Raw genomic sequence first — 72,089 nt, 5'->3', positions numbered from 1 at the left:
GAAACCAACACTGTCAGCTTCTTGATCTTGGACTTCCAGGCTCCAGAAGTGTGAACAAATATTTTTCTGTTATTTAAGTCACCCAGCCTGTGGTATTCTGTTTTGGCAGTCCAAGCAGACTAATATACCAAGTAATATTGGTTCTTTGATTTGCACAATTTGACTCTTGAGATTGTTCACTTTCCTCTGACTTCATATCTAGGTTCCAATATATGCAGCTCTACATTAAAAATACCCACACTTTATCTGTACAAAATATGTTATAACTAAGTTTTATATTTATCAGTTAAAAGTCATCATTTTTGTCCTAGGTCTTGAAAACCATGACAGTTTTCTAAAAGTAATTGCTTGATCTTTAGCATCACTTTATTCAATAAATGTGTATAAACTCATACAGATCATATTTTTAAAAGAGCTGAAAGAATTTTAAAAGGCCACAGTGTATAATACTTTCATTATTAAAAATTAGTTATTATGTTTAAACTATCTGGGTAACAATGCTTGCCTTTATAAAATGAAGGAAATCAATCTGACTTCAATCTGACTTAAACGCAAATGTTGTCACTACAGTGGTTACAGGTATGATTTTGTTTTTGTCTTTTGCAGCAATTAAACTTTGCTTTTTACAGGGACAGAAAAGCAATTAATTAAGATTATTTTACCAGTAATTTTCCATATGCTTCTTACTTTCATTGACAATAACGAATTTAATAAGGTATATTTCAGTATTACATTGAGGTCTAGAGACATTGAATCCCAAGTCATATAACTGCTGGCAGGATTCCTTCTTAATATTACCTCCTCAACATAAGGTCATATAGTTGTATGACTTTTGTGTCCAGCTGTCTTATTCTCCAGAGCATTGTAATGAAAATGAGTCTTTCTCTTTTCAGTTCACTGGGTTCTAAATCAAAGTCACTGAATTAATCCTGCTGTTTCTGGAATTTATAGACAAGGAAGTTCCTAGAAAATATTTTCTGTTACTGAAGACATTCTGACAACTGTAATTTTTTTTCCAAAATACCCAATAAAAACCTCTCCCAAGAGTGTAATTTTCCTGTAGAGACCACATGTCAACTATATTTTCTTAAAAACTCAGCACATCATTCACTCTTCAGTGTACCTGGACATCTTATTAACACTGATCCTTTAAGAAAAGTAGTATAAGTAACCTGCACATTGAGTACAATATTCTTCTCAATTAAAGGATCTTAAAATGGTATCGACAAAATTAGTATGAGATTTTAATTCTGGTATTTGAAATGATTGCATATTTTAAATTTATATAGTTAGATTGCAAATTGAACTGGGCAGGCATAAACCAAACTATAACGTGAAAAATTCGGTATTTTGATTCAAACTTTAAAAAATTACATTTTTTAAATCACAAAAAAATTGAAGATCAAATGTAATTAAATATTTACAGCAAGGATACTTACTAAAAATTAATTTGCAAATTAACCTTATGGTCTAGTGTTCCTGCAGAGATTCAATCTTCTCTAATTCCCCATTATTATAAGGAGAATATATGAAGAAGAATGTGGATCTGAATTTATTGAATTTATGAATTTGGATACTGCTGTGAAGAAGTGGTAAGCTCTGAATTTCTACACCTTGATGGATGAGGGCTATGTAAAAACTCCCAGTGCAATAGGATCTCACCTTTTCATTCACTTTGTCCCATCGTTGTTCATCTGTCAAGAATGGCTGACTGGTTCCTATTTATTCCTCAGGACTTAACTAATTAAGTTCCTAAATAGTCTTCTCTGACTCTGCAACTTCCTCTCTGTGATTTTCATATCTCTGCTGCAATTGTACTCAAGTGTCCAGTATTTGCCTCTTCAAGGACAAATTTACAACAAACTTCAAACTATATATATATATATATATATATATATATATATATATATATATATAAAAATATATATATATATAATTTTTTTTTAATTCATACTGCAACTCATTATGTACTTCTTATCTGGTATCTCGACACCAAGTCAGTATGATATTTTTCTTCTAGTCTTGGCAATGACATACATTTTACAAATTTCAAATAATGCACTTTGGTAATAAACTTCCTAGAACTCTTGGGAGCATATGACATAGTTAATGATCCTCAAAACATCTTTAAACACTTGTATCTTGTAGTTTCTAGGACACTGAATATTCCAGACATTCCTTCTAACAGGCTGAGTGTTTCTTTGTTGAATCCACTCAGGGACAGTTTTTGCTTCTCTTCTTCCTCTATTCTTTCCCTTGGTAATCTAATATATTTCCTTTGCTTTAAATATAATTTAAATATTAACTCACAAATTTATATCTCATGTACGATTTGATTTCTCTGATAGTCTACAAACACATTGATTTAACGGCACTCTTCTCAATTCTACTCTTAATGCCTTACTCTCGTTTCTCAATAGAGTAATATCCTAATTGTTTATAAAGTATTCACCACATGTTATAATGCCAGTCCTTTAAAACCTTCAGTAACTTCTCACTACAACCCAAATAAAACCCAATTTTAGTGATGATTTTTCTGACGCTGCTCTTGCCCTTGCTTTCCTCTCTGAATTCATTCCATATCAGCCCCTCTCTCCCCTTCACCAGGTCCATCTATACCACTTTTATTTCAGTTCATTGAAGAAAATCAGTTCTTTCTCATGTCAGATTTTTCTTATATGCTGTCCCCTCTGCCTTGAATTTTCTTTCTCTTGCTCTTCTTATAGTATAAAAGCCAATTTTTAAGGTAAGTTGTTCCTCACCTCTCTAAAGCAGAGTTTCTTTTTTTTCTATTCACAAGCTGTTCACTACCTTTATATCATATATCACAACTTTTAATGTATAAATTCTATTTACTTGTCCAGGTGTTAATTCCTGGTTTCTCCATTAGGCTATAATGGAAGGTTTAATAAAGCAAGCACTATACCTACATCGTTGTTCCCAAACACTGTCTCAGTTCTTGATACATGGTGAGCACACAGTCAGTTAGTCCAATGAGTGAATGATATGAGGGAAATAATCAAAAAGAATTGAAATCAGAGCGTGTAAAACAAATTTTTTTTTTTTGCCTGGCAACAATATGAAACTATGCCACTTGATTCCTTTAACAAGAGTTCAACCAGTGTCACCATGATAAGAGACCTTCGAGAAGGATTAGATATTTAAGTGAAGGCTAAATACTTATAATAATTCAATTACTGACTTATTCTCAAATATTTATAGAGCATCTACTCTGATGTACTGGAGATATAATACAAATAGAACAAAGGTCCTGCCCTCAATTTAATATAAAATACACTAAAGTCAGCACTTATTTAAATAGTGCATTATAAAGCTGGTATTGAAAATGTTTTTATTAAACCCACTGAGAATCACATAAATTTGTCTGACTAATATAGATGAAAGGATCCCATGAAGGATATTGAAAAGAAATAGTAGGTGTATTTGATGATGAAATAGGGAAAGAGCTTTTCATAGAAAAAAATAGATATAGAAAGGCCAAGAAACATGAGACATCATGGACTTTGAGAACACTGATTAATTTTGTTTGATTTGGTAAATTATAGGCTTTGTGTGTATGTGTATGAGTGGGGTGTGTGTGTGTGTGTGTGTGTGTGTGTGTGTGTGTGTGTGTGTTGAAGTAGTGGTTGATGGTGACATGAAATGTGTCCTGGGGATCCTGAATGGTTTGTGAGCCATATTAAAGTCCTTGGATTTTGTTTCATAGACAACAGCAAGACATAATGTCATTTTAAATCTGCTCAACTTAATGTGGTTTAATCATTAAAAGCAAAGAAATAGACAAAAACTAATACTCTACATAGGCTTTCACATATAGAAGAACCTCCAGATAGCATGCTAGTTAAGAAAAAGTCATTACCTAGAAATAAATGCTCCCACTCACTCTAACAAGATGCATCTACTAAGTTACCTGAGGTTCTCCCCAAAGAGAGACTGAAAGCTTAGGAGACTAGTTTATTTGGAAAGCTATTTTCTGTAGTAAAAATGAGAGGCCAGATAAAAAAATAAATAAAATAAAAAGCTGAGAAGACTGAAAAAAATGAGAGACCAAAGAACCAAAACACAGTATGCAAGGAATTATTGAGTCGGCCACCTGTGGGGGCCCAGTGCTCAATCTCACAGAAAGGTCTGAGAAGCATTTTACACCCCACAAATGTTTATCCTGTATTCATTAAGAGGAAGCATTTATCCATTGGCTTCTTTCCCCTACTGGTCAAGGGTTAACACAGCTGCACTTGCAGGTTGCACGTTCTTGAACATGAAAGGGTTACTGCAGATGTTCCACAAGGCAACATCTGAGCAACTGCCCAGGACAGGAGGCCAGAGGGACTGGCTGCAGGCCTTAGCAGAGGCAGTTGAGTCTCAGCTACACACAACAACTCAAAGCTGTTAGAACTGGTTGCTAGAGTAGCGGTCAGTAAGTGGTCTCCTGTGCTCCCACATACTGAGAGTCACCTTAAAAGGTAATTTTGAAAGGTCTCTTTATTTCCATACTAGCTGGATGTCTGGTAGAAGTTATACAGATAAGACAGCTTCATGACTGAATGTTATACTTTTCCATCAATTGCTGATGCAGCTTCACAAACACACATATTCTCTCTTGTAAGCATACTCTGTCACAGCAATTTGGATACAGATTGCAACTTACTGGCGAGGTCTGTGAGATTCATGCTGTCTTTTCCCAGCTCAGGACTAATTTTGGCCTCACTGAAGGGTTTTGGCTGGAAAATACTTGTGTCCCTAAAGCGCGTTTCCAGCGATGACTTTACCTCAACAGAGGATGTTTCTGCCAGGACCTGAGCACTTCTGTTTCTCCCCTCTTTCCTCTAATGCATTTTCATTGTAATCTTTTTTGCAGGAATCATCAACATGTCTGCCAGTCAACGTTTAAGAAAATGTTTGTCAAAATCTCTAAAATCATTACAATTGTTTTCCTTTTCTTTTGGAAGAAAAAATGACAATTATTTTGAATATGAAAAAGACAGAGGATTCATGTGGAAGAGTAATTCCTGTAAGAGCTGATGAGACTAATCTTCCTTGAATGCTCATGACTCCTTATAACAAGGACTGAAACCGTTCTCTTTTAAAATGGATTTTTTTTTAAATTGAAATAACCTATTCAGTTGAATGGCAATTTAGATGCCTGTAAGTTTCTTGATTTTCAAGCTTATAGTGAACCCCACTTATTCTTTGAAATATTATTTCCTCATTGCATTTTAGAGAGAGAGAAAGAGGAACACTACAACACAGATTCAGTAAAAGTAAAGTAAATTTACCTCCATTGCTTACAGATTGAAAATAAAATTGAGCAGTAGGTGGTCTGATTATATATTTTTATTTTCAATATCAACAACAGACTATCTAGGTATGCAGTGTTGCTACAGCTACAGAAAATACAACAGCAGTAGTGAAAAAATAATTGTCATTTGCCTGCCATCTGGAAAGCAAATCAAATCAGAGGACAGCTGACGGAATTTATCTTACTTTAAGACTATTTTACTTGTTAAAGAAATTCATAAAATTGGTTACATCCAATGCACTGAATGCTGTACTCCTCATGTCATTTGAGAAAATGAGCAAAAAAATACCAGGTACATTTCACACTTGACTACCATTTAACTACTGCCAAACCATCAGTTGTGTGTTATTTATATCTTTTAATGCAATAGATTTAATTTAGTGCAATTCCAGTTATTTCTGGAGCTCATTTCATATCTGGTATAACACACTGTTTTTTTTTTTTCTCTCTCCCTTCTTCTATTCCTCAGAAAGGATCAAAAGCACAACAAGTGTATTCAAAGAAGAATTTTTTGAATGTCTCACCTTAAAACCTTGTTACTCCCACAGTGGATAACCTCCGATTTCACTTCACTGCCATAGTAGCAAAAATTGAGTCTTTTTACATTCTTCAAAGGAATTCTAACAGCCTCTTTTTAACTTTGATTCTTTGTATTCCTACTTGGTTTTAGAGTAAAGGAAGAACAGAAATGCTCTCATATTCTGCAGAAAGCATATACTAGAGATTATAAGAATATTTAGTAAGTTTAATACTGTATTTTGGTGAATAAAAGGGGTTACACTTTTTTCTAGTAGAAATAATCACTTTATACACAAATTTAATTTAAAAATCTTATATCTTCATGAGAATTCATCCCTAAAAAATTTAAAAATTGAATATTTAGTTTATTAAGTGCCAGAAAATCCCTCTAAATTGCAGGTCTATGCAACCATCACCGCAGCTCACACAAGTGAATGATACTCAAGCAAATGACTGACTTTGGCTGATCTATGCCATCAAGTCTATTCTTTGATGCTTCCATGCCCTTTCACCAGTCAGTTCTTAGAGCTAAATAGAGGTAACACTAACTTATATTAGTTCACTATTGCTGTAAAGAAATGAGCTTTGGATAAACATCTCTGAACATGGGAATTACATGGTCATTATATGCTTAATTTTGGTCATCAACCCAATGTAATTAAATCATTTAGGAACCAGAATAAATTTCTTTTAGGCATGAATTGTCCAACCTTTTACAAGTATATGGCCTGGTCAAACTTATCTGCTTCTCTTAATCTTGCAGTTTCAATGGTTCAGCATTATATTAATAATAAAAACTAAAATAATATGTTTGAATTTTTACTGTGTGCCTAGCACTGTTATAAATAGTTTAAATATACAATTAATTATAATTAAGTATACAACCTGCAGGTCTTTACCAATGTCTTAATACCCCAAATCCACTCATGAAAATGAATAATTCTGTGCATCTACCACTTAGGTTTATGGTGAAAGCTTTGAAATCAATAAATCTGAGTTAATATTTTGAACGTCCAGTTTGCTAGCCAAATTTGCTTGAGCATAATATTTAGACTCTCTGAGTCCGTTCCTTCATTTGCAAAATGTAGATGTGGGAGTTTGTGTCTGATACTATCTGCACAGTCTAGTTACATAAATAGATGAATGAAAGTATTTAATGTACATGGTATGTAGCTTTTTATTGAGTAAGCAGTTAATAATTGGACAGTACTACTAATACTTATTTCCACTCATTGTTTCACTTATTTATTATTTTAAGGTGCCGTAATTTTCAACTCAAAAGATGTTACCTTTCAGCCAATCTCATATTTTTGAAATATAGATATATAATTTTTTAAATACTTGCAATTCAAGAGGGAAAAATCATACACATTTTCACACTGGTTATTTGATGGCAGTGTTTAAAGAAGCTCTTTGTTGCCTGCTAGTGGGAATAATCTCTCCTGCTATTCTCTTCTCCTGCTTTCTAGCATGTCACTCCCTTTGTACAACTTATTCTTCAATGTCTTCTAGTGCTTTTTCTTCTCTGCTCACTGTTTGATTTTATCCCATTTAACCATACAGTCACTTGAACAAGTCACCTTATTTCTTCTGTTTATTTTTAACTGACAACCACTTTTTTTTTTTTTGTGGTACACGGGCCTCTCAGTGTTGTGGCCTCTCCCGTTGCAGAGCACAGGCTCCGGACGCGCAGGCTCAGCGGCCATGGCTCACGGGCCCAGCCGCTCTGCAGCATGTGGGATCTTCCCGGACCGGGGCATGAACCCGTGTCCCCTGCATCGGCAGGGGGACTCTCAACCACTGCGCCACCAGGGAAGCCCGACAACCACGTTTTTGAAGTAAATGTCATTTTTATGCCAGCAGAGACATATATTCTAGAATTCAAGTTTTCAATGTTCAAGCCTAAATTATAATATTAAGAATAGTTTTTAGGAACTTCCCTGGAGGTACAGTGGTTCAGACTTCGCCTTCCAGTGCAGGGGGTTCAGGTTCGATCCCTGGTCAGGGAGCTAAGATCCCACATGCCTTGTGACCAAAAAAACCAAAACATAAAACAGAAGCAATATTGTAACAAATTCAATAAAGACTTTAAAAGTGGTCCACATCAAAAAAAAAAAAAAGTCATATAATATAAAACATACTCTAAAAAAATTAAAAATACTTTTTATGTAACTGTTATAGGTGCTTCTGCAGGAAGTCACTCATGTTTGCAGGAATCACCTGCATCTTAACAAATTTCACAATATCTTAAAATAGTCAAACTATTTAAGTCTGCCACATATTTTATTTATTTAAAAAATTAAAAAGCTAGTACTTTTAATATAGCCCAAATGTTTTGGGTAGGATTGTTATTTCAATATATTTTGGGATTGGACATAAATTAATTGTTTTTTCACTAACAAAAGAGAGTTGGAGGCAGAATGAAAACACAGCTTTATAAAATTGCAGGGCTGCAAACTTCTGTTGGAGCTTATCAAAACTAGACTGGAGATTGGAGGCTAGATTTTATGCAGAGGAGCACAGGTGTGTAAGCCTGAGCATTTATATGGACTCCATCACTGATGCTGTTTCCACAACTTTAACATAGAAAAATATTGTCTATCTCTTTGTTTATTGTCAAAATTCATGAGATAGTATGTAGAAAACATGCATACAAGCAATAAGTAGAATAGGTTTTTGTTGTTCAATATTTGAAAAATTTCAGCTGCAAATTTATAGAGTGGCACAATGTTTTAGTGACTTCATTAATTCATTTTATGTGGTAAACTACTCGATTTTTCTTCCTTTTAACTGCATTGCTTTGCTTGCCAGGAAGTATGTTACTTACTTTTTATTACTTTACATTTCATAAATAGATATCTTTTCCATTATTTGGATGTTTTTATTTCTATGCTAAAAATCAAGCAAATATTTAATGGTTAAGCTAAAATTTATTCCCTTTATTGATGCATTTGACTGACTTTTAACCCTCAATCAATTTGAATGCTAACTGATGAATGTGGTTATAAAATCTTTAGAGAGATTCTTAAAATTATGAAATTCCATGTTTGAAACTCTAATGAGATATCCCACATAGAATAATTAAAACACACCAGCATTCTGCCTTATAATTTTAAGACTATAAGTTTGAACTAAACACTTTCCCTGCTAGAATAGTCATTTCTTGACTGCAGAGAAAGAGAGGTACTAAAATAAGCTCATAGTACAAAGAAGAATGAAATAAGATTTTGTTGATAATCTAACAAAAATACAATGAGAATCAAGAGAAAAAGGATGAGTTATTTTGGCCAAGAAAAATGGCACATGAGTTGGAAACAAAGATGGGAAACACTCAAAGGGTAACAACAACAAAACAATAAATAAAACTACCAGTGCAGAACGGGTAAAAATTATTGAGTTGTGTTAAGAGTTTGCTAAGTCATACAGCATAATAGACATTCTTACCTGTTGAAGCTGGATTGTAATAAAAGTTAAGATTTATCTTACAGGCTGTAGACTATACACACAAAAAAATCCAATGTTTGTGTAGAAAAATGATATTGTTGGTATTACGCTTTATAAGTTAGATGGAGCAAGAGTGAGTAAGAAATATAAGCATGAGGAAAAATGGAAAGAGAAAGGGAACAATGAAGGTGCTGTTTAATAAGCAATACTTAATTATTTTGCAAAACAATTAAAAATATGGAAGAAGATGGGATGCCATTAGTATTCTGAGAACTAGGGTAACTAGTAGCAATCAGATTGCATCATACAGAAAAGAGTTTTATAATTAACTTTTTTCCTTAGTTTTGGTTTCCTTTAAAGGTAACTTGCATTTGACAATGTGGAAGATGCTTAATCCATAACACACCAGTCACATCAGGGTGCCCACCTACGATGACAATCCTTAGAAACACATATTTCATCTTTAGGATTTATATTTTGGTGTCTTATATGTGTGCCCATCTGTTTTCATGGCATACTGCCTACTCAAGGATTGGTAGGACCTTTGGCAGCAGTGGCAACAGCCTGAGGTGCCAGGTAACACTAAATTTAAGAAAGACATCTTGCAGAATTTTCCTTATGACATCTGTGAAGTTGGAAGAGTGCAGGGAAGTCTCTTTTCTGACAAATGTGCACATTGGCTCTCCACGTCTCTGTACATTTTGTGGCACCTGTTCATGCTGGTGTGCCAAAAGATAAAAAATATATATATATATTGAAAAAAAAAGGTAATTCTTTTCAATTTATGGTCCTGTCCTCATATCCAGATATACTGACCAGTGCAATAGTCTCTTGGTGAACCAAAGAGTTCACATAGATTTCATACTTTCTGTATCTTATATCTTATATATCGTGTATGTGTGTGTGTGTGTGTGTGTGTGTGTGTGTGTGTGTGTGTGTGTGTCTGGATCTCAAAAACTTTCTCTTATTTAGCTTACATCTTATACATATTTTGTATATTAACTAACTCATGGGAAAAGACATAAGATGAAGGACAAAAAAGCTGAGATACAGATGTATTCTCAATTTCCAGAAGATACTCTTATGGTAAATTAATGAGAATGAATAAATAAGAATGAATTTCCCATGGGGGAATATTACAAATGGCAAGTAGATAATGGCATTACTCCTTTGTTGAGTCTATTAGATAACTTTTTTTCAATCTGAATATTTTTCTATCATCAGAAATTAAGACAGAGGCTAACACATAAAGATGTTTTAAAAAGTCTTTATTATTATTATATCTTATTTGGGGCAATTTGGTCATAGCACTCCCTTGGAAAATACATTCATTGTTAGCTTGCTCTTACTTTTGTCCATATGTTTACATTACTTTACTAAAACTGTTATTGTTGAAAGGCTCACTGAATATTTAAGAAAATAAACAAATGGGCAGATGCTAATTGTCATTTTTTTCTTTTTCCAATTAAATTGAATATTCTTAGAAATTTCTGTTTCATTTTCTCACTAAATTGTCTGTATTTTCTTCAAGTTTACCCTAAGTTATACCCAGTTATACCCTAAGCCATGTTCTTTAACAAATATTTTAACTGAAAATGATCCTCTCCTTTAATCCATAGGTGACAACCAGATGCAAAATGATGAATTTCATGAATTTTGAAAATCTTTCCTTTTTAAATAAAGTGATAGATGATAACCTCAATTTAGCATTTAACATTTATTTTTCTCCTTTATTTTAATGTACTTCTTTAAAGGCAGAAAGAAATTGGTTTCTTTACATATATGTATAGTAGGTACACACAGGCAATAATTGTTAAATAATTATTATATTACAAATCCCTTATCATCTTGTCACTCTTTAGCTGTTTAATTTAAATTATCTCTTATGTTCAAAATATATATTGAGTAATACTAAATACAAAATTTAACTTACAATCTATATTGAAATGCTTTCAAGTAATGTGTGAGAGCATTGTTTTAGCAGAGCTTATGTGTTGTACCAAATGTAAATTATCATGTAGATTATTCACCTCAAAAATTCTTTTGTCTTGCATTATATATTTAATTCCTAATCACTTTTGTCATTTTATCTAGTAAATCTCATTACTGGTCTCCTTCTCTTTGGTTACATGTCATAACCTTAGTTAGCAATCACACAAAATGGTTGAGATTAATGTACTTTTAGTAAAATTTTTTGACATAAATCAGTCTTGCTTCAAGAGAAACACAAATTTTCTCATGAAATATAAAAGATTTTGATTTATAACCAAATGTCTGCTCAATGATACCTTCAGTTAAACACTTTCTAAGTTTAATTTATTTTATCTGAACCATCTCCTCTCTGACAAGCCCAGAGATCAAAGAGTTTAAACCCCCTAACACCCTTGTCATAAGACATTTAAGGTACATTCCTCAACCTGCACTTCAAACTACTTTGCATATCTCTCTTCTTAAGAGAATGATAACCACAGTCTTGGCAGTAGCTTGACAAATAGTAACTCACATCACATTTGTGAATTATCTATCTTCACATATTAAAAACTTTTCAGTAAGGGATACACCAGTTTGAAGCATGTTTGCTCTCAACGTTGAAAACAAGGAGCTTGTTTTATCTTTGCTTGATGTCACACTCAAGATCCATCTCAGAGATTTTTGGGGTCCTAATGGGGACTTAAAATTTCACGTTCTACAATGTTGGTATGGGAGAGTAAGCATCTTGACTGCCTAATCAAAATCTACTTAGATTATACATAAACAAACCCTCAATTTCAGATGTTTGAGACTTGAGTTTCTAGCTGCCCATTTTGAAGTGGTTTGATCAGTAAGTCCCTTCAAGAACCACATCATTCTCAGAGGTGATAGTTAGCTTTATCATGTTAATACTTCTTTTAATGATGTTTTTATACTTACCATTTCCATGCAGTAATCAGTGAGCTTTCTAACATTTTCTTAAAAAGTAGCATTGTCTAACACCTTTATGGGTTCTTTCTATCATCCACACATCTAATCTTTCAAATAACATTCAGTATTTTTGTCCTAAGCAAATACTGGGAAGAAAGAGCAGTAGTAAGATATTAGTTGCTAAGGTATATCTTCTGTTTTAACCAAAGGAAATTAATGTATAAATCAGACAGACATTTTTATACAAACTTAGTACATGTTTTTCAGTCATCATACTTCAGAAATATAGAACAGAGGTAATTCTACACTTAGCTGTATTTTGGTCTAACAAAAATATATATTCTTTAGAAAAAACAATACATTCATTTTCTAGAGATTGTTAGGTAAAATAGAGAAAGGAAATTAAAAATGAATCATATTTAAGTATATGATATGAAAAGCTTGAGGAGTACCCTTTAGAAATGAAACACAATTAAATATAAAAGCATTTTGTATTTGTTGAAAGCATCCAAATGTTATCTGAGAGATTTTTAAGCTTCACAGAAAAAAAAAAAAACTATAAATCAAGAAACTTTCTAATCACTGTATCATTTGTATTAGTTTAAGCTGCTACATCTATGAGAATAATAAAGTACTTCACAAAGAAAAAAAAGTTTGGGGAGGACTAGGAAAGGCATTTTGCTCATTTCAAACCACTTTAAAAATATTTTAGTGATATTCATATAATTTAAATTCTAAACTGTTATTTGATACATATTACATAGCAAATTAAGTAAAATTAATAATGTATTTAAGCTATATAATCTATTGCTACATACTTTTGCACTGATTTGCATATATTCTATTAAGTGAGCTCCAACCCAAAGTATGAAATAGCCTTTAGATGTCACTTTTCATAGTAATAAGTATATGTACTTATACATAAGTATTTGAAAAGGTGTTCCTGAGAAACAGAGATCTAAGTAAACATTAGTAAAATAAACAGAATATACTAAACATTCTAAAAGTATTTTTCCAATCTCTATTTGTAAAAAAAAAATAGTATTCTTAAAATCTTAATAGTGTCAATTAAAAGAATAAACCTACACCACATTATATTTTCAAATGTAGTACAGAAATGCTAGATTAAGCCTTGGGGAACAAAATATTTTACAGGCATGAAAAATGTCTCATTTCTGATGCTGTTTTCAAATGACAGCATAATATGTTATGGATCATTTGATTTTTTTGTATGAAAATGCTATTCAGCACCCAAAAAGGCATATGCTGCTAAAGGCATGTGTTGCACTCCTTTTTATGACAGCTGGCAACAAGAAAATGCCAGTCAAAACACAAAATGTCAAGCAGAAATTTTCCCAATAATAGTAATAGTTTGTAAAAATCATTCCTAAGTAAGCTTCATTAAACGGCTTTCATTAATTCCAAACATCATTAATCAAAAGCAGTTTTAAAAATCTGAAAATTATAAACTAGAAGGGCAGGAGCTCAGAAAAAATCTAACAAGGATTTCTTGCTATTTCTTACAAGACTAGGTTTTCTCCTTCTCAACAACTCCCAGAAGTTGACATATAAAAGCTCTATTTTAAATATGGTAAATGGTGATTTTACAACCCTCTGAGAACTTTTCAGCAAACACAGAGTAACAATATTAACAGCTATACATCTTTAATTTTTTCTATGTTGTCAAAAGTGTGGCTTTAAGCTTACTTTTTCAGCCATGTAGATATTTTTAAAGTAAATATTTATTTACTTATTTATTTTTGCTGAATTGTTTGGCTTTATTAAGCCAAGTTTCTTTTTTACTTCACACACTGGTCCACTTTAACTTATGAAGATTCATGGCAGCTTTGGAGTTTTATAATTTATTAGACCCAAGGACACAGAGAATTCCACCTGGAAGGTGAGATTATTGCTACTTTTTACTTCTACCTCAGAACTTTTTTTTTTTTGTAATTCATTTAATTAAAACGAACAGGGGATTTGAAAAGGGAAACACTAAAATGAACAAAGAAACAATAATATAATATTAGCTAACCAAGAAAGCATATTTCCTATTCATTATTATCTTCTCCAGTGAGAGAAAAATGTTCCTTTACAGGTTTTGAGCTCTTTTTTGCAAATAGAGCTAAACAGAGCTTGTGGAATAAAGTGACCTCATCCTGGTGGCCCTGAACTTTTTACAGAGCTTATGTGCTTGAATTGGTTAAATATAGATTTATTCTCTCCATCTCTCTCTCTCTCTCTCTCTCTCTCTCTCTCTCTCTCTCTACTTATATATGTGTGTGTGCTTTTATTTATATATAGATAAATAATTTTACATATATAAATATGTAAATTTATATGTTGATTGTATATTTTATATAGTTATTTATATTATAAAGGTATATCATAATATATAATCATTATAACATATTTATATTGTAAATATAATTTATATACTATTTTATATATAAAGATATTTTATTTATATATATATAAATAATTTGGAGGAAACAGAGACAGTAAAGGTTAAGATAGGCAGCATCAACTAGGTTTTCTTAAAATGTACTTATGATTTAGTAGGCAGTATATAAAACAGAAATCATAATATTTAGACATAAAAAGACCCTTGTAAAAAATGAAAAAGCAACAAAAAAATGACATTGAATAAAAATGTGGTGACAGCTTTGAGTGTTAATATTTGACCATGCTGGTGTTACTTTGTTGAAACATGGCAGCTTTCACACCATTTCAGTTTTCTCTAGTGATAGTGGTTCTCAGTGAAGCCATGTGTCCTCTTGAGGCCTGGCTTATGAACTGGCATGCAATTTCTTCTGCCATATTTTATCAGCCAATGCAACTTACAAGGCCAGTCCAGATTCAAGAGATGGGGAAATAGACTTAGCCTTTTAAGTACGGTAAACATGCTGTCAGAATGCAAAGGATGACGATCCAGAGAGGAGTGAAGAACTGCAGGCATGTTTGCAATCTACCACAGAAGATTAATTCTGGTTATCGCATTTTACAAAATACTGTACGAATATTCTCCTAAGCCCAAACTGTGTGATAAATGTTCAGAGTGCTGTATGAAACATTTGTTTTTATAGAAAAAGAGACTTCTTAAATTAATCCTATCAATTTTTCAAACAGGAAAATTTTAAGCATGTGAAACATTTCTAAAATATAGGTTTTTTTCCCCCAGCTATATAGCAGTTGTGAATATTTCATAGATTAATTGAAGTGATTTTTCAGATTCTAAAAGTAAATGTCATGAAATATAGAAAAAATATATTATATTATGAATGTATGACAAAGATAATAAATAAATATGCACCAAATATGTGAAACATCAATTCTAAATGTTTATTTTATTTTAGTGGAGTGCAATAAAATGCATAACAACTTGAACATTATTTTATTTATCTAAATAGCATCATAAATGTAGATGACATCACAATGATCAGTGTTAGACAAATAGCAATTTCTGTTCACAGAAATTATAAGTATGTATAAATATCCCTGATGGAGAAGAAGAAAACATTTTAATAAAGGTGCATGAACCTGAATTTTTACAAGATTTCTAAAGTGGACAGTTAGAAATATTATGAATCACAATGAATATAGTGTGCATTGTTATAATTAGATGACTCACATGTAAACATTTTCCAATGTGTTATTATGAAAAATATTAATTCTGCAGAAAATGAGAGCATAGAGAGTAATTTCTGTGTATCATAATATTTACCTAAGACTCATTAATGGTTAACATGCCGCATTGCTTTATCTTGTCCATCATTCTTCTCTCTCTCCCCCATCTATCTCTCTCCTACTCCTCTCTTTCTCTCTCCTTCCCCTCTCCCTGAATTTTTTTTCTTAATCCAAACATTTGAAAAGCTTTAATACCTAACTCTTAAGAATAAGGACAATCTGTTACACGATTACAATAGCATTATATACATAAGGAAGTTAATAAATATTGGTATCACACTATTATCTAACTAAATAGTTCATTTTCCAAAATTTCCCAATTATCCCCAAAGTATCCCTTATCCATTTTCCCCCAACCCAGGATACTATTAAATGTCATACGTTGCATTTGATTTTCATTTATCTTCAGTCTTCTTAATCTAGAAGAGATCCCACATTTTTTTTTTAAATTTTACAATATTGATACTAAGAGTTGAGGCCAGTTGGCTTATGGAATTTCCAACAATTCAGCTGTGCTTCACTGTTGTGGCTGATTAGATTCGTTGTAAAATTTTCTGATGGAAAGATTACAAATGTGATCTTACATTTGATCTAGTATGCTCCTCATCATATAATAGCAAAATCATAGGAGGTTATTACTTTCCTATATTGATTGACATTAATTTACTTGCTCAAGGAGGTACTTTCTATGATCTCTCCTCTCTGAGAATCATTTATTTCCCTTTGTTAATAATAAGTAAACTATAAGGTGGTACTTCAAGGCAGTATATCGTTCTCCCAAACTTTTGCATATATTGATTTTATAATCAATTCTCAATATATGCCTGAATCTTTTAATACATTAAGGAATATAAAAGAATGATTTTTAAATCTAACTTTTTTTCTAAAATAAATAATTCTTCCTTCTTCCTAATTTTGTGATTTATTATAAACTTCTTGTTTTTTTTGTTTCAATATGAATATTGTCATCATTATTCCTTTGGATGCTCAAATTGTACAGAATTCAGCCATGGTGCCCTTTACACTTGGGCTATATCCTTCTGACATATCCTCAGTCATGTTGGAGCACTTCCTTGTTTATGGTTTAACAAAATGCTTATGGCCACATTTTTTACTATATTCCTGACATAGTCCATTTTATAGGGGACTAGGAATATTCAAGTACCACTAGTCCTCAGCTTTTCAAAGCTACATATGCATGTACACACACACACACACATACACACAAACAATTGCACCTATATTGATTTTCGAGGAGTGTCAAGTACCCGGTAGCCTGCATGAGAAATTCTTCCATTGTACATCTTTTTGATATGCTTTTTATATCCTTATTATCTTTGGAGGTGGCAAGAAAGAAGAGAGGTATTGTCACATCATAGATTGAATGTCATATTTGATTAGAAAATTTGACAATTATTTTTTTTACAAAATAATATTACATTAAGAGAAAATTCAGTTCACCCAAGGTAAGAGTATGCCTCTAACTTCCACAATCGATCTAATGCACGTTTCTAATAATGTCTCTTGAAGCATAGTTTTTTTTCATTTCTCTTCTATGGATGTGGTGTATAAATATTCAACAATTTTATACTACCTTTCCACTTTTTAAAATGGTTCCATTTGAAATAGTCTTACACTTTGAGAAAAGAAAAGTACAAAGGAGTTTTTCCATGAAATTTTTGAGAGTAAGTTGCTGATAATGTTGCAATATCTCAAATAATTAAGTGCATTTCCTACAAGAAAGGATATTATTTTACATAACTACAAAACACACATCATTATCAAGAGGTTAACACTGATACATTATTACCATTGAAATTTCAAGTTTAGTCAGTTATCCTAATAATGTCCTTTAAGGAAAAATACACTGTCCAAAATCTGTATTGCATTTAGTTGGAATCTTTATTTCTTTCAGTCAGGAACCGTTGTTCAGTCTCTCCTTGACTTTATGATGCTGACAATTTTGAATATCACAGGCCAATTATTTTGAAGAATGACACTCAACTTAGGTCTGTCCAGTGTCTCCTCATATTAGCAAAAAGTGTCAGAGAAAAGATGCTATTCTTTTCCTTGCATTTGAACAACTGGCTTACAATTTCATTTTATCCTAGCACTGATGCTTTTAACTTAGATCCTTTGATTTAGGTGGGGTCTTCCAGAAGCCTTATCTATTGCAGAGCTACTCTTTCATTTCTTTGCAATTAAAAAGTAATCTATATAAATGTGCTTTGAGACTCCATGTGTGAGCTCCACACCAGTACCCTCCACTGCATACAGATGCCCTTCACGCCCTTCTTGAGCTCTAGCATTGGCTAGCCCATACTCACCAACCTCCCATCACACACTTACCTGTCTGAGCCCTGCTTTTAGGTTTTTTGTTTGTTTGTTTGTTTAAGGCTACCTCCACATTAACACTTAGATGTTTCTCTCACTTTCATCTATTCTTCTAAGTTTATGTTTATATTTGTTTTGTAAGTGTTCAAGTTCCTTCTCTTTCTAGAGCACAACATATAAAAGAGCATAGTAATTTATAAGAATTTGACCAAAACTGAGTAAATAGGACAGAGGAATAAATAGTTCAATCATTATTTTTTGCATGTATTATTTCTGTCAGATCCTGGTTGAAGGTACCAAAAAATAAAAGACATGGATTTTCTCCATAAAGGTGTATAGAATCTAATGTAGGTGACATAGAAACTAGTAAAGTGAATTTAATATTGTAAGTGACAAAGTGCTGATACATAGATGATGTTATGAAAGATAGGAAAGAGAGAATTTAGCCCAAATCTGAGCCCAAAGTAGGCTTTTGGGTGAAATATCTGAGATTTATCTTGAATTTTTAATGTTTTAGAATCAATTTCTGGTATTTTGTATTCCATTTAGACTTAGTATCATCATCATTACTGACTTCCATGTAATACATATTATATCACTGAAGCTCAGTCCTTTTATCCCATCCTAAGATGTAATGCTTTCTTAGGTTAAGGGGGCTGAGATGTCAGCTGAAGGTATTTACTATGCATTTAAATGTATATTCAGCAATATAAAATCAGGGAACACATTTATTAAACAAAACAAAGTACTTTTTAATAATGATTGTGAATAACCTTTTATCACATAGTCCAAACTGGTTGTGGTAAAAATTCTTATATTTTGTGGGAAAGAATTCAAAATAGACTACATTTTGTCAGCTATCTCTGCTCATAGAGATGTAAACATGTCACAGAATATTGAATATTTTATTGGAGTAAGTTTTGAACTTGCTGAGCCAGAATTTGGGCACTATTAAAAACCTAAATGTTTGCCTACACAAAATATATTTTGTGATCTACCTTAGATTTTTGAGGCTGTATTGGGCTTCAGGTGACCAAAGATAATCTGTAACACTTCAATTCTCCATGTTCACAGCCTAGTTTTTCAGATAGCCATGAAAAATTTATAGCCCATGTCCAACTTCCACAAACCCATACCATCTTGTCTAAAGCAGTGTCAACTTATCACAGTTGAGACTCATAATGCTGTTCATTTATTGACCATCAACTTATATATTTGCTACTTGCCTTCTTTGTATTAAAATCTTTTTTTTCCAGAAGAAATCTGAAAAGATTAAAATTGTAATATTATCATCATAGACTGTGGATGCTGCAGGTACCGAAATATAATGAAAAATGCAGAGAGATGATATAGTCTTTGTTATTTTGAAAGAAGTTCCTTGAAAATATCAAATGTGTTTACCTACACTTCAACTTCTATAGTGTTGTCATAGTATAAGGTAAACTATACATTTATAGAAACACTTTAGGAAATTGGGATCAGACAATTAGCAATCCTCTTGAGATGAAGAAAAGGAAAACACAACCACCAATTTTCCAGATGCATCTGTTGAAGTTGACAGAATACCTAGGTAAGAATTTCTAGTTTCTAGATATGCAATAGTCTCCTTAAATCTGCTCTAATTGCCTGTGTAGAGAAGACTTCCAGAAGAGTTGTTTTTCTTTACTTTTTGAGCATTTTTCCACTTCTAATGATAAACTGGTCAGTTCTGAGAATGAATTAACATTTACTTTTCATAAGTAAATCCATTGGCCTACACCGTATCTATATTTGAACCAGATATGGTCATTCTATTCCACAAATTTTAAAAACATTTACTACTATATAGATGAAAATAAACCTGCAAGCCATACCTTTTGTATTTAATTCTTTATAACAACAATAATTCCATTTAAACATTAAATATAAAAGATAAGTATACAGATGAAGTTGAATGTGATGCTTAAAAATGGAACATATTCAACTGAATTCTAAAAAGAGAGATAAATCAAGTATTGACAATTATATAATAGTTGGTCTTCCAAAGATAACTTTTCCAAAATAATTAGGCTGAACGTTCACTTTGAGTTTTCTTAAACCCAGGGTGTACATCTCTTTCTTCTTTATGCTGTGTAAGTAAGTTCCAATTATCTATCAACAAATCAACAACAGAGCTGATCACTTAGTAGCTTGAGCAGTGAACTGAAAAGCAAACACAAATGTAGACTATTCCCAATTACGACATTCATTTTTAGCCTTGGTTTATTGGTGTTACTGATGGAATTTGTTTTACTCTTTTATCACTCCTGAAATTTTTGAAAGGGAATATTCATCACGTAAAAAGGCCCTGAGCAGAATTTTATAGTCACAAATGTAGATATCATAAGCATAATACTTATTCAGCCATAAAAAGTATAGCTACATAGAGGTTTCGCTCAAACAAGTCTTAATTGCCTGAAATGAGGCTTGCAAAACCCACTTTGGGGTTATATTTCAATAGGAAGCATCATTTGACCTATGACTGTATCCAAAAAAACAACCATATAAACAAACAAAAAAAAAACACAGCATTATACCAGATAGTGTTACATAAGCAAGGAAGACTTTATACAAGACTATTGCAACAGAAGTCAAGGCTATTGCAATTGGGTAGAGAGATTACATTCAACACTGCTGAAACAAAAAGCAGGAGAGCTTTTAAGCACTGAGGTGAACTCTCAGAAGAGTACTGGAGGACATTACTGGGGGGTTTGGTCAATGTGATTAGATCATCCCTGTTTGCTAATTGACTCTTGTAAAAGTTAGGCTCCTACCCTCCAACAGAGACTGGGAGAATAGAGCAATATATTCCTTAATGTTTACATTTCAAAGGGATGATTCCCTGATCCTTGAGAAAGATCTTCCTGAGTTGTGAAACTGGCCAGAGGCTTTTTAAAAGATTTACATCTCAAAAGTGAGGAGAAAAAAATTTACCTTTGTAAGTTTGCCAAGATAAATTCTCCAAGAAAAATGGTATCAGTTGTCTATAGTCAGGAAGAAACTGTCTGAAGTTTACTCAAACTAAATGAAGCAGTAAGACCATCTTGGTTATTTAATGATTATCACATACTAGTTACCAAAAAATAACAGCATGTGACGATGATATATTTTAGGTCATATTATCAGTTCATATTCAAACAGAACAACTCCTGTTTAGTTTCTATGTTGTGTGTTTTTTTTTGTGTGTGTGTGTTTTCTTTTCTCAACAGCAGGTAGTTTATATTTCAAGTAGCATACTAAAAAACCAAACAATAGGGTAGAGACCTTCAAGATGGCGGAGGACTAAGACATGGAGATCACCTTCCTCCCCACAAACACATCAGAAATACATCTACATGTGGAACAACTCCTACAGAACACCTACTGAACTCTGGCAGAAGATCTCAGGCTTCCCAAAAGGCAAGAAATTCCCCACATACCTGGGTAGGGCAAAAGAAGAAACAGAGACAAAAGAATAGGGACAGGACCTGCACCTCTGGGAGGGAGCTGTGAGGAGGAAGTTTCCACACACTAGGAAGCCCGTTCACTGGAAGAGATGGGGGGTGGGGGCGGGGAAGGTTCAGAGCCACAGAGGAGAGCTCAGCAACAGGGGTGCAGAGGGCAAAGCAGAGAGATTCCCTCACAGAGGATCAGTGCAAACCAGCACTCACCAGCCTGAGAGGCTTGTCTGCTCACCCGTCGGGGTGGGTGGGGGCAGGGAGCTGAGGCTCCGACTTCGGAGGTCGGATACCAGGGAGAGGACCGGGGTTGGCGGCGTGAACACAGCCTGAAGGGGGCTAGTGCGCCACAGCTAGCCGGGACGGAGTTCGGGAAAAAGTCTGGACCTGCCTAAGAGGCAAGAGACTATTGTTTGCTGGTGCGCGAGGAGACGGGATTCAGAGCGCTGCCTAAAAGAGCTCTAGAGACAGGCGCAAGTCACGGCTATCAGTGCAGACCCCAGAGACAGGCATGGGATGCTAAGGCTGCTGCTGCAGCCACCAAGAAGCCTGTGTGCAAGCACAGATCACTATGCACACCTCCCCTTCTGAGAGCCTGTGCAGCCCACCACTGCAAGGGTACCATGATCCAGGGACAACTTCCCCAGGGAGAAGGCAGGGCGCACCTCAGGCTGTTGCAACCACACGCCAGCCTCTGCCGCTGTAGGCTCGCCCCGCATTACATACCCCTCCCTACCCCCAGCCTGAGTGAGCCAGAGCCCCCGAATCAGCTACTCCTTTAACCCCGTCCTGTCTGAGCAAGGAACAGACGTCCTCAGGCGACCTACACACAGAGGTGGGGCCAAATCCAAAGCTGAACCCCAGGAGCTGTGCGAACAAAGAAGAGAAAGGAAAATCTCTCCCAGCAGCCTCAGGAGCAGTGGATTAAATCTCCACAATCAACTTGATGTACGCTTCATCTGTGGAATACCTGAATAGACAACGAATCATCCCAAAATTGAGTCAGTGGACTTTGGAAGCAACTGTAGACTTGGAGTTTGCTATATGCGACTGACTGGTTTCTGGTTTTATGTTTATCTTAGTTCAGTATTTAGAATTTATTATCTTTGGTAGATTTCTTTATAGATTTGGTTGCTCTCTTCCTTTTATATATATAGATAGATAGATAGATTTTTTTCCCTTTTTCTCTTTTTGTGAGTGTGTATGTGCATGCTTCTTTGTGTGAGTTTGTATAGCTTTGCTTTTACCATTTGTCCTGGGTTCCGTCTGTCCATTGTTTTTTTTTTTTTTTTTTTTTTTTTAATATACCTTTCAGTACTTGTTATCATTGTTGGATTTGTTTTTTGGTCTGATTACTCTCTTCTCTCTTTCATTTTTCTTTTTTTTTAATTCCTTTTTATTTTTTAAATTTTTAATATATTTAAAAAAATTTTATTTTAATAACTTTATTTCTTTCTATTTATTTTCTTTCTTTTTTTTCTCCCTTTTCTTCTGAGCTGTGTGGCTGACAGGGTCTTGGTGCTCCAGGTGGGTGTCAAGCCTGTGCCTCTGAGGTGGGAGAGCCGAGTTCAGGACATCAGTCCACCAGAGACCTCGCGGCTCCATGTAATATAAAACAGCGAAAGCTCTCCCAAAGATCTCCATCTCAATGCTAGGACGCAGCTCCTCTCAACAACCAGCAAGCTACAGTGCTGGACACCTCATGCCAAAAAACTAGCAAGAAAGAAACACACCCTACCCATTAGCAGATAGGCTGCCTAAAATCATAATTAGTTCACAGACACCCTAAAACACACCACTAGACGTGGTCCTGCCCACCAGAAAGACAAGATCCAACCTCATCCACCAAAACACAGGCACTAGTCACCTCCACCAGGAAGCCTACAGAACACAATGAACCAAACTTAGCCACTCAGGGCAGAAATTCAAAACAACGGGAACTATGAACCTGCAGCCTGCAAAAAGGAGACCCCCAAACACAGTAAGTTAAACAAAATGAGAGACAGAGAGATATGCAACAAATGAAGGAGAAATTTAAAAACCCACCAGGCCAAACAAATGAAGAGGAAATTGGAAGTCTACTGAAAAAGAATTCAGAGTAATGATAGTAAAGATGATCCAAAATCTTGGAAATAGAATGGAGAAAATACAAAAAATGTTTAACAAAGACCTAGAAGAACTAAAGAGCAAACAAACAATGATAAACAACAAAACAAATGAAATTAAAAATTTTCTAGGGGCTTCCCTGGTGGCGCAGTGGTTGGGAGTCTGCCTGCCGATATAGGGGACGCGGGTTTGTGCCCCAGTCCGGGAAGATCCCACATGCCACAGAGCGGCTGGGCCCATGAGCCATGGCTGCTGTGCCTGTGCGTCTGGAGCCTGTGCTCCGCAATGGGAGAGGCCCACGTACCAAAAAAAAAAAAAGAAAAACAAATTTCTAGAAGGAATCAATAGCAGAATAACTGCGGCAGAACAGAGAAGTGACCTGGAAGATAAAATACTGGAAATAACTACCACAGAGCAGAATAAAGAAAAAAGAATGAAAAGAATTGAGGACACTTTTAGAGACTTCTGAGACAAAATTAAACACACCAACATTTGAATTATAGGGATCCCAGAAGAAGAATAGAAAAAGAAAGGGACCGAGAAAATATTTGAAGAGATTATAGTAGAAAATTTCCCTAATATGGTAAAGGAAATAGTCAATCAAGTCCCGGAAGTGCAGAGAGTCCCATACAGGATAAATCCAAGGAGAAACATGCCAAGACACATATTAATCAAACTATCAAAAATTAAATACAAAGAAAAAATATTAAAAGCAACAGGGAAAAACAACAGATAACATACAAGGGAATCCCTAAAAGGTTAACAGCTGATCTTTAATCAGCAACTCTGCAAGCCAAAGGGAGTGGCAGGACACATTTAAAGTGATGAAAGGGAAAAACCTACAACCAAAATTTCTGTACCCAGCAAGGATCTCATTCAGATTTGACAGAGAAATTAAAACCTTTACAGACAAGCAAAAGGTAAGAGGATTCAGCAGCACCAAACCAACTTTACAACAAATGCTAAAAGAACTTCTCTAGGCAGGATACAGAAGAGAAAGATGAAACCTACAATGACAAATGTAAAACAATTAAGAAAATGTCAATAGGAACATACATATCTATAAATACCTTAAATGTAAATGCATTAAATGTTCCAACCAACAGACATAGACTGGCTGAATGGATACAAAAACAAGACCCATATATATGCTGTCTACAAGAGAACCACTTCAGACCTAGGGACACATACAGACTGAAATTTAGGGGATAGAAAAAGATATTCCTTGCAAAGGGAAATCAAAAAAAAAGCTGGAGTAGCAATTCTCATATCAGACAAAATAGACTTTAAAATAAGACTATTACAAGAGACAAAGAAGGACACTACTTAATTATCAAGGGATCAATCCAAGAAGAAGATATAACAACTGTAAATATTTATGCACCCAACAAAGGAGCACCTCAATATATAAGGCAAATGCTAACAGCCATAAAAGGGGAAATTGACAGTAACACAATCATAGTAGGGGATTTTAATACCCACTTTCACCAATGGACAGGTCATCCAAAATGAAAATAAATAAGGAAACACAAGCTTTAATTGATACATTAAACAAGATGGACTTAATTGATACTTATAGGGCATTTCATCCAAAAACAACAGAATACATTTTCTGCTCAAGTGCCCATGGAACATTCTCTAGGATAGATCATATCTTGGGTCTTGGGTCACAAATCAAGCCTTGGTAAATTTAAGGAAATTGAAATCATATCAAGTATCTTTTCCAACCACAATGCTATGAGACTAGATATCAATTACAGGGAAAAAAAACTCTAAAAAATACAAACTCGAGAGGCTAAACAATACATTATTTAATAACCAAGAGATCACTGGAGAAATCAAAGAGGAAATAAAAAAATAACTAGAAACAAATACCAATGAAAACACGGCTACCCAAAACTTATGGGATACAGCAAAAGCAGTTCTAAGCGGGAAGTTTATAGCAATACAGTCCTACCTCAAGAAACAAGAAACAGTTGAAATAAACAACCTAAACTTACACCTAAAGCAAATAGAGAGACAAGAACAAAAAAAGCCCAAAGTTAGCAGAAGGAAAGAAATCATAAAGATCAGATCAGAAATAAATGAAAAAGAAATGAAGGAAACAATAGCAAAGATCAATAAAACTAAAAGCTGGCTCTTCGAGAAGATAAAGAAAATTGATAAACCATTAGCCAGATTCATCAAGTAAAAAAGAGATAAGACTGAAATCAATGGAATTAGAAATGAAAAAGGAGAAATAACAACTGACACTGCAGAAATACAAAGGATCATAACAGATTAATACAAGGAACTATATGGAAAAAAAGTGGGCAAACTGGAAGAAATGGACAAATTCTTAGAAAAGCACAACCTTCTGAGACTGAACCAGGAAGAAATAGAAAATATAAACAGACAAATCACAAGCACTGAAATTGAGACTGTGATTAAAAATCTTGCAACAAAAAAAAGCTCAGGACCAGAGAGCTTCACAGGAGAATTCTATCAAACAGTTAGAGAAGAACTAACACCTATCCTTCTCAAACTCTTCCAAAATATAACAGAGGGAGGAACACTCCCAAACTCATTCTACAAGGCCACCATCACCCTGATACCAAAACCAAAGATGTCACTAAGAAAGAAAACTACAGACGAATACCACTGATGAACATAGATGCCATAGTCCTCAACAAAATACTAGCAAACAGAATCCAACAGCACATTAAAAGGGTCATACACCATGATCAAGTGGGATTTATCCCACGAACGCAAGGATTACTTAATATATACAAATCAATCAATTTGATACATCATATTAACAAATTGAAAGAGAAAAACAATATGATCAGCTCAATAGATGCAGAAAAAGGTTCTGGCAAAATTCAATACCAATTTATGATAAAAACCCTCCAGAAAGTAGGTATAGAGGGAACTTACCTCAGCATAATAAAGGCCATATATGACAAACCCACAGCCAACATCATTCTCAATGGTGAAAAACTGAAACCATTTCCACTAAGATCAGGAACAAGACAAGGTTGCCCAATATCACCAATATTATTCATCATAGTTTTGGAAGTGTTAGCCACAGCAATCAGAGATGAAAAATAAATGAAAGGAATCCAAATCAGAAAAGAAGAATTAACACTGTCACTGTTTGCCAATGACATGGTACTATACATAGAGAACCTTAAAGATGCTACCAGAAAACTACTAGAGCTAAACAATGAATTTGGTAAAGTGGCAAGTTACAAAATTAATGCACAGAAATCCCTTGCAGTCTTATACACTAATGATGAAAAATCTGAAAGAGAAATTAAGAAAACACTCTCATTTACTACTGAAAAAAAAAAGAATAAAATACCTAGGAATAAACCTACCTGAGGAGACAAAAGACCTGTATGTAGAAAACTATAAGACACCAATGAAAGAAATTAAAGATTATATAAATAGATGGAGAGATATACCATGTTCTTGGATTGGAAGAATAAACATTTTGAAAATGACTATACTACCCAAAGCAATCTACAGATTCAATGCAATCCCTATCAAACTACCAATGGCATTTGTCACAGAACTACAACAAAAAAATTCACAATTTGTATGGAAACACACAAGACCCCAAATAGCCAAACAATACTGAGAAAGAAAAACAGACCTGGAGGAATCAGGCTCCCTGACTTCAGACTATACTACAAAACTACAGTAATCAAGACAGTATGGTACTGGCAGAAAAACAGAAATATAGATCAATGGAACAGGAGAGGAAGTCAGAGATAAACCAATGCACATATGGTCAACTTATTTTTGATAAAAGAGGCAAGAATATACAATGGAGAAAAGATAGCCTCTTCAATAAGTGGTTCTGGGAAAACTGGACAGCTACATGTAAAAGAATGATAGTAGAACACTCCTTAACACTATACAGAAAAATAAATTCAAAATGGATTAGAGACCTAAGTGTAAAACTGGACAGTATAAAACTCCTAGAGGAAAACATAGGCAGAACACTATATGACATAAATCACAGCAAGATCCTTTTTGACCCACCTCCTAGAGAAATGGAAATAAAAACAAAAATAAACAAATGGGACCTAATGAAACTTAAAAGCTTTTGCACAGCAAAGGAAAATATAAACAAGATGGAAATACAAGCCTCAGAATGGCAGAAAATATTTGCAAATGAAGCAACTGACAAAAGATCAATCTCCAAAATTTACAAGCAGCTCATGGAGCTCAATATCAAAAAAAAACACATAATCCAATTCAAAAACAGACAGAAAACCTAAATAGACATTTCTCCAAAGAAGATATACAGATTGCCAACAAACACATGAAAGGATGCTCAACATCACTAATCATTAGAGAAATGCAAATCAAAACTACAATGGGATATCACCTCACACCAGTCAGAATGGCCATCATCAAAAAATCTACAAACAACAAATTCTGGAGAAGGTGTGGAGAAAAGGGAATCCTCTTGCACTGTTGGTGGGAATGTAAATTGATACAGCCACTAACTACTGGGCATATACCCTGAGAAAACCATAATTCAAAAAGAGTCATGTACCACAATGCTCATTGCAGCTCTATTTACAATAGCCAGGACATGGAAGCAACCTAAGTGTCCATCGACAGATGAATGGATAAAGAAGATGTGGCACATATATACAATGGAATATTACTCAGCCACAAAAAGAAACTAAATTGAGTTATTTGTAGTAAGGTCGGTGGACCTAGAGTCTATCATACAGAGTGAAGTAAGTCAGAAAGAGAAAAACAAATACCATATGCTAGCACATATATATGGAACCTAAAAAAGAAAAATGGTTCTGATGAATCTAGGGGCAGGTTAGGAATAAAGATGCAGACATAGAGAATGGACTTGAGGACACGGGGAGGGGGAAGGGTAAGCTAGGATGATGAGAGAGTGGCATGGACATATATACACTACCAAATGTAAAATAGATAGCTAGTGGGAAGCAGCCACATAGCACAGGGAGAGCAGTTTGGTGCTAGGGGAGAGCACCCCTAGAGGGGTGGGATAGTAGACACAAGAGGGAGGAGATATGGATATATATGCATATGTATAGCTGATTCACTTTGTTATAAAGCAGGAACTAACACACCATTGTAAAGCAGTTATACTCCAATAAAGATGATAAAGAAAACAAAACAAAACAAAAAGGTAGTTATGCACAAAAATTTACCTCTGTCCTTTATTTTCTTTGAACAAGTTATGATTTTTCAAATTCATCTCAAGCCAATATAACTTAACAATTTTAAATTCTATTGTTGATTCTTAGAGGGAATGTAAAAAAAAAAAAACCCTCAGAAATAAGAAATAACAAACTGTAGCTCAGATCTGTTTCCTTCCATAATAACCATGACAGTCTGTTGTGTTATTTTTGGAAAAGTATTTTGGTACATTTGAAATTTAGGTATTCATTAATGTAGTTGGTTAGATTTTGTGATTCTGAAGCACTTTGTAGGAACTATCAGGACGAACTTTGCTATATTGTGCAGTTTACTATTACAGGGTTTTATTAAATCTGCTCTCTCCTATGAAGCATATTTTAGAAAAAATGATCTCATCAGTCTTTTGTTTTTTAATGCATCTAATGAGAATAGTTAAAGAAAGCAAAAGACTCATAGATTAAAACTTTTACAAGATGATTTCCATGTTGTGTCCTCAAATTATAATAGGTTTCCAATATATCCATTAAAACTTATTTTGTTCTCACTGTGCAAACACATTGACATACATTATTTCATTTAATTATAATAAAGCTTCTGTGAGGTTAGATATCTTTATGATACCTATATTCAAATAAAAAAATATTTCTTATGTTGTTAAGGAAGTCATCCATGGTCACCCAGCTATTAAATGGTGAAGTCAGCCCCTTCATGCAGGGATATAAGATTTCAAAATCCAAGTGTTTAACTCTCAGACCCCATTGTCCCTCCTATTAATTCTGACAAGTCATGGATGTTAAATTATAATGGAAAGAAGGCAACAGAAGAAAAGGTCAAGGGAAATATAAATAATTAGAAGAGTTTGAAAATATACTGGAGACCAGTGGAAAATTCAATGAAGCTAAAATATAGTGTCTGTATAGATAATCAAATTAACCCCTTTGATGATAAAATCCAGCTTCATTTCTAGATACAATGACTAAGATTAGGCAATGGATTTGTAGCTTTTCTTAGTAAGAAAATATAAAATAAAATAATTTAATTAAGCCCAGCAGGAATCTTTGAACATTAGCTGAATCAAGTAGTGAAGGATAAAACTTGAACCTGGATGAATCTGAAAGCCATATGTGTGTGTGTGTGTGTGTGTGTGTGTGTGTGTGTGTGTGTGTGTGTGTGTGTATGTAATTCCTTATACTGTACTCTCATATCCACATGTTAACAAGAATGATGGCTGCCATTTCCTTAAATCGCTTAAATAACTTGAATATTTTAGTAAAACAATGAAAAGATTAAATTGAAGTAAAAAATGTTGCAGGATTATTTCATATTAACTCTGAAAGTGAAATCCTATTTTATATGCATCAGAAGAAAGTATAATCCAATGCAATCCTCTCATGAATACGTTTTTATTACAAATAGTTATCTTTAATACTTCCATTTTGTTTGTGAATTTGAACTCCTGAATATCGATATTTCTTCCAAAGAAGACCTAGTTGTACAGTAAGAAAAAAAAAAGTGTGTAACCAATTTTTAAATGTCCTTGAAACACTATAGTTGGCAAAATCCCCACCCAAGTATAAAATAAGCTTAGCTTCCAATTAAAATATTACAAGTTTCTACTAAATCTAACCAACAATTTGAAGCCTTCAGTAACACAAAAGTTGTCACTTCTTTTTTAAAAAGGTGGTTGACAATGCCTCACTAAAAATAAATTTTTAAAACTAACTACCTAAGAGCAAAAGAATTCAAAGATAGAAACAATGAAGAAATAAAGAGTACTGAATTAAAACGTGTTCTTAGCATCTTCTTTTATTTAATAATACATTAAAAGAGAGGGAGAAAGACCTTAGATGTATTGAAAGTTATGATTCCCTTAAGTATATGATAATTATCCCTTAATTATGATGACAGAAAAATGTTAAAATAAAATTGTTAGTTTAGAAAATTCTTTTTTTTTTTTTGACAAGTATTACTTTGTCATATAATTCAACCTAAAGCTCTTCAAATGCTTCTGGCATTCATTGAATTTCAGAAGTTTTTAATAATATTTCATGAGAAAATCATATGAAGTTTCTCTACATACCCAGGTGATGTTGTCTGTGCCATAGGATATTCCCATCAGTAAAATTAATTAAATATCACTTCCTAACAATGGCAATGCCCAAGCTGGGATGTTCTTCCATGGCCTCATAATTTCAGGATCAAATGTGGAGTTTTATCATCCAAGAGGTTTTTGGACTTTCCAAAGCTCCTAAATATAATAGATTTATCAGTATTTTGGCAATTTTCTGCTTAAAAAATATACATTCATAGTCAGTGGCCTTCAAACTCCATCTTCTTTTTCATGAAATAACTGGAATAATGATTACAATCAACCAAAACAGCCAATAAAAATTATAATGGGGATACTTCATAATGAGGGCTTGGCTTGAATAAGCTTATCCTTAATTAGTGGGGGAAAAAGTTACTCTTTTTCTGTTATGATATGCATAGATATATTTTCCTCTCCTCAATTTTTACCTTTTAAAGAGCATGTTTATATTTTAATGTGAAAACTTTGCTGGTATATTTTATCTGCACTGCTTCTGAATGTTGAGGATTTATCACAGTGAAAGCAGCACCTTCTGCTTAGAGACCAGTCATTCAGAGTGTTTTACATGCATTGAAAAGAGGCCACCAACTTCATGTGATTCAGATAAAGCAATTTTGTAAATAAAAATCATCTTTATTCCAGCTTTATTAAAAACAGTGGCCTCATTTTTTTTCTATCACTGACAATAAAACTGACCTAAGCATTTTAAAAGTGTCAGAATTATTATTTTTTTTCCATAAAACACATTCAACATGGTTGGAGGACAAAGAGAAAGAGGAAACCATGTGAAATGATATTGAAATGAGGCAGGGACTGATCTTTCTGGAATTTATAGATCAAAATAAAGAGTCTTGAGTTTATTTTAAAGGTAATGAAGATCTTTGATTACTTTCAAGTTTGGAATGATATTATCTGATTTAAACCCTCAAGAGTTCAGTGTGTCTGCTATGTAGTGACTGGATTAGGTAAAGACAGAAGGAACGGAAGCTTGTTAGGAGACCGTTTGACTAAACCATAAAGGAAATGATGGTGTCTTCAACTACGAGGGTGTCAGTGAAAGTAGAAAGACTTTTAAGCAGCAGGGACAGGATTTCTAGGTCAGGTTGAGAAGATGAGAACAAGGGAAAGAGAGAAACGAGGCATACTTGTTATCGACCAGAGAAATTGGTGCATGCTGATTTTACATAGGAAAATAGGAAACGTGTAAAGGCAGAGTATGAAAGAGATGGGTTATAAATCAAAATGTTATTTGGATATATTAGACTGTATGTGTTATTAGAGACTCTTGTGGAGTATGTGGGAAGCAGTGGAATTTAGCAGTGTTCAAGTCTGTAATTTAGAGGGAGGTCTGAATAGGAGATAACATAGTAGGCATTTCCATCTCCCTGATGAAAGGTAAATCTTAATACACTGAGGAGTAGCTTAGCGCAAGAGCTTGGCCTTTTCCCCTGAGTGATAAGAGAAGCCATTATCAAATTTCAAGCATAGAAGTAACATGAACTGAATTGTTTTTGACTCCTGTATTGACACCTGAAGGGCAGCAAATATGGAAGTTGGGAAACTAGTCAAGAGAAAAAGATGGCAACGTTGATGGCTGACAGATGTAATATATAGGCTTTTAAGAGACAGAGAGGTGAAGAGAACGCCAATTGTGAGTCTGAACTACTGACAAGAATAAAGTTATTTTATGAGAGGGAGAATATTGCAGGAAGAACTAAGTTTTGGACATGGTAACTTTGAGAAGACAATTGGCTATCCTGATGAAATATCAAAGAAACAGTAGGATATGAACCTTAAATACAGAAATAGTGAACCTGGCTTACCTTTCTAGTTTGATCTCTTGACATTTTCTTAACATTATACAACAAACATCATGAACTATTCTATGCTTTCCTAAATATACCATGCTTTGCAATTTTTATGTTTTCGCAGTTATAATCCCTGCTATATAGACTTATTTCACTGCCTACTCATTTTTCAAGATTTTTCCAATGTCAACTACTTAATGAAGAGTTCCTTGAAATTTACAGGGAAACTTAGGGTCTCTCTTAATATTCTGTATTGTTAATGATAAGTTTTGGATGGTTATTAAAATACTTTGTTTGTATCAATTTCCTCAACTCAAGTTCCTCCAGGGAAAATATAATCCTATTTTACCTTCAGATCTCCAAAATATGGAATGAGGCACATAGTAAACACTACATAAATGTTCAGGAAGGAAGGAAATAAAAGAAGGGGGATATTTGCAGGAAAAGAAAGGAAGTAATTCTCATTGGATCCTTCAAATTCTTTTGAACTAAATCAAATTTTAAAATGAATTTATGATTTCATAATGTTTATTAGCCCTCCATCTGCAATGAGGATTTTCATACTACATGATTCTTTTATGACTAGATATTGAATGCTAATGGGTAATAAGTTGCTTGTAATTTAGTTTTAAATACATCAGCATATTTGTGTATATGTGTATTTGTGTGTATGCATATGGGTGTAAATTCTTGTCAATTTATACTGCAAGAACCATCATTTACTCTAATCGGAAATTTACACACTTTCCGGGAAGTGAACTAGTATTCAATAAGAAAGCTCATACTCCAGAGGACAATATTATAAATGTTCCAACTATCTTTACCACCAAAGCTTTGTTAATTTTTATAGCAAATTTTAGAAATTGATTTTTATTTGTGATATCTGAAGCCTATTAATTATCATAAAAGATTTTAGAAATGGGTGTTCATTGGTAAAATTATAGGTATTCAGGGCATGTGGATTAATAAATTATTTTAGAGACCCTTTTCACTCTTGCATATATAGCAAGTCTAAGGGTCTGATCTCTAGGGATGGTGCAAAGAATTTATTCCAAAATGTGTCTAAATCCAGCTGTTTATTCATAGGATTCTAGATGCCTCATCTTGTTAACTAAATCCAGCTTCCAAAATATTATAGTGTCTGACACAAGTAAACTTTTCAGGAAACTTATAGTGGGAGAATCTGAAACAACAGTAAAAAGGAATTTCATCATCTGTATTGAACAAGCTGCAACAATATTTTTCATACTAAATATTTGTTTAATAAATGTTTTATACAAAGCAGAATTTATTTGGTGATGAGATTTTGAGAAAGTGACTAACTCTCATTCAGCTTTCACTTGGCGACAACCATTATTAAGAGTTGTCAAGATCAAATTTCCTTGAGTCAGCCTGATTCACTGGGCATGTCTGAAAGTACCTGAACAACAGCTCTATATAATATGGTGAGAAAAGGCAGAAAGAGAGATGACAGAATTTGGAGACAAAGCACTTGACTGTTGCTGCCTCTGTTGATGAAGACAAGTGTGCTTGCCAAAGCTCTTTCACGAATGTGCTGAGGTGTTCCTCAGCAGACAAACAAAACTTTTGTAAGGTTAGGTAAGATTGAAAACCTTCGACATAATGAAAATGAATCTCTTCTATCTGATGAAGCTCTATATCCCCTCCTCTCTCTCAACAGACCATAAAGAAAAAGTGTTCAAATAAACACAGGCTTAAGCATCCAAAGATTCATTATTCCTAATCTAGATCTTTCCCTTTTCTCACCTTCTCTCAAATTTAGAGTCAGTATTGCCTGTAATCTAAAAGTATTTATTCAAATTTTTTATTTGATGTAACCTTGTTTCTGAAAGAGATTGCAGACTCCTCAAGGTCAGAGGCTTAGGGAACTGGGAGAACACTTGACAAGGGGGTGAAATTTGAGAATATAATAATGAACTGACCTTCCCTCTCTCAATGCCTGTAGAAAGGGGATCTTTTCAGAAAAAAAAATACCATAGTCTTCTAAGGAAGCCCAGTCTCACATAGGATTTCCCCATTTGCATATGCCGGATGCCTTGATGAAATTTAACCTGTTCCTTGATGTACTCGCATCCTTCCCTTTACTGCCGTTCACCAGTCTTCAGGTCACAGGTCCCTCAGCATCACAATTTGTGTGATGGGTGTTGTCTAGAGTGCCCTAAGAATTCTTCACTTCTCTCCACTTAGGGGTTCTCGGTTCTCTCCAAAAAGAGACTGGTGAGATTGAATCTTATGACTTTGTTGCCTTAATTATCGATGTTCTGGTGTTCCCCACATAGATATTTATGAGTTACTGCTTCTGCTTATTAATGTAGCACCGCAGTCAGTTTTCACCACAATTCTGAATTCTAAAACTGCATGATTAACGTACAAATGCTATGGCACATGACTAGACCACATAAATGGGAATCATGCACTACATAGAAATATTCTTGCCCACTCAAATGTAAACCCCATCGAGGTAGAACAATATCTCCATTGCTATGGTAAACAGAAAAAGGCACCCGCCCCCAAGATGTTCACATCATAATTCCTGGAATGTGGGAATATATTTTACCTTAAATGGACAAAGAGATTTTGCAGATTTCATTAAAGTTAACAGCACTGAGTTGGGAGATTATCCAGATGGGCTGATTCTAATCACGAGTCCTTAAATGTGGAGAAACTTTCCAGGCTGTGGTCAGAGAGGGAGCACGTGACTACCAAGGAAAGTCAGAGATGTGTTTTATTGCCAGCCTTAAAGATGGAGTAAGGGGTCAAAAGCCAAGAAATGCCTCTAAAAGCTGGAAAGGTAAAGGAAACAGATTTTTCCCTAAAGTCTCCAGAAAAAAATTCAGAACTGCTGACATCTTGATTTTAGCTTGTGAGACCTGTCTTGGACTTCCGATATACAGAACTGTAAGATAATAAATGTGTATTGTTTTAAGTGAACACGTTTGTGGTAATTTACTTGTTAAAGCAAGTAACAGAAAAGTAATACAGTTGCTTAGCACAATGTGGGAAATCTGTAATTATTTATGAAATGAATGAGTGAATGAATCTATTATACAGCTCTGTAGAATGTTTCAATATTATAAAGTACAGTCTAATGTCTAATGTACTACACAGTTTGTATTGCAATTATTTAATGCATTTTTGTGTAGTTGCATTTAACTAATTTGTTGTAGTTAGCCAATATTTTAATTATAATTTTATTTAATATATTTTCTATTATTTGCTCAAAAGTCTATTATATTTTCATTTGACCACTAGAAATTAGTTTTTCCAAGCACAGAACAAGTCTTGCATGGATACTCAAAAACATCACATTCTTATCTTTCTATCAGGACCCTAAGTGCTTATTGCAAAATTGATTAAAAATCATATTTAAATTCCATTGTCAGTCATTTCAATCACTGTTTTGCATGTGAAATCAATTCCTTGGCCTCTCTCAAATGTTACTTCTATGGCCAAACCCAGCCTTTTTAAAATCTAACTCTCCTCTTAAACTTCTTGCTATATGTGTACAACTGGTCTCGCTTTATATTCTTGTTCATTTATCTCAAGCGGGCTCTTACAATTGTCTAGTAAGTATACTGCTGTTCCATACTGAATTCACTCCCCCAACTTCTTAAACATTATTTCTTGATTTCTTCAAGAAATTTCTTCCTCTTCCCAGCTATTTCCCACCTCATTTCTCTTCTTCACTCTCACCTGGTGTCTGTACTTCCTACTTTAATGAGAAAAGTAAAATAAATAGAAAAAAAAATTCCACCTACCTACACTTGTGCCCAGACACCCACAAAAATGCTCTTCTATTCTTATGGATGAAAATCTAGCTAAGCCCAAACTCTCAATGTGAACTGTTAAAGGGTAAACTGAGGTGTATGACAAATTTTGAGTTTATTTGAGCAAAAATTTATTCGGATCAGGCATCATCCAATCTAACAGATAGAAAGGAGCTCCAAGGAGCTATACAAAATGAAAGACTTTTATAGGCAGAAGGGAGTGGGAACAAGAAAGCTATACTAGGCAAAAAGCAGGTTGGATATTGCAAGGTTATTGTCCTGTAGGGGATGGAATGGGTCATTCAGGCAGATGACCCAACTAGTGCTGATCAGGTGATTCCTGATTGACTGGTTTAAGATTTCATTTCTGGGAGAGTCAAAACAGTAATTAAGTCAAGTCTCTACTGTTGACCTGGAGCTTAGCAGAAGCCACTCCATTTTAAAGCTGTTTGTTGTCTTGTTTTTTAACAGTACACTAGACCCCATCATCTCTCAGTGACTCAAAAATTCTCTCTTTCTTCTCTATTACTAACTTTCCTTTCAGAAGAGTACATACATTTATTTACTCAGTACATCTATTTAAATGCCTAATAGCATCTCACATTTAATAATACCAAAACTGAGTTCCTGGTCTTTGATCTCAACCCTGTACCCCCCCCCTCAGTAAATGGCAATATCATTCTTTCTGATGAGCAGTTTCCAAACGCTAAAGTCAATCCTTGCCTCCTTTTTCTTTCACCCCCAATCTAAGCAATCCAACACCTTGTTTTGCTTTAACTTCCAACTGTATACAGAATTTGGTTAACTTCATTCTGTGACCATCAACCCTTTGCCTTGATTCTTGCATTAGCCTCCAGACCATCTTCCTGTTTCTTCTCTTGCTTCCTTACTGTATAAAGACCATACTCTATACAAGAGTTTGCAGCTGTAATGACTTGTTAACACTTACTTAGATTATGCTAGAAATTCACTCAAAGTCTTGCATATTTTTCAAATTTCATTTAGTAAAAAAAAAAACCTCCAAAGCTTAACAACATCTGCCCCCTCACCCCTCATTTGTTAACTTTCTAAGGTCATCTCTTACTTTTCTCCCTCTTCCTCACTTTTCTTCTGTCCCTGTCTGCTTTGCTGTTCCTTAAAAATATCCAGCAGAGGGTTTCCCTGGTGGTGCAGTGGTTGAGAGTCCGCCTGCCGATGCAGGGGACACGGGTTTGTGCCCCGGTCCGGGAAGATCCCACATGCCGCGGAGCAGCTGGGCCCGTGAGCCATGGCCGCTGAGCCTGCGTGTCCGGAGCCTGTGCTCCGCAGTGGGAGAGGCCACAACAGTGAGAGGCCCGCATACAGCAAAAAAAAAAAAAAAAAAAAATAGGGAATATTGTATCTTTCCAACATTCCCTTTATTTGAATACAATTCATGGAGGGGAAAATATTTTATTATCATAAAGATTATAAAAATTTAAAAGGTACTACTAATTTAATCTTCTTGACAACTCCATTAATTCATTAGGTTTGTCATTTTAATTTGAAGCAAAAAATAAAAACCCATAAATCGAGACACAGAGAATAATTATTAATGTTACCACATATAGAATATTTCTATGAAAGACACTAGGAAAAACCCTTTACACTTAACATAAGAGACAGCTACATTTCCATTACTAGGTAGTGGCAGAGTGAGGTTGGAAGCTTGGTATCCTCATGGGAGCAGACAGGGTACCTCTCTATTCAGCCTGGTCTACTATAGGCAGAGGGTAGCTCAGAGGCAAAGATGAGAAACTCCCTTTATTGTTAATCTGTGGAGAGTCTTCCTGACCCTCAAGTTTTTGTTTTAAATAAAATCATCTTCTCAATCCAATTGATGTGTTCAGAAACAATCTAAATGCCAAGTGGCATATTGCAAAGTGACTATAGTTGCAAAATCAGACATTTGTCCTGCCTGTTTAAACAAAGTTGACAAAGTAAACTCAGAAGGGCTTTTAACATGACATTTGCCCCTTACTTCTGTTCTCATCACACCTGCTTCTATATCAATTTCCTTCACAAATCTGTGAAAACTTCAGAACAGGTGCTGAATCTTTTTAATTCTTGTTTTCAGTATTTGGAAAAATGCCTAGAAAGTAATAAGCATTGGTTCATGCTTGCTGAACGGATGAATAAGTGTTCCCTGCATCTGAGTTATGTGTATCACAATTTCAAGAGGCCAAATAGAGCTGAATATCCATATATTAATATCTTATAATTTCATATATTGTTTTAAAACTCCACAAGATTTTCAGTTTCCATTCTTTTCTTTCTACAAGCTGCATTAACTTCTGTAATTAAAGGGAAAAAAAGGTGGCCTTTTTACTTTAACAATGTAAACATCTTAATGTTCTCTGGAGATAAACTATAATTATAATGAGTGGTTCTTCATGCAAATATGGTGCTTGAACCAGAAGGATAGTCATTTTCCTCTGTAGGATGAATGCAAATTTAAGTACTATTTTGGAATGTGGCTACAAATTCTACACATATTTGTATATCCAGATAATACTTACAAGCAGTAACACAGAGAAAGCATTATACTTTGTGATAAATGCCTAATTCCTTATGGAAGAAATTATTTTTTAGGAAGAATGAAATTAAACAAGAACTTGAATATCTATAAAGCATGTTGAGAGTTTTGGTTCTGAGATACCTCCCGTTTGTTGAATAATGTTGGTACACATCAACTTTTTTGAGTCCATCTCAAATGAGAAGCCTGTTTTCAATGCTTGTAAAAACTCATAGATATGTACAATAATTATCTCTTTTATTCCCACAAGAAAACAAACTCAAAGAATTATTTTTTTTCTCTTTAAGGTTATATCCTACTCTAGTGTGATGAAGACAAGATTCAAACCCTTGCTTATTCAACTCTAGCCAAACTAAACCATTATAACATGCTGCCTGCTCAAAACTTAGTGAGTACTTACCACAAAGCAATCAATTTCAATGTCTCTCTGTGTCCATTTGTCTGTCTCTCTCACACACACACACCCACACATACACAGGCATACACCAAACACACAATCTCATGAGGTAGATGTAATTACCTAAACAAGTGATTAAATAAAAAATTAACTATGCTAAATAACTGTTCAGGATCATTTTGATAGTAAGAGATAAGGAATTATGATTCAAATTTGTCTTATTCATAATCCACTGTATTTAATCACAGTATGTTAAAATATCATATAAATCACTTTGATTAAAAAATTCCCTAAAAACATGCTTCTGATTACATTTCATGGATTTGGGCATTCTGAGAATATTGCTTTTGTTTTCAAGCTTGTGTTAGTTGAATGCTACATTAAATTACCCAAATGTTCAATTCCAATTTTGTCTTACCACCAGAAGAGAAATTGTTATTGGAGCAATGTGATTCTATCACTGTAGACTGTGAGAGAAAAATATATTTAGATATATTTAATATATTTAATATGTGTAGAAACCTTAGTTCTCATGAACATATAGGTTGTCAGATTATCAACTGGGTCATCAGAGTGGGATTAAAGGCAGTTTATAATATTGGAATGTATGTTGTAAAGTTCTTAATAAATTGCATTTCAGAATAAGCATTAGCAATGGATTAGTAAAGAGAATTCTAAACTTATAAATGATATACTCAGATTCAAAGTTTCAGCTCTGTCATTTACTAGGTCTTTGAATTTTCAAAATGCATTTTCTTTTTCTGGGCCTCAAGATTTTGTTTGTTTGTTTGCTTGTTTTTATTTATCTGTTTGTTTCATCATATAATGAAAGTCTAGAGTCAGTGATCTCTAAGTTTCTTTTTTCCTACTGTCCCTAGCATCACAATGTATTGGAAACATTCTGCTAGGTCAATATTAGTAAAGCAGAATGAATATAAATGTTCTGCTCACACTTATGCATACTATGGAAATCATGAGTAATGAATACTAAACTCACATTTCTTATTTATGTATTTCTTGATCTCATTTTGTGAATATTCCCTTTGTAGTAGCCTCTGGGCATAAGAAGAGAGACAATATCTGCAATCTTAATTGTATATCAGAATGATAAACTCACAAACAAAAATCTTGTCTTGTAACTTTAATTCACTCTAAGCTTGTTAGAAAGAATATACCAGAGAATATAACAGCTCTCATCTCAAGTCATGGTATTACATGAACTTCTCAATTCCCATGTCTACTAATATTAATACATTTAAAGGCACATTGCCTATTTTAGAAGAAGAGATAAGATATATATTTTAGTTTGATTTAAGATACTTCTGTGTAGTTTATAAACTGTGTAGTTTATATCCACTAGATATAGTTTATAAACTGTGTAGTTTATATCCACTAGAGACCTATTTGAACTATCTCTATTAAACACATTTTAATAAGTTGGTCTTAGATAATGTCCAATGTCCATTCCTGAGGTTTTGATAGATAATTCAATTTCCTATTACTTAGAGTAATTACCTTGTCCCATAACTAAGTTTACTGTGGGTGGAAAAAAAAAACTTAAACATTGTAATTTCTTCTTAATCTCAGTATAGAGAATTATATTTTAATATTATTTAGAATTATTTTTGTCCATACTTTTAACAGATTTCAATATTGCAATTATTTCCTGGCCTATCTCTTTACACAATATAATAGTATATCAACATGAGAGCAAAAACAAAAAGAGTTTTATTAACAACATGAATATTTAATGTACTTGTAGAATTCTAGAAAAGGCAATGACAATAAGATAATATCTGTATAAGGATAGAGTGCAGATAAAGGGAAGAAAACTCAGGTAATAGGCATTTACCATAGGAGAGGTGGTTTGCTGTTTTTACAGACATATCTTCAGTTAACTTGCACCAAAACTCCATGCAGTGAATCAATTATATTCTTTTCATGGATTAAGAAACAAAAATCTGAAAAATTAAGTTTGTTTTATTTGTTGGTTTTGTTTTTTGTGTTTTTAAAAATTAGTTGTTTATTGTTTCTACATTGATAGGATAAATATTCATCTGAATAAGGCAATCTTTTACTTAACTTATTGGGCAGGGATACTTTATTTCTTTACATCACCTATCCTAATATTGCTAAATTTCACCTTAATAAAAAGGTAAATTCAAAGAGTTATTTTATTTAGCAAGATTGAAAATAAAATTGACATAAATTCATAGGAGATCTTTAGTTGTTAAAAACAATTCCTCCAGCTATCAGTCCAAGGCTGAAAGTCAAAAGCTAGTTAGCCATTGAAGATGCTAACTGGCATTCAATTCTGACACTGGTATTTTAAAAGATGTCACAAATTCTTTGCTATGTCTCCTATGAGAAGTGAAGTCCATGTCCTCTCCCCTTGCATCTGGACTCTGTGACTTCTTGACCAGTGAAAGTTATGCTCTGTTAGTTTCTAAGCCCAGATCTCAAGAGATTGCCTATTCTTACTTCTTGCTCTTAAAGCACTTGCTCTTGGATATCTGAGCCATCATTTAACATCCCAATTGCCCTGCTGGAGAGACCCTTTGAGAAGCCCTGAGGCCTAAGAGGAAGAAGCACCTGACTGATACCACCTACCTTCCATTTCTGTAAAGAACGAGGCAAGGGTATGAATGTCTTAAAGCTGACAGAGCAGCTCAGTCTTCAGTCATGTAACACAGTGATCCCAATGCCATGTGGAGCAGAAGAATCCCTCCTCTGAGCTTTGCCTGAATTCCTGACTCACCAAAATTCAAACTAAAGTAAAATAGTTGTTTTAAATCACTAAGTTTTGGGCAATCTGTTAAGCAGGTATAGATGAGTAGAACAGATGTTCATTCCAAGATAAAACTGCTACCTATGAAAATACAAAAGTGATAATACATTTTTCTAATAAAAAAAATTGAAGGAAACTATTGACTATAAAACTAGAAAAATATAGAGTGAATATAAACTTCACAAAATTCCAAATTATAAAAGTAGAGAGCTTATTTCATCTTAAGAAAATATAAAATACTTTAAAAAACGATACTATTAAACACATGGGAAACCAAAAAATGGAAATGCATACATTCTATATATTTTGTGGATCATGAGATAAAGCTGTAGATGTTCAAGTACAAGTCAAATAATTTGAAATCAGTGTAATGGGAAACTACTATAATATTTTAAGAGATCTTAGCACAGCTCTTAGAAATATATTACTGTCTAGATTTATCTCATAAAACATAGTTTTAAAGTAATTGAATAAGTTAATTCTCTCAACTCATATTTATATTTTTCTAATTTTCATCTATATGATTGCATTACATCTCTTATAATTTGCATAATATGATGGAAGAATACATAGATTGATAAGTAAATGGATAGATAGCTAGATGGATAGATAGAGACAGACCAGAAAGAATAAATGACATAAATTTGGAGGGGTAGAAAACAGTAAACATATTGAAATGTTCTTCAAATTGAACATTTAAAACATATTAGCCCTGTATAGATGCCAATATGTGTAAATATTGAAATATAAAGAAAATGCTAAAAATGAAGATATAAGTGTATATACGTACATATGTACGTATAAATAAAAATACATAAACCTATATTACATATAGATTCTTTCCCCTCATACCATATATGTACCATGTTGATGATCTCTTATTAACTAGCTGGATGACCAGGATAAAAACCATTTTATTTCTATGAGTTTCAGTTTCTTCAATTGTATAATGAGGAGTTTTATGTAGTTAACTTCACTTTTCCATTATCTTTAAAACTATATCAATTGTAAAGGCTATCTTCTAAAAGGTAATTAACTAAACCAAAAGAGATTTTAAACATTTTTGTCATAAATTTTCCTGGTTAGTAAATTTTAGCTCTTACTGAAGTTTTTCAAAACATTTCATTTAATCTACCTAAGAACACTCTTAACTCCCAATTTTGTGTTTCTCAAAAGAGAAACTGAATTGTTTATTTATTATGCTCATGTATCTAAACAGAAAAAAGTAAATTCTGTAATGTTTCTATTATCTATATGGCAGATATAAGTAGAGACGTAAAAAGCAAAAGCATACACAGAAACTTGATACACCCAGTGGAACAATCCCGTTGGCTGTTTTACTAAATTTTTTAAGTTCATTTTGCTGCAGTTGATTTTTTTTCAGTGGATCACTTAACCAGACTTCAAATTTCTGCAATGGATGGCAGCTGAGACAAACAACTCCAGGAACCTCAAGAAAAGTATGTTACAATTTTCTATATGTTTTCTAGTACAAACATCTTTTCCTTGAGATTCCTGGAGTTGTTCTGGTGTTTCCACTAGACTTAACTCCCATTTTCTTTCCATTTCTTACTCAAGATGGTTTTAGTGGGTTTTGATAACTTGCGACAAAGTGTTGTGACTAACACAATGATTAACAAATATCCTGTTCTTTGTTTTTACAATTTTTTCTAGTTTATGTGTCTGCTCTATTATAAATTATTTACATAATATAAACTCTTCAATTTAAAAATCTTAAATTTCTAAAAACATAATTAATGTGTTTTGTTGCTTGAAATCTTGTTGCAGATATCTTACATGGATTTATGTTATATAGAAGTGATAATTATTTGTGATCAGTATTTTGCACTAGCAATGAAAAATAAATATATAATTCACATTTGTATAGTTATGTATAATTTATAATACAGCATACAATCTAATGTATAATTTATTACATAACATATTTTTATAATGTATGATATAACATATAATTCATGCATACAATGTTTAGACATTGTTCACTCAACTTTTTAAAACCTCAAACCATAATACCTAATACACTCAGCTTTTGATAAGATGTTACTCAAAAATCCCCAAGTAAAATAAATCTTTTTGTAATTTTATATCATGGCTATAATGAAGACTCTAGATTTTGCATCCCTACAAGCGAACATAACATGCTGGAATCTTGATGCAGACGTATACATTGTCTTGCTGTTTCTTTGAGAGCAAGCACTGCTTTCACCTAAGTAGTTAGAGTGTGATTCTATTTTGGTTGCAAATATAAGCAAAGTAAAATATTAAATTTGTGATAATGTTCTGAAAAATTATATTTTATGTTATTATTGTTTTTAAAATTTAAAAATTATTTCAATAAAATCACTGACAGGTAATTTAATTTCTCAAATACATTTAGTTGACTTGTATTTTAGTATTGATACCATTTACAATTCACTATGCTATTAATTATATTACTTTCTGCCACATGATAATATACTTGTTTTAAATGAATCAAAACATTATAACATTTGGCAAGTTTTCAGGAACCTGATCTGTCCTTGTTCTTTGCCAAATTAGTTATTCTTAATAAAGCATGGTATTATGAATATAAAGCACTTAGCATACTGCCTGGCACAAATTAGTAATTCTGAATATAGAGTGATAATGTATTAAATATTAATTAACAAGATTTAGAAAAACAAAAGAAAAGCCAAGGAAGTCAATGTATGTAAAGGACAACAACTAGTTTTCATTTAGCCTATGGCCACAATACCTCTATTGGAGGTTGACTGTAAAGTTCTTATCTATCTATTTATTTAAAATAAAATAATGACAACCCTCGTATATACCTGCCATGGTACAGGGTGCTGTGTCAAGTACAGCACATATAGACATGAATAACATACATACATATTATCTTAAAGAATTCTAAGGAAGTTCTTGGTTTATCTGATAAGAGACTGACATGTAAATTTAAAAGTACATTAAAATTTCATTTCACATGTAACTGAGCTCCCAATGGAATCCTTGGTTTTTTCACTCTGCAGTAACCTTGTGAAAGTAACCCTTTGCAAGCAATCTATTCTTGCTAAGATTAGATGACCAAAAAATAATCTAAAAAACATCATACCCAGAATTAGAGATTCTATTGAAATATCAAGGAATTCATGGAAAATTATTTTCCTTGTATGCCATATGACAACACAATATAAATGATAGGTGTTTAAATAGATACATAGATAAATAATCTCTGTTCCTTTCTCAAGAGATATTATCTGGCCACCAGCTACATCACTACATTACCTTCTCTCTTTCCCTTTCCCTGTCCACAAATAGCATCTAAAGTTTGCTCTTCCTTCCTAAATAATTCAGTGCTATCTTTTAGATTGCACATGCCTTGCAGCAAAACAAAAGTTGTCTAGTTACTGGCAAAACCGAGTATTCTAGGAAAGCTTTCAATTGATTATGCATTGTGTCCTAAGTATCTCAAGGGTGATATTACCTGCAACATATTCTTTTATTCTGGGGATGGAGTGGAAGAGTAGTTGGAAATTTCAATGCTAAGAAAAAATGAGATTTTTCTCTTTATGTGTACTCAATACACTACATTTTCTGAAGTTTGAATTGGATATATTATACAATTGTATATGTGTCAGGGTGTGTGTGGGGGTCACATTTAGCTGCTCATGGGGCTGAGATTGTTTCCCAACAAAGGATGTGACAATTGGATTGCAAGTCAGTATTTTACATGTGCTACTAGATTATGTAACCTTTTTAAGGCATTATCCATGTTTCATCCATTTGTATATTACATACTATCTTAACACTTGCAAAAAGAAATGTTTCAACATTTGTGTGGAAAAAAAGAAAATGGCAGAAATAACTGTACTCTTCAGGGCCTCTTTTCAATTGTCTGGTTGAATTTGATGGTTTGTTATTTAATTAGGAAAATTATTTAATTCATAAGATGTATAGTTGACAGCACCTCAGTACAATATTAAGAGATGTTTCTTCATGGGTCTCTTGTGCTTCTGCATCACTAATGACAAAGCCATTGCATTAGTTATCTCTTTTTCTGCATAACAAATTTCCATAAATTTTGCAGGTTAAAAGAGCATACATTTATTATCACTAATCTTCTGTGGGTCAGAAGTTCAGGCACAGATTAATTGAGTCCTCTGCTCAGAGTTTCACAAATCTGCTATCAAGGTATTGGTCAAGCCGCTTTCCTGGAGGTTCAGCTGGGGAAGAATCTACTTCACAGTTTATTCAGGATGCTGTCAGATTTCATTTTCCTGTAGCTGTATGAATGAGGGCCCCAGATCCTTATTGGATTTGGGTAGAGGTTCTCCTCATGACCTAGTGGACATCAAGAATTACTTGTTACATGTTCTTCTCCATCACCCATAACATCGCTATTTGCTTCTTCAAGGTCAGCAGGAAAGTTTTTCTCTGCTGCATATTATCAAGATGGAGTCATATACATAATATATCATGTATCATATAGCATATAACATAATGTATAATATAATGATATATCATATAGCATATGGAATGTGTAATACATAACAGACATGTATAACATATAGCATAATTATATTATAATTTAATTATAAATTATAATTTAATATATAACATACAATGTATAACCTAATGCATAACATGTGTACATAACATGTGTGTGGCTTATATTGCAGCCAAATCTAAAGAGTGGCATTCTATCAACTTTGCCACATTATATTGGTGAGAAGAGAGTCACAGTTCCTGCCCAACTCAAGTGGCAGGAATTATGGTCACTTTCCAGTGTGTTTGTCACAAATAATAACAGCTTTTATTTTTTCTGGACTATCCCTTTAGAAAAAAACAGTATATATATATATATATATATATATATATATATATATATATAGTCATTGTGCTGTATATTGGATCACCATGACTTATTTATTTTAAAACTGGAAGTTTGCACCTTCTGACCCCTTAACCCATTTCACCTATAGTGGGTATACCAATTTACATTTTCACCAACAGTGCACAAGATTTCCCTTTTTGGCCACATCCATGCCAACACTTGCTATCCCTTGTCTTATTGATGGCAGCCATTCTAAAAGGTGTGAGGAGATATATCACTGTGCTTTTGATTTGCATTTCCCTGATAATTAGTGATGTTAAGCATCTTTTCATATGTCTATTGGCAATCTGTTTGCCTTCTTTGGCAAAAATGTCTGTTCAGATCCTCTGCCCATTTTTAACTGAATTGTTTTTTGGGTTTTTTTCTTTTCTTTTCCTTTCTTTCTTTTTTTTTTATTAAGTTTGTCAGCAAAATGTTAATTGGTTGAGCTAAGAAATGGAAAATTTTATTTGAGCCAAATTGAGGATTATAATCCAGGAACAGTCCCTCAGAAAGCTCTGAGAACTGTTCCACCCAACAAAGGTCAAAACACAGTTATATAGGTTTTTGAGACAGAAGGCTGTACTCTAAATGATGTATTATTGACAGTTTACAAAATCCAGATTTGCAAGTACGATGATGTGGGTCATTGTGACCCCTTACAAAATGAAGAGGGAATGTTATCTTTTAATGAGTTGGCCTAGGAGAATGTTGCTTTTTATGGTTGAGCAGGTATTTCTTCAGATGGGGGAGGTTTGGTTGATGCATAATGCAGATACAGAATGCACAGTGGCAGGGAGAGAGGAGGCCAAAGGGCAGAGAAAAATTTTTATGTTTAAATTTTTCTTGTCTTTACATAAAATATGAATTTTATTTCACAAGTTGTTTGAGTTCTATATATATTCTGGATATTAACCACTTATCAGATATGTGGTTTGCAAATACTCTTTCCCATTCAGTAATTTGTCTTTTTATTTTGTTGATGGTTTCTTTTGTTGTGCAGAAGCATTTTAGTTTGATGTAGTCCCACTTTCTTATTTTTGTTTTTGTTGCTTTGCTTTTGGGGGTAGATTTAAAAAAAAAAATTGCAAAGACCAATGTCAAGGAGCTTATTGCTTATGTTTTCTTCTAGGAGTTTTATGGTTTCAATGAAAAATGTCATTGAAATTTTGATAGATATTGCATTGACTCTGTAGATTGTTTTGGGTGGTATGAACATTTTAACATAACATAACTTAAACTATGTTTTTAAATATGATCTTTTAAAACGTTATTTGAATAGCAAGCAGCCGTGAAAGATAGAAATAGTGTCTCCCTCAAGGACAGAGGACAAATTTGTTTCCCAAACAAGGTAATAAAGATAGTTTATCCTTCCATGGCAATGATTAGGCAGAATTGCTTTAGCTCTTTAAAAGATTTCAGTCTCTTAAACGTAGTGCTCCTCATCTGTTACACAGATTCACTGTATGACAGCATGACCTGGGCCACTCTGCATTGTAGCCATGGGGTTTGACGTATGTGTCAGTGGTCACCAAGACTATCCTTGGCCTCGATGATTTGTTAGAAGGACTCACAGGACTTAGAAGTTCTTATATGGATGGTTATAGTCTACTACAATTAAAGGATGCAGAGTAGAATCAGCAAAAGGAAACGGCATAGGGGGCAAAGCCTGGAGGAAGCCAGGCCCTCCCCTCCCAGTGGAGGGGCAGAGAACACACTTAGTCCGCCACCAATAATGAGTAAGAAAAGGACACATACAAAGTACTGCCAACCAGAGATGCTCACCTGAGCTTGGATGTGCAGATTTTAAACTGGGGGATACTCATTGGGGTGTACAGTGCTTCGGTGACTGCCTCAAGCTCTAGACCCTTCGAGAAAAAGCAGATGCTCACTGTAAATCATATTGTAAAGCATAAACTATCTGGGCAGACTAGAACAGCTTGGGTCAAATCCTCAAATGTACAAAGGTATTCATCAGACCACTCCAACAGTTTAGTTCCCAGCAGTCAGCCAAAGATCCTGCGAATAGCTTTTTTTGTGGGAATGTGCAGGGTTTGAACAACCTAAGACTGCTGAGTTACTCCTTTCCTTCACTTGGGGCATGAGAAACTAATACTAACATGAACCTCATGGTGTCTGTTATGTCATGACTAACAGAGTCCTTTGTCTCAGAGCCAGGAGTCTCTTGTCTTTTGCCAGCAACTATGAAAGTGCTACAGCCTAATTTTTTTTATTTTGCAGGCAAGGAAAATGTCCAGACCCTCCACAGTTCTTGATGGTCAATTGTACAATCCTGAGTAAATAGTGTAGTGAGAAGACCCAAATCTATCTATCTTATGTGCAGACCTGACCTTTTTCCTCAAGAAGTTTTGCTTCATAAATTGAACCATCATTCAAAAATGTAAGTTAATTGAAAAAGCCTTCCTTCAAAGAAAGTGTTTAATTGAGGTATATTTATTAAAGAAACATGTGTTAATTTGCTTTTACAATTTTAAATAAAGTTATGTTCTTGTATTTAAATATTTTTATTCACAGTTAATATAGTAAGTAAATGTTAGTTTCTGTTATATAATGCTGATTCCATCTAGCTATTTTGTAGCATTTCATTTAACTTCTTATTTTATTGAACTGTAAGATAGTAGATGCAAATTATTCTATGTACAAGATAATGTATTTGTACATTAAATTAAGGATAGAAGTTATGGAAAATAAATGATTGTCCTTAGACATTTTGTAAATTTTGTTAGTTCCCTTTTCTTTACTGAAGAGATACATTCCTTCTGCCCTTATACTCATAAACATTAATAGAACCACAAAAGGACCTGAATGGCCAAAGTAGTCTTGAGAAAAAGAATAAAGTGGAGGTATCGTGCTCTCTGACTTCAGACTATAACATAAAGCTACAGTAATCAAAACAGTATGGTACTGATACAAAAAAAGACACAAATTAATGGAACAGAACAGAGAGCCCAGAAATAAACCCACATACCTATGGATAATTACTCTATGACAAAGGAAGCAAGAATAAACAATGGAGAAAAGACAGTCTCTTCAACAAGTGGTGCTGGTAAATATATATACACATATATATATATATATATATATATATATACACACACACACACACAATGAAATATTACTTTTTGTCTACATGTAAAAGAATGAGATTACAACATTTCCTCATACCATATACAAAAATAAACTCAAAATGGATTACATACCTAAATGTAACCCCTGAAACCATAAAAGCCCTAGAAGAGAACATAGGTAGAACCATCTTTGACATAAATTATAGCTATATTTTGGGGAATCTGTCTCTTATGACAAAAGAAATAAAAGCAAAAATAAACAAATGCAACCAAATTAAACTTTAAATCTTTTACACAGCAAAGGAAACTGTTGACAAAACAAAAAGACAATCTTCTGAATGGGGGAAAATATTTGCAAATGATATGGTCAATAAGAGGTTAATATCCAAAATATATAAACAGCTCATACAACATAATATCAGAAAACAAAACAAAAAAAAACCCCACAAACAATGAGATTTTAGAGTGGACAGAAGACCTGAACAGACATTTTTCCAAAGAAGACCTACAAATGGACTACAAGCAAATGAAAAGATGCTCAACATTTCTAATCATCAGAGAAATGCAACTCCAAACCTCAATGAGATATCACCTCACACCTGTCAGAATGGTTACCATCAAAAAGACCACAGATAACAAATGTCAGTGAGGATGTGGAGAAAAGGGAACACTTGTACACTTATATACACACACACAGTAGATTATTACTCAGTGATACAAAAGAAAGAAATTCTGCCATTTGCAACAATGTGAATGGACCTAGAGAATATTATGCTTAGTGAAATAAGTCAGACAGAGAAAGACAAATACTATATATAATCAGTTATATGTGGCTTCTAAAATATAAAACTAATGTATATAGCAAAACAGAAATAGATTAACAGATATAGAGAATGAACTAGCAGGCAAAATAAGAGTATGGGATTAAGAAATACAAACTACTATGTATTAAATGGATAAGCAATAAGGATATATAGTACAGCACAGGGAAGTACAGCCATTATTTTGTATTAACTTTAAATAGAGTATAATCTATAAAAATATTGAATCACTATGCTGTACACCTAAAACAAAATAATATTAGAAATAACTATATTTCAATATAAAAAATATATATTTAATTTAACTGGGCCCCTGATATTGTAAGAGTCTTTTTCTCTTCATTGATTCTCACTTCCCAGCAACCACTTTTAAATGTCTAGTTCTGAGGGAGTTATCTTGTATATTGGGACACATTTTCTCACAGTTCTCCTATATTTCTGAAAGTCTTGTGAGTATGGCTCTAACTTCCCTTTGGACAATATTTTTGTAGATGTTTATATTACAAATAACATTCAAATGTATAGTGAGTTCCTCCAGAGCAAAAGGCAGGCATATTCACTGACCATTTTGAAATATTACAGACCCCTAAACTCAACATCCTTTTCCTCTAAAAAAAACATGGAATGTGCAGTTGTCTCTTGGCCATCTTGTGTCACTCTGTGGAAATTAGAAATTGGTTGAGGAACCAGTGGATAAAAAAAGTCCTGATATTTGGGCTACTGCTTTTGTTGTTCAAAGTAACCTGTCCTTAATCTCTAACCCAGGAGTTTTGTATATTCTGCAGTGTCTGTAAAATTGTATCAGGCTAACTTGTTATATCCCAGGTAGGTAATATCTTACACACCTCACAGTGTATAGGCAGGCTTCATACTTAAGAAACCTTATGACAGGTAGCCTAACTCAACACATGAAGAGTCTCTGTAGCAATAAAGAACTCAAATTTCACAAAGCAGAATGACTTCTTACTTAAACCTAACGAATATATTCACATATCTAAAGATAGAAAAGATCAGTCCTAAGAGGTGGAGAGGGAGAGTTTATCAGAAATAAAGAATAAAAGAAAGCCACTTTTGGATGTAAATGAGCTGCATCCAGAGAGACATGAATGGGAGGTTAGAATCATCAAGACTGGTTTGTATAGGCTATGTATTTAATGGACGGGCTGACTCAGTCTGTCCAATGGCTGTCTAAAGCCCTCAACAGCCATCTTCCTCTTACCTCCTTCTTGTAAAAGGTCTGCACATCTTGCAGCCAGGTGTCATCGTGTGATATAATTAGGAACAGTGAAATGTGTATGGAAATTCCTAGTAAAGGAATCCTTTCTTGTAAAAAGACATATGTCTCATTTAAATTTGTTATTAATATTTTCCTAATTTTTGTGTCTAATTAAAAAAGAAATGAATCATATTAGAATCATCTGAGGATGAATTTACATGTTTCGGATGAAAGATCAGGAAAATTAAAAAAGGCCCACATTGGGCTTCCCTGGTGGCGCAGTAGTTGAGAGTCCACCTGCCAATGCAGGGGACACGGGTTCATGCCCCGGTCCGGGAAGATCCCACGTGCCACGGAGCAGCTGGGCCCATGAGCCATGGCCACTGGGCCTGTGCATCCGGAGCCTGTGCTACGCAATGGGAGAGGCCACAACAGTGAGAGGCCCACGTACCACACACACAAAAAAATATTAAGAAATCTACCATAGCCCATTTTCATACACATTCAAACTCAAGTCCACAAAAAAATACACACTAGATGAAAAACCAAAACAATATTAAGGTGATAGTTCAGTTATTTTACTCCATTTAGCAAGAAAATCTATTCTAAGATCTTTAATATTTTCATTTATCCAGAGATTATTACTGGTTTGCATTACTGGACCTGGATTTCTGAGTCCCAAACTGGGCTCTCCTGGTGTGAAAATCTTAATTATTTAATTACATAACTAGGAGTCTGTTTTCTGCTTATTGCTTTCTGCCTGTGTAAGTTTCTTTTACGGAGAAAAGTACTGGTCAGATGATATAGTATCTGGCCCATTTCATATTTATATATCTTATTTTGTAATAATTAATATATGTATTACTTTGTTAGTATTGCCATGACAAAGTACCACAGACTGGGTAGCTTAAACATCAGAAATTTATTTTCTCACTGTCTGAAGGCTAGAAGCTCAAGATGTCAGCAGGTTTGGTTTCTTCTGAAGTCTCTCTTCTTGATTTGCAGGTGGCCATTTTCTCTCTGTGTCCTCACATGAACTTTCTCTATGCACAAGCACCCTGAAATCTCTTCTCCTTATAAGAAAACCAGTGCTATTAGATTAGGGTCCCGTCCTAATGACCTCACTCCGAATTAATCACCTCATTAAAGACTATCTCCAAATTCAGTCATATTCTGAAGTATTGGGAGTTAGGGCTTCAACATATGAACTTGAGGGGATACAATTCAACCTATAAACAATACACCTTTTTTTTTTCCAAACTCAAACTCTTATACAGATAGTTACTCTTTCATTTTCCTTAGGTCTTATTAACTCTGAATAAATGAAGAGATGACATAGTGCCTGAAAATTTAAGTCCAAACCAGAGTATGGTGAATTCATCAAGATGATATCCATATTTTGAGTCTATGGTGTTTAATCAGCAAGTCAGAATGTCCTTAAAAGCACCCAGATCACTCTACTCCTTCTATTAAAACTTCAGTGTACAGATTTTAAAAAAGCATATAAAAGTTCCAAGCTATGGTGTGGCTTTGAGAGAGAAGTCCTATTCCAATCACCCTACACAAACAAAACAATTAACTCTCTACAATTTTGTTTCTCCTAGTTTCAAATTAGGTTCATTTACATTTTGTGTTCCACTAATGTGCATTTATTTCAGTCCTTTGCATAGTTCAGCAGCAATGGATAGAAGCAGTACAGTAATATATAAACTAGCTTATACAATCATTTTTATTTTTGTAGGACATGGCGTGACCACTAAATGAGACGTAGTTGGTAGTTAGACTTCATCAGGCAATATTTATTTCTTTTGTCTGTTTGAATACTCCCTTTTATCTGACATAAATAAGCATTCTATACATAAAATCCCTTGCTTTGACAATTCAATATGTCACATGAAACATGAAGAGAAAGAAAAATAAACATTCAATAAAAATATGCTGTAAAGGTAGCTCATCCCTAAGGTGTTTAAATTAAAAATTTTAAAAATTTAAAAAAAACCTTAATTTACAACTATAGTAACTCAGTTTAAAATATATGTTTTTGGTGTAGCAAACATCATAGGAGGAGTTTGCTTTTATTAAGTTCTTAATACTAGACAAAGGAATTTTAGATGAAAAAATGTAGAAGTATGGATTGAAATTTTGAAGCAGTGTCTTAGTAGTCAAGATGTCAAAAATGATTTATGAACTTATGAGACTTTATATGTGCCTTCAATTTTTTTATCTCTAAGATTTAGGTATAAATTCAGCAACCTTGAGAATGTGTTGACCCATTTGCACAGAAATGAAAAAACATATGCACAAATACTGTGAATATATTAAGTGTAAATCTACTGTTTAAAAAGGGCCCCAAGTAAACTGAATTAACCCTGAACTCCTCTTTATCACCTAATGGTCACTTGGCATGAATATTGGATTACTCTACAGCTATAATTAATGCAATATATCTCTGTTGTTTATGAGGAAGCAAGGGATTCTTAAACACAGACACATTACACATACATCTTGAACTAAGAATCAAAAGACACTAGTTTTAGTCCTATTTCTGTCATTTGCCTTGTCTGAGACCTTTGTCAAATGAAAAATCAACAAAAACAAAAACATTAAGAAACAAAGCAATCTGGATCTTAATTGCCTCATTTGTATAGAGTTGAGGTCAAGTTAAAAGCATACGAAGATCTTGTCTCAAAAATTCCTTTCTGATTCAAAATCTGCAATCATAATAGAGGTATAACAAATATTCACTTAATATATTCCATGATCAATTATTATAATCCCATCTTTGAATAAATCCTAAAGGACTTTAGTTTGCCATACTCATGTGAAGTACTAGTGCACTGACAGAAACAGACTCCCACTCATATGGTTCAAGATTTTCCATGGAGGGAATATTTATGGAGGTGTCAGCAGTACTAATAGAACCAGCTGTGGATGGTGAAGCAGCCAGGGCCTGCCAATTGTGGAAAGGCATTGACAGTCTTGAGACTGAAGCAACAAGATCAAATAGCATGACTGTTCCACTGAGAACTATAACAATGACAGAGACACTGCTCCTGTTAGAAAAGACCTTCCAGAGGGGAGAGAGCATAGAAATAAATATTCTGAATTATTTTTTCTCCTACTCTCCAGTCTCCTCTCAGAGCCTTTTATTGGTTGAGCCTCAATTTGAAGTCAATTGCAAAGAGTGCCCTTGTGATGACATTTATAGGGCTCAACCTCCCGGGATGCGAAGTAAGTGTATGAAATGTAAATGATAAATCTGGGTGGGAGAGAAAGAGTGAGCCAAACGATGAAACACTTGTACACTTGACAAAATCACAGTCCTTGTATATCCCACTCTGTCTATTTCGCACCTGCATCATGTGTCTCAGTTTGGCTGGAGGTAACCCCAAAAACCACCAGTAGACAGAAGCATTTAAATGTATGACAACTAACTTCAAGTGAATGCTTATTGTTGAAGGAAATCATACCATAATTTCATCCATTAATTCTTCTGTACTCCTAGGAGTCTTTTCCATACTTTCTGCTTTCTTTTTACATGGTCAATACCTCCTCTCTCATCCTCACACTTATCTAATGATTTTGCTTCATATGTCAGTGAAAAATATTATAGTAATCTGAAAAGAATTTCTACAGACTTATACCACATCAAACCGTTTTCCAGTATTTGCAGCCACATACCAAGTCTTTTACATTAACTTGAGTAAACCATCATATAGCCAGTCTTTCTTCATGGGGATTGGATCCCATCTAATCTTATATACTTAAAAACTTTGCTCCAGAGATTCTTCCCTCTTCCTTATATATTGTCAACATTTATTTCCTAGAGGATCATTACCATCAACATATAAAAATGTTGTATTTCTTCAATAATTATGTGACCTTTCAGCAGCATATGATATAATCACTCACTCCATGTGTAGAAAAGAATTTGACCTTGCCCAAAGAGATGTCTGATCTTTGTCCTTTGCTTCTGGGAAATAGCCTTTAAAGCCTTGGAATTTCATGACTGATAAGAATGTTTTTGTTATTCTTGATGGGTCTCTGGGACCACACCTGACAATTTATGTTAACAAGGTGATTCATGGTGGGCCCATGATATCAGCTCAATCTCCAGGGAACCGGAGATGGGAGACTGAGTTCTATCATGTGGAAAATCAATCAATCCTTACTACTACAATGATTCCCCAATAAAAAGTCTTGGACACTGAAGCTTGATGAGCTTTCTCAGTTGGAAATACTCTATGCAGATTGTCAGACATCAACAATAGGAGAGTAATCTGTCCTGAGGACAATGGAAATTTCATATTTGGAATCCTTCCAGACTCTGCCCATGACATTTCTTCTCTTGGATAATTTTATTGTATAACTTCCCTGTAACAATTCACGATTGTGAGTGTAATTCAGTGAGTTCTGTGAATCTTTCTAGTGAATTATTGTATTTGAGGGTAGTTTGGGGAACCCCATAAACTTACATTGGGTGTCAGAAGTAAGGACAATCTTTGGGAACTATTCCCTCAGAACTCGGGTACTCCGTTTTTGACAATACTTTCTTCATTTCACATCCAGGATACCATGATTTAATGGTTTTCCTCCTACTTCCATTGTTCATTTTATCACAGTTTCTTTTTCAGCTTCTATCTCTTCTCCTTATATTTTAATATTGTAGTGTTCTGAGACTAATTCTTTTTTTCCTCCTTTCTTACTTTTTATCTATAGTAACTCTCTCTTGCTTTGATCATCTCAAGACCTTTAGTATCATTGCTTTGCCAAAGTGATGTACCAAATACATATCTTTAGTCTGTCCTTTCTCCTCAAACTAGATTCGTATATCCAATGGCTTAGTTAACTCATCCACCTAGACATCTAGTAGACTTCTGAAACATAGCCTATCCATATGAAAATAACATTTCTTCTTCCCTACCTATACTCTAGCCCTCAAATATTTACCTGTGACCTTTTTCATCTAAGTGAATGCTAAATCAACCTTTGAATTACTCCAGACAAAAATATGGAGTATGGGCTTATACTCAAATCTTCTCATTCTTTCATGTGAAAACCATCAGGGAAGACCAGGGAAGACTTTACCCTCAAAATATATTCAGGATCAGTTTTTTCTTTTTTTCTACTTTCAATGCTACCAATTCATCATTTATTTCCTTGATTAATGTAAAAACACTCTATTTCCATTGCTACTTTCCTTGACTGTATATAGTCTAAATCATAACTCAAGCCAGAGCAATTCTCTTAAAAGACAAATCAGGTCATGCACCTCCTTTGCTCAAAACTCACCAGTAGCCTCCCATTTCATTGAGAGAAAAATCAAAGTCCTTACAAAGACCAACAAGCTGCTGTATGATGTACCTCAGTATTTGCTCTCAGATCCCAAGAGCAGCCAACACTTCCAGTCACACTGTCCTCTGTTTCATAATACTTACTGGACATGGTAGGTCTACTTTTACATTGGCTGCTACACAATGCCATGATATCCTCCTTCCAGATGTTTAGAAGTTTTATCCATTGTTTGCTTTTAGTCTTTTCTCAAATTCCAACTTGTTATAGATGTCTAATTTTTTCAATTTATCTTAAAATTTACCTGTACTTCATTGGTACTAATATCCCCTATCATAGACCACATTTTCAGTTTTATTTCCCAAAGTACTTATCTTCAAAAATATTATGCAATTTACTTATAGTTTATTTTGTGTATCTCCTATTAGAATTCCATCTCCAAGATGTCAGGAAGCTTGTCTAGTTGGCTTTTGATCAATTCCATGTATAAATATGACTAAAGTCAAAGTTCTTCTCTTGTCATGGTCACAGGCATGGAAATTCAAGTCTATTACTCACTGGCCTCTACCTTAGGATAACTGCTTCCCCTAACTCAATGCATGTTTGAGTGAGTAGGTTAATGTCTCTTAAGCATCAAATTTCTGAACTCAGGTTTTTGGCTTTCTTTTTCTTTCTTTCTTTCTTTCTTTCTTTCTTTCTTTCTTTCTTTCTTTCTTTCTTTCTTTCTTTCTTTCTTTCTTTCTTTCTTTCTCTCTTTCTCTCTTTCTCTCTTTCTCTCTTTCTCTCTTTCTCTCTTTCTCTCTTTCTTTCTTTCTTTCTTTCTTTCTTTCTTTCTTTCTTTCTTTCTTTCTTTCTTTCTTTCACATCCCTTTAAGGCTCCAAATTATGGGAATAAATCTGTACTGTAAAATGCAAGAATACCTTCTTTAGAAAATCTAAATTTGTTTCCATTTATTTCTGCTCACTGATACATCTTAGCCTAAGTTTATCTCTCTCTCTTATGAGAATTTACTTTTAAAAAGCAAGAAGAAAATAGCAAATTCCAACTTTCTGAATTTTTCCTAACATTTGCCTCAATGTTCTAGCTTTGTTTGCTAGCAGATATAGCAGAATTCACTAGTGTTTACCAATATTTATGGTATATTTCTTTTCCAGTTTATACTGAATGATTGTATAACCCACCCTCAGAAATTAAACATAGTCACGTGATTTTCCATTTTCACTGAAAATTAAGTGGGTTTGATATAAGTCACCTATAGGTAGAAGAACCATTGAATAATATTCACGTCTCCTTTCCTACATTGAGTTTAGATGAAATTACATCCAAATTTATGTAGTGTGAAATGTGGATAACAGCTGCTTAGAACCACATGTGAACTCTGATACATTGATAAATGTTTATTGTGTTGAGCCACTGAGATTTTGGTGTTTTTGTTTTTGTAGCATAATTTAGCTTAATTTTATTGAAACAGTTGTGAACAATTTAACCAAATATTTTGCCAAAACTTAAAAAAGGTTCCCAGCTCTCCAAACTACAGTAATATCTTCACTGACCCTCTTCTTGACCAAAGACAATGAAAATATTTTAGATTCTGTCTTAAGTAGCACAAAGTACTTATTTCAAATACTGTCCTAGTTAAGACTACAGTCTGTCACATGTGACAGAAACTATCAAATAAGAGTTCTAAAAAGATTGAAATGTTCTATGCTTTCAGAGAAGAGATGCCTACAAGATAATTAAAATCTTGTATTGAGGTTTCAGGGTATCACGTATGTAAGCTTTTACAATATTATGTGCCTCCACAATCCTCATTAGTAGGATTCTTCTTACAAGCCTAAGTTTAGAATGAAAATATATATTGGTTTTCTCAGTACATTTATACTTTACACCTATTGTATTAATTATTAGAAATACCTCCTTTCACTCTGTAATATTCCAGATTGAACAATGTTATATGATCACTCTACCCATAATAGCAGATAAAACTCCTGTTGTCACTTCTGAATTCTATCAGAAGAAAAGCAGGAAAAAAATATGTCCTCACTCCCTTAAAGGTATTTCCTGAAAGTTAAACAGAAGACCTTGGATGATATCCTGTTGACAAAATCTTAGTTACCCGTTACCTTATCCCACCAAGATGCAAAATGAGCTAAGAAACATACTTTTTTATTCCTATTGAACATGTGCTCATCTAAATCTTTAGGGTTCCATTGATAGATAAGAATGGGAGAAGAGAGGGAATTCCCTGGCGTTCCAATGGTTAGGACTTGGTGTTTTCACTGTAGTGGCCTGGGTTCAATCCCTGGTTGGGGAACAAAGATACCACAAACCACATGGTGTAGCCATAAATAAATAAATAAATAAGAATGGGAGAAGAGATATTGGCAGTAACTGATACTTCTCAACTTCAAAAATTAATAGACCAAATTTGCTGACAATTTTTAAAATCTGATTTATATAGATGTATTATTTATGTCTCAAACTCACAGGAATATGAGTGTTGTCTTTCAGCATATAATACAGAAGATGTCTTTGGTTAGACTAAGTGTTCCTTGAGGGCAGAGAACACATTGTTTACTCCTGCATGTTTGTACATGTCCTAGAACAAGTTCTTATAGATTTGTCGATTGAAATAAAAATATGTATGTGGGTATTTTTTCCAAGACATTAACTGTAAAATTTAAATTAATTGCAACAAATGTTTTTGAGAACCTAATCAAAGTGCAAAATATCTTCATAGAAACTGTGGGAAATATAACAGAAAAAGTGTGTGCCTTGTTTATGTTTTCTACTTTCTTCTTTTTAGAGTAGCCTTTAAATATGTGGAAATGTAAATGTCTGGGAAAGGCCAAAATCTGTATAGTGTTAAAATGTTATTAGAATGAGTTAAAGTCAACATTTCCACCCCAATATGTACATTATATTATATAGTTTAATTTAAAGTTTAATGAGAAATGCACAATAAGTGCTTAACTCTCAATAAATGTGTATGATTATTTGTATTTCTAGGATGGTGTTTACTTTTGTTTGACCTAAATTCAGTAATTTGTATTAGCAAAAGAGATATCTTTTATCTTATTGTAATCGACTCCTGTAATTCAATAATCTTCCAGATCCATCCTTTATTTGCAACCAATGCACTAAAATTACTATAATTTGTAAAAGCAGGAGAGAAATAAGTTGTTAGAAATTCTTGCTTCAAACTATGTTTAAAAAAAAGCCTTTTGATGCATATTTTCAAATCTTTGAACAAAGGAAACAGATACTGTAGTTCTAGAGTAGGAGGCAGATACTATGATAAATAATTTGAAGTGCTCAAGGACACCAGTTTTGGATTCATTTAGACTTCTTGTTACCATGTCTAACTCTGTTCTGTGTGACCTTGTCCACTGTGTGACTTTATCCTGTATCACTTCTCTAAAACTTAGCTTTCCTTCTTGATTGAGAAAGGATCATTGATTGGATAATGGAGTGTTAAAGGGTTAATGTACATAAGAATTCAACATGAAATTTTTGGCAAATCCTTGGATTATTATTATTATATCAATAACCTAGACAGTGATCATTATAATTAGTGCAAATTATATTAGTAAGTATGCATAAGCTCTTGAACATTTATATGCAAACTCACTGAAATAGCTTTGTCCAACTAAGTAGACATATGAGGGCACTCACTTATGCAAGCAATGGCAATTAACCAAGCATTCCAATTCTATTATAGAGTCTTACATCCTTCATCAGAAATACTGGAGGAGCATATGCTCTCTTGATTTATGAAAAAAGGCATTCATTCCATGCTTACTTCAGTAGATTAATTGGGTGTGGATGCTTAATTTCCTTTAGAAGAGATCAAATTAGCAATTAAATAATTCACAGGTAGAAACATCCTGAGCTTAGCGAAAGTTTTATAAGGTTTTACCTGGTGAAAAATTAGTAATTGCCACAATAATAGATGAGGTTAAATAAAGGGATTGCCCTGGATCCACAAAAATATGGTTATAAATATGTATTTTTAATAAGAATTAGGATGGGCTTGTTGTTTTGTAGGTTTTAAGATTCTGTTTGAAAGTACATTGGTTTCTACTTGTAACATATAATTAAACACATATGGAAAGGAAATTATCATTGCAGCTTATTAGTGCTAAAAGAAATAGTAGCTTTTATTGTCATGTGATAAGAAAATTACATTGTAGGTTTCATTATTAGTCAAAACAACTCTCAAATTTAAAAAAATAAAGAGAGAGAAAGAGAAGAAAATGGGAAAAGAAAGCTTCTACAGTTGACAAGAACTAAAAATGAGTGAATTGCTCTTTTATGAAAATTGAATACAAGAATATCCACAGCTGATTGTTGATACTGAAATTATAAGATGGATAAAATATAATTTTGGTTATGAAGCCAAATCTTGCCTCTGTACCTTGGCACTGAATTAATTTTCAGAGGCAGAGTTTTGGGTGAAGTAGAAACGAATAGCTTTATTGCTTTGTCAGGCAAAGGGGGCCACAGTGGACTAGTGCCCTCAAAACTGTGTGCCCCAACTTGGAGGGGGTAGTGAGAAGTTCTATAGTAATTGTTCCAAGAGGGCGTGATCAGCTCGTGGACATTCTTCTGATTGATTGGTGGTGAGATAAGAGGAAGTCAACATCATCAACCCTCCGGTTCCAACTGGTATTGAGTCTGCTTGCTTGTGGGCAGCATACCCTACCTTGTGGGCATTTCAGTATCTGCAAAACAGCTCAAAGATTTGTTCCCCTTGAGGTTGAACCAGGACCTTGCCCCAAGGCTGCATTGTTATTTGTCTTGACTGTTCCTCCCTTGTCTCCACATCCCCTCCCTTCCCTAATTAGCAACAGTTTGAACCTGCTCTTTGGAACTCAAGGAAAGTCATGGAGGCTGAATGAAGCCTATTTCCTGTAATCAAAAAACAGTGGACACAGAAAGGCTTTTGTGCCCAGGGGCCCCACAAGGTCTTGCTTGTTATCAGTTAAATTCAGAACACATTGTTTTGTATGTATTTATAAAATAATATTCTGAATTTAAAATGCTCAAGCTGTCTTTTGTAATAATTTATTTAAATTTTATTTCTCATCAGCATCCCATATTTATTGTGCCCTGTTGTGGACTGAATATTTTTGTCATTCCAAAATTCATACATTGAAACCCTACCCTCAAAGTGGTGGTATTGGGAGGCGGGTTTGGGGGAGGTAATTAGGATTGGATGAGGTCATGAGGGTAGAACCTTCATGAAGGGGATTAGTGCCCTTATAAGAATCACAAGAGAGTTTGCTTCCTGTCTTTGTTCTCTACCATGGGAGGATACAAGATGCTGTCAGTCTGCAAACAGGAAGAGAGCTCTCACCAAAACCTGACCATTCTGGCACCCTGATCACAGACTCCAGCCTCCAGAACTATGAAAAATACATTTCTATTGTTTATAAGCCACCCAGGCTAAGGTAGTTTGTTACAGCAGCCTAAACTAAGAAGATATACTTTTTGTATGTTTAGCTTCTTTTGTCCTAATCCCCACTGAGTGAAGACATTCCAGTCAATTAAATTCCTAACCACATTTCTTGGCCAAAAGAGATTCCCTCATCCTTCTACATACTTGGCATATTTTTTACTTTTGTGTTGTAAATCCTCCAATTTCCTTTATTCTTGGTGTTTTTACTGTGGGGTTAATTATAATATTCTAATGAAGCTTCCCTGATTTTTTTTTAATCCTTCAAAGTCTGTTACATGATATAAAGCTATAAAAACAAATAACTTCCTGCTGGCCTCTGGGTATCCATTTCTGTAGGCTGAATAATGCTCTCAGTAGGATAAAAAAGGTAAGCACTCAAGTAGGTCAGGGATTTCCTTACAAATAGCATTGCCACTCTATTGCTCCACTATAGAAAATAACAAGAGCATGTTTTTATCTGATTGTGAAGCCTTTGGCATCTTCTGTACACTTTCAAGGCTGCAGGCCACAGTGGAATAAGTTGAATTAATCTCTTTAGGTTTAAGCTTATTTATCAAAAAGGAAGAAGGCTGTATGCTAAAGTCTTAGGTCAAGCCCTCTGCTTTCACGATTCTCTTCCACCTTCATACAACTGAGATGTGACTTAATAACGTCTTTACACATTGAATAATGCTTTGCAGCTGCCTTATGATGGCAGAGCACAGTAAGACATTGTGTAAATGTTGAGAGAGATAATATCATTATTCCAGGTATGAGTCCAGGAGTAAGAGTGTAGAAACATTTAACCGTCTTTTGGGAATTCAATGAAAAATGAGGTGTAAATTTTGTTCAGTGTTTAAAAATATATGTACATATATTATATATATATATATGTGTGTGTGTGTGTGTATTTATATTTATACACATATATGCATATATATATGGAGAGGGAAAGAGAGAATTCATAATTCTTAGAGTAGACATGAAACACAGTATGATCAAAATATTTCTTGAAAAAATATTAAACGTTAAATTAAATTAAATTATATGTCATCTCTGAGGGCCTTCACTGAATTCTTATCTATTCTCTTAGATAGTTCAATTCAGGTTCTCCAAGTGTAGTCAGTGGAAACTAATGGCATACTTGTCAGAGGCCTGCTTGTCAATGCTAATCCGATGATGTGGTCTTAGACAAATTCACCAAGTTTGCTAGATTTATCCTTGTCAAACTGCTACCTTTTAAGACTCTCTCAGTCAGGGCATCCCTCTCCCTTGTCCTCAAGGCCAGCTCCAAATTATCTATCTCCCTATTCCTCTCATTTACTTTCTTTTCCCCATCTGTGTCATTCTGCAAACTTTTATTAAACCCACTGGGGGGTTTACATATAAAAATGATGAATAAAACATACCTCCTACATAGAAAAACTGTGGCTAGTAAGGTATACATTCAACATGAACAATGGCTTATTGATTTTTAAATACTAAGTGTTTTTGGACACTAGAAAAGTGAATAACCAAATCTACTAAAATGGTATGTGAGCATCAGAAATTATTCACAGAAAGAGAATCAGTTATAGAAATCATTTGGAATTAACTATGAACCTTGTTAAAATGCAAATTTCTGGGCCCAACCTCAGAGATTTGAAAGAGTAGATGGAACTCAGTAATCTGCATATTTAACAAGTAATCTAAGTCCCAGTAGAGAACAATAATAATAATAGATAACTTAGATTGAGTGCTTATTAATAACAAATGGCACTCCAAATAATCTACCAACCACAATTTGAGACACTGATTTAAGCTCTGCCATATTTTTGTTGTGATTACACTACCTTCTGGAGCAAAGAATCACCCTGTAGAAATACAGGGAAGAACATGTAGAAAAGGATCTTATCAGCGGACTATTGTCAAAATGATGTTCAGTAAACACCACCCCTAATCTCAGTAATTTACAATAGCAGTGATTTATTCTTCTAGATGTATGTTGGTTTCATCTGTTCAGCTCTGCTTTATGCTGCAGTGCCTGGGATTCTACAAGTCTTTATTTTAGAACCTAGACTTAAGATCCAACAGCTACCAAATGAAAGCTCTAAGTTCTTGTAGTAATTGTATGAGGCTCAAAGGGAGAAACACAACTACAACTTTACCAGGTGAGGCACCATCGCATTTGCCAAGGCAAGTCAAATGGTGAAGGCTAACATTAGTAGGGTGGTGTATGTGTCAGGTCCTGTCAGGAGCCAGAAACCATATTAGTTATTCAAAGATAATTTAATAAAGACTTGATGATGTCTTGTTGATATCTAATAAAGATATTAACTAGATAACAGAAAGCTATCACATCTCTGCCTAAGAGAACAAAGAGAGGAGTTTCAAATAATTAAAATCTATACACATAGATGAGGAGCCCTGTAATGGACTGAATTGTGTTCTCCCCAAATTCATTAGTTGAAGCCAGACCCTCAATGTGACTCTATTTGGATATAGGACCTTCAAAGAGGTAGTTATGGTTAGATGAGTTTGTAAGGGTGGGGTCCTAATTCAGTAAGTGTGGTGTCCTTATAAGAAGAGAAGGAGACACCAGGAATGTGTGTGCACAGAGGAAAGATCATGTGAGGACATATCTAGAAGGTCTGCAAGCCAAGGAGAGAAGTTTGAAGAGAAACCCACACTTTCAGCACCTTGATATTGGACTTCTAGTTTCCAGATCTGTGAGCAAATATACAACTATGTTTAAACCACCCAGTTTATAACATTTTGTTATGGCAGCCTGAGCAGACTAACAGACTCCCTATAGAGCTGGAATTTAGATTTATGAGGAGAAGTTCTTGTCCACCTGAATTCTGAGGAGCCATTCCTTGGGCATGTGACATACCATTTCTGAGGATGGGTAAAATCCTAATGACAAAAAATATATATATATTTTGTAAAGTCATGTAGCATCAAATTATTCTGAAATATTGATTTTTTGAAGTTGTACTAGCAATAGTTCCCTTGAATGTATGAATTTATTAGAAAATTACCTTCAATAATTATTTAATTTAGAAATATATTGAATTTTTGCTTTGCCCAAAGAAACTAAATTGATTGACATCAAAAAAACAATAAAGAAAAGAATAAAGAATGAAGGAAAAAATAAGAACACTAACAAGACTTTTTATGTAGAAATATCTAATACTTCAAATATTATTAATACTACAATAATAATTGGATATGTCTTCCTTGTTAATAAGACAAACTGCAATAAAAACAGGGTTGCAAATTAAGTGGAATGGGATGCTAAATGTTTTAAAGTTACAGGCAACAAGATTTACTAATGATAAATACATTCAGGCTAAAGTAATAATAGGACACAGTGGGATGATTTAAAGAAAGCCACTAGAACACTCACTGTTCTCTGGTGGTGAATCCTGCCAATAAATTGATAAGCCACCAAAATAACAATAGTTTACATCTAGGAATTCTTCATAAGAAGTCCAAATACAGTGTTGAAATATAATGTAAACAACTGTAAATTTTTATTTTATTTTTTTTTTTTTGTGGTACACAGGCCTCTCACTGTTGTGGCCTCTCCCGTTGCGGAGCACAGGCTCCAGATGCGCAGGCTCAGCAGCCATGGCTCACGGGCCTAGCCACTCCACGGAACATGGGATCTTCCCAGACTGGGGCACGAACCCACGTCCCCTGCATCGGTAGGTAGACTCTCAACCAATGCGCCACCAGGGAAGCCCAACAACTGTAAATTTTTGAATATTGTAAAATATGGTTTTAAAAATTTTATAGTCACCATTAGCTGCAACATAATTTTAAGAGTTTTAGGAAAACTTTATCCCTGTGTACCTAGCAAATGATTCCAAGAGTTGTAAATAATCAGGGTTAACTGGAGTGAATTGTAAAGAGTTTAAATATTTTACAAAAAAAATCATTTTCAAAAAAACATCAGACAATCTTGTTTATATAAGTCCTTTGCCAACAACATTTACTGTGCAGTTAATTTTTTGTCTCCCAGCCCCTGACACATCCCTGGTTCCCCTCTGGACTCTCCCTACCCTCCTTTTCTATTATTTTCCTCTTACCTCATTTTCCCATGGAGAAACACAGAAATATTTGCCTGTTTTAATTTTCTTTCTTTTTCTTTTTTTCCCTACAAAGACTTTGCATGCTCTCTTTTGTTGTTTTGGTTCCTGCCCACCTCCAAATCACATACAAATAAGTTATCACAATGTATTTTGCAACAAACACAGTTTCCTTGCTTAAAAGGAATGGTGGTGCTAGACAGTAGTATGCTGGAACCAGATCACACAAATTTTATGGATGTTTTCCCAACTCAACAGTCAGTGAAGTCACTTTGGGAGCTTTAAATCAGTGTTGGGGATGTTGGAGAGGAGGGGAAAAGAGGGGCATTTAGATAATGGAAATGAGCAAATCTGGGCTTTTTATTTCCCCTGAAGCATCAGTTGTTTGACATATACCATCATTGCACTGGAGTTATTTGTTGTTATTAAATTGTATTAACAATGATGATAGCATTACTTAACACTTAAAAGTTTATTATGGACTGATGGTCTAATAATTTTACCAATTGTATTTTAAATCAATTAGTATCTGACACAGAAAGGAAGCTCTCTCATGTTTCTTCTTAAAAGGGCACTAGTCTCATCATGACTGTTCTACATTCATGAACCTAATTACCTCCCAAAGACCTCATCTTCAAATACAAAACACTGGAGATTAAGTTTTTATCATGTGATTATTGGGGGGACATAAACATTCAATTTATAACATTGTCTTTTTTTCCAAAATTGCCTTCTTGATCAAAGTCAGCAGTAGGGATTTTCAAATAACTGGTTCTAATTTTACCATGTGATTATTAGAGGATATTTTAAATCAATCCTCAAATATTATATTAACATGAATGCTACCATTAGTACAGTTGTAAGATTCCTAAAATTCCTGATGGATTCAGTTATTTCATTTTGCTTAAAATTTTCTCAAACTTTCATGCTTTTATTATTTTGTTTATACATACAGTATAAAATGATGAATATAGACCTTGACAATAACAGTCATTTTATCCATCATTTTAAATTATTTTATTTTCAGATGGCAAAAGAAAAAAGTCTATTAGAGAGTTAGGGATGGACTTCACATAGAATCCTGTACAGTCAGAAACCTTTGAAAGACACGTTAAGTGACTTGTCCGAAGTCATAAATTATTGGGCAGTATCAAGAGTAGAATTCAGGTTTCTTGATTGCAAGTTAATTATCTTTCGATGACCCTAGTGTAATTAAATAAATCAAGTGAACCAATATTAATTTGTTGGTAATATACTCAATTGTTCACCTCCGCTTTTGGTGTGGCCTTGTCTGAGACTCTGTGAATATAGCCTCAGAGACACTGAAAGGTATTATTAATCCCCTTGAAAATAGCCATGAATTTTTTCTTTTGTTTTTTCTCTTCTGTCACTGAGTATGTGACTCAAACTTCAGTTTAAAATAGTAATATAAATGTAGTCATTAAAAGAACTACATTAAGTAAAAGAAATCCATTGGAAGGAAGAAGGTGCAGTAAATTCTGGAGCTAATTAGAGAAAATGTTTTTAAAAACAGATATATCAAAAAGCTAAATAACTCAAGACCTAGTTGTAATATAGTCTAAAAGAGTGAAATATTTTGATCTGATTACATAACTAAGGATTTAATGCATGTTTTTCTGGTAATAGACTGATGTTTAAAAATTTACATAAAAAGTGACATAGTAAAGAGATCTTTATTACATTTCCTAAAACCGATGAAAAATGATAAAAAACACTGATTAATAGGAAAAAATATTTCTCATAAAACTAGGTTTGGAACAAATGATTGTGAACTGTATATTGCAATATACAGATTGTATAACGAAGGATACTGAGATCTTACATTTACTCCTTCAGATTTTACACAACACACACATATTTCTATAAAAGCAAATTATATAGTCTTGAAAAAAATCATAAACTATTAATGGAGGAAAATGAGTTTAATGGCATGGATGGATGAGGAAGAATGCCTTAGTATTCCAGATTTTTCAGTCTGAGTACGCAATAGAATTATATATATATATATATATATATATATATATATATATATATATATATATATACACTTTTTGCTATGTGATTTGCAATAGAGTGTTCAGAGTACGTATTTACACCTCTAATGGACTTTGGGTTTCACCATGAGACTTGCTTTAAATTGAGATCCTAGCAAAGGTGACATTAGCAGATGCTTTATATATGGTTTGGTGGTTAAATATGGTTTGGTGGTTGTCTTTGTTCTGGTCATAGCTGCTCCCTGTCCCCTCCACAGAGATCCCATTTACTCAGCTCAGGCTTGGACACTCCTCCTCAGGCCTCTGCCTGCAAAAAACCTCCTTACCCCACCTCACTTTGGACACACTTCTCACTCATCCAGTTTCTAAAACTCTGCACGGCTCACTCCCCACCCAAAACCCTCCATCAGACCCTATTATCAGGCTGCCTACATTTTCTGACCCTGTGCCTCCTGACTCTACTCATGGTATAATATTCTTCATCAGCCAGTCACTCTGCCACTTTGTAGACTATTCCCATTTAGTCTCTAACACCACGATTAGGGCCACCACAGAATTCCCTCCTGCACTTTGGTGGGAAACAAAACTGCTAGGCCTGCAGCCCTACATAGTGACTTTTGTATTTCAATTTTCTAGAAGGAAAGGGAAATGGATAAAAGACTAAATGGAAATGAAGGCAGTGGGAGCAGGGGGAGGAATAAACATTGTATAGTTTGGAACAAGGTTGTGACATGATCTCACATTTTCAAAGATGACATTTGTCATACAGTGGAAAGTCTAAGACAAAAGTGAGGAAACCTTCAGAAGTCAAACACTGCCCTCTAGAAGAGGCATGATGTTGCCTTAGGTAGTGTGAAAGAGAGGAAAGTAAGTAGAGTCTGGTTTCTGGATATGTTTTGAAGGTTGAGCCAACAGGACTAGCTGATGGATTTTGAAAGGAAGAGAGTAGTGAAAGATGACACCAAAGCATTTTTACCACCTTAAGAACCTGGGAGTTTAGAATTACTGTTTACTGACATAGCAGCCACAAAGGTAAATTAGTTTGGGGGAAAAATATCAAGAGCTTGGTTTGGAATGTATTAAGTCTTTCAAGTGTGTTAAACAGTCAAGAGGAACCATTGATTGTGTAAAGGAATATGTAAGGTTGAAGTTCAGGAGATATGCCAAAGCTTAATGTATACATTAAAAGTAGAATTGCCTCTTCTCAACCTTATTTGAAAACATGAATTTGTTCAAGTAGTTAAAGAAAATGACTAAACAAGGTATAGAAAACTTAGAATAGTAATTATAAAAACGTGTGAGAAAAAACACACAAAAGTTACTAGAAAAATATTGCAAGCTTGATGGTTTCCTGGGTACATTTTCTCAAATTTCAAAAGAAAAATAATTCTGATGCTATTGAAAATACTCCAGAGCACAAAAACTTCAAGAGAGATTCTAATTAAGTTTTGAATTAAGCTTTAATATAAATACCAAAATTTATAAAAAGTACAATTAAAACACAAAAACTAACATTATATGAATAAACTAACTCAGCTTACTAATAAACATATTTATCTTTACTAAAAGTTTTGCAATTTGAATCCAGTGTGTGTGTGTGTGAGAGAGTGTATGTGTATATATGTAATTCAAAGGTTATTGTTAAGAATGCATGTATATCATAAAGAAAATAAATCAAAAAGAATAAAAGAAAAAAATCAAAAAAGAAAAAAATCAATGAACTCCATAAATGATAAAATGTTTCTGATGTTTAATTAGAAATCAATGCTGACTTTCTTTTAATGAAACAAGAACAGGTGGATTCTTATTTAGCACATGGATATACATAGATATATTGTATGGATATAGATACATAAATATTCAAAAGTCAGCTGCATTCTAAATGGAGAATCATTAAGCTTTTCCCATCAATGTCTAGGACAGTACAAAGATATCTATGCTGATCTTTATTATTTAACATTACTCTGGGAGTTCTAGCAGGATATTTTGATGTGAAAAGTAAATATAATATGTAAATATTGCACAGGAAAAGCAAAATTAACATTTTGCTGATGATAAGATTGAATAACTGAAAAATTGAAGATAATCAGTGAGAAAGTTGTTTTAAAAGATGCAAATTCAGTGAACATTTGAGTAAAAACATTATTATATAAAATCAATTGATTTTTAATATTTTAAAGCCATATAAAAACTGGAAAAGGAGAAAAAAATTCCAATTTTATTAGAAAAAATTTAAAATAATAGGAATAAATTTACTAAAATAAGTGTTGGACATAAATGGAAATAAATTTAAAACTTTACTAAAAGACAGAAAAATGACTTGAATTTAGAAGTCATAAAGAGCAAGATTAATAAATTTACAGAAAATGCATTCTTCATAGAAAAGTAGATAAGCTGTTGCAAAAGTTTTTAACTGGTAATATATTTTCAGGCTGTATGACAAAATGCTAATTTCTTGACCACACAAAGTGCTTATATGATTAATCAAACTAGAAACAATAGGAAAAAATATGACAGTTCCTAAAATACAATACACAGAGACCACTAAACATATAAAACAATATACAATATTACTCAAGGAAATGCAAGATAAAGCAATATTTTTTGGCAAAGTTTGATACTACAACATTTTGAAGAGAGTTTAACTGCTGGAATTATAAATCCATTGAATTTCTACACAATATTTTGGCAATATTTATGAAAAATAAAAAAAAGCTAAACCAAGCAATCTCTTCAGTCAGTTTTGCAGATAGTCTCATACAAATTCACAAAGATATATGCTATGTAGATAAATATAACTTCAACATTGTTTGTAATAGCAAAAACAGCAGGAAATAGCATGATTGTCTATCATAACATTGGTTAACTAAACTATGGTAGACTCATAAAGTTACATAAAAA

Source organism: Lagenorhynchus albirostris, chromosome 4 (genome assembly GCF_949774975.1).
Source record: "Lagenorhynchus albirostris chromosome 4, mLagAlb1.1, whole genome shotgun sequence".
NCBI lineage: Eukaryota > Metazoa > Chordata > Mammalia > Artiodactyla > Delphinidae > Lagenorhynchus > Lagenorhynchus albirostris.
The sequence above is the reverse complement of the archived record's forward strand: the minus strand, read 5'-3'. Positions refer to the sequence as shown.